We start from the raw sequence: 67,761 nt of genomic DNA, 5'->3' as shown, positions 1-67,761 counted from the left end.
TCAGCCCAGGTTGGCTGGACTCTAAAACTCCACCCTTCACATCATAAATGTTTCTTGAATCAATGAATGATTCATTCCTTTTTGGTAATCCAGTTTCAAGATTTCAAGACTCCACTTCAAAAGGTCCACAGATAAAGCCCATCAGACGAATACCACCGGGAACACACTTGTGGTTTAAGTTTGGTTAATTTACTTGCTGCTGCAAGAGAGCATGCCGCCTCTCCCGGGGATCCTGGGATGTCTGGGCAAGAGAGACTTGGGAGGGGCTTACCTCAGGGCATGGGCCAGTGCTGAGTGGTGCTGAGGAGGGAGCAGAAGAAGCGGGGATCCACTGTGGACTGGTGCTGTCACGAACAGGGGCACTTTAGCAATTGAGGTTTCTCTGTCATCTTTGTTCTGGAAGCAAAAGCAGAGCAGGCGATGTCACTGGTAAGAAAGCAGTGATCACTCCAAAGGAGAGGAATTGTACAGCCTGAGGAGAAACATTGTTTACATGGCCTTGGCCTCCTCCTGTTGCAAACGTTTTTTAAACTTCTGTTAGACATATTCTGGTCTGATTACCTGTTTCTTGGAAACTACCATTTAAAAACCTCTTTTCTGAATCCCTGGGTTGGAAGTTGAGGCTCCTTCCCTGTGTCAAAGTAACCCACAGGGAGTGAGACGTTCCATTTTCCTTGATATTTCAGACAGCGAAGTTTCTCATAAACTACAATGGCATTTCCCAGTAGAAATGTAATGTGAGCCAGACACGCAATTAAAATTTTTCTAACAGCCACATTAAAAAGAAACGGGTGAGTGGTGAGGCCTTCGTGGGGCAGCCAGAGCTGTGTCTGCTCAGAGGTCAGCCTCAGACACCAGCTCTCAGTCTCCCTCTCAGCCTGTGTCCTCGAAGCCAGAGGACCAGGAGGCCACTGGCCATGCCCAGCGGGCCCAGCATGCAGGAGGTGGACACTAGGCAGCAAGGCTGCTGCCAGAATCATTTCTCCAATCAGTGTTCAGAGTATTATCATTTTGTGAATTTGTGGTGGGGGGAAGGTAGGGCTAATTTATTTTTCAATAAGGTTGGAGATGTAAGTTTGGTCCACTGACAGTGCGGAAAGAGACCCACTGAAGGGCCCCTCAAGCCCAACCAGTGGGCTTCCTGTAGAGTGGGAGTGCCAGGACTAGCCTGCTCTCGGGCTCCGGGAAGGGGGGCAGGATCTCAGGCCAGCCCGCTCCAGCTCATGACACAGTTTGGCTTTTTTGGGAAGCAGATGGGATATGCCCACTCAGCAGCCCCCAGCTTTCCCACAGGGAAACCCTGGAGCCATCCTTTAAGCCAACAAGATGCCCCGGGCTTGAGCAGAGAGAACTTCAGAGCCTGGGAGGTGAGGCCTGGCCCAGCCTGATGGGCCCCATCCCCCAGCTGCCAACAACCCCTAGGACTGTGCCTGAGGCCTGGAGTGACCAACCTGGCAGCTGTTCTGAGTTTCAGCAATGAGACTGCCAGGTCCTTGGACCTGGACCAGAGGGAAGTGAGGCTCAAGGACCTCACTCAGGCTGTGGCAGCCATCCTGGGCATCCATCACGGAAGCAATAAAGCTCTTCCTGGAAATAAAGAAAGAAAGAAAGAAAAATAAATTTTTAAAAACAACAGGTGAAATTAAGTTTAGTAATATATTTTAACTCAATAGATTCACAATTTATCCAAAATATTATTTCAATACAGAATCAATATATTAAAAAAAAAGTTAAATTAGACATCTCACATTCTTTTATTCATACGAAGTCTCCAAAATCCAGTGTAGCAGATCTCAGTTTTGAGTTTAGATTTTCATTGAAATAGTTTATCTGTATTTAGATGTCATAAAATTTACAGTTGAAAAAGTGTACTCACGGACCAAAGTTGTTCCAAACATACTTGAGTTTTCTAATAACTGAATCAAGTACCAGGTTGTAAATTCAAATTTAGACTAATTAAGATTAAGTAAAATTTAAAATTCAGTTCCTCAGTCACCCTAGTTACATTTTAGCCACATGTGGCTGGTGGCAACCATGTTGGATAGGTCAGGTCCATGATTTTAGAGAACAAGTTTTTTCATCACCATGCCCTTGATGGTAACTAATGAAAGCAGATTTTATAGGTTCACATTATCCTTAGTTCTTTTTTTTTAAATTTTTATTTATTCTTTAATTTTATTTATGGCTGTGTTGGGTCTTCGTTGCTGCGCGCAGGCTTTCTCTAGTTGCGGTGAGTGGGGGATACTCTTCATTGTGGTGCGCGGGCTTCTCACTGCGGTGGCTTCTCTTGTTGCGGAGCACGGGCTCTAGGTGCGCAGGCTTCAGTAGTTGTGGCACGCAGCCTCAGTAGTTGTGGCATGCGATATCCTTAGTTCTTTCTTCTCCTATCCCACCTTTTTTGTACCACAAATTCTCTGCCACGCTAAAAGAACTCTCGATTTTCTTAGATTCCAGTTTTTCTCTTCAGCTGCAGGGCAGGCCCAGCTACCCTAAATCGAAGCTCAGGACGGGTGATCAGCCCAGTTTCCTCCCCTTTGCAGAGATTCTATCATTATTGTGAAATAGAGACATTATCGTCTACATCTTCCAAGTACATCCCTGACAGCATAAAGGGACTATAAAGAAGTTTTTCAAAGCTCTTCCCTGAAATTTGATGCTGTTACAAGTAAGACACACCACAGGTTCCTTTGGACAGAAGTAATTAGAAGTGCCTGGAGTCAGCATCAAAGAGTTTTGGCAGGGCTTCCCTGGTGGCTGCTCTTGTTGCAGCACGTGGGCTCTAGGGTGAGCAGGCTTTAGTAGTTGTGGCACACGGGCTCTAGAGCACAGTCTCAGTAGTTGTGGTGCGTGGGCTTAGTTGGTCTGCGACACGTGGGATCTTCCCAGACCAGGGCTCGAACCCGTGTCCGCTGCATTGGCAGGCAGATTCTTAACCACTGCGCCACCAGCGAAGTCCCTCAATGACTAACTTTATTGTACATATATGCTTTGAAATTTGTTGAAGCTTTCTTCATGGCCTAATATATGATTATTTGTAACTGTTCCATGTACACTTGAGAAAAATATGTATTCTCTGATTGTTGGATGTTTATCCGGCCTAGTTGTTAATTGCTTTGTTGACATCTTCCATATGTCCTTGCTAAAATTTTGTCTGCTTGGCCTATCAATAATGAGAGACGTGTATTGAATTGCTCACAATAATGGTGGATTTATCCATTTTTTTCTGTAGCTCTATAAATATCTGTTTCATCTACTGTGAAGCTATTTTGTTAGGTACATACATGTCTCAGACTGCTCTAGCTTGGTAAATTGAACCTTTTATCATTCCACCATGAACGTCTCCACCCCTAACATGTACCAGCTTTTTTCTGGTTAGTTATTGCCTGACATAGTATATACCATCCTTTTATTTTTCACTCTCTATATCCATGTGCTTTGGGCATATGTCTTTTAAACAGAATATGTCTGGATTTCTAAAATCCCACCTATCTTCTGACTGGTGAGATTACTTCATTTATACTTACTATAATTATTGATATCTTTGTAACTTTTTCTATCATCTTAATTTGTAATTTCAATTTATCTCACCTTTTTTATGTTTTCTACTTTAAAAAATGATATAGTACACAAGAATTTTATGACATCTTCATATCCCTTGCTTTTCCTTCATTTCCACTTTCCATATCTCATTATCTAGAGTGTTTCATTCTAGGTTAGTTTAAATATATGCTCTCCTTTTCCTTTGCTCGTAGCAGTTTTTAAACAACAACAAATATTTCAAAGGTATTTGCTCATCTTAAAATATCTGTTTGTCTCTCTGTACCTGCTGCTATATAGAAGCAGGTGCAGTTTGTCCCAAGAGAATAGCAGGGATGACACAAAAGCCAAACAATTTCTATCATATTTTATCCTCCATTGCCTTAAGCCCCATGCCATATGCATTATCCCATAAACACCAGTTCAGAACAGCCATATTGCCCCAGAATTTTCTATTTCCTTGGTATTTGGGTGCTTACCAGGTAACTTGGCTGTTTTTTGTTTTCTCTCTGTAGCTCCTCTGAGATTGATCTTGGGGGAAGGAGCTAGTAACTTTACTTTGTCAGCATCTTGTAGGAAGCGGAACAGGAACTAATTATTTCGTTTAATTTTCCTAACATTCCTAAGAGGTAGATAAGGAAATGGAGATTCAGAGAAGTGCAGAAAACTTGCCAATGTGAAGTGGCCATTTTAAATGCCATCCATTTGACCCCAAAGCCTATGCCCTTTTCCATTCTCAAATCAACACGGAAACAAGCTATGTTTGAAAATGAAAATGAAAATACCTCAGTTTGAGTCCTGATTCTGCTACTTAGTTAGCTGTGGGATCTTGTACAAGTCACTCATCTTCAAAGTCCTTTCCATCACTAAAGCTGCTAATTCCTCAGTTATACTCTCTGCCTGTGTTTCAGTAATTCCTAATGAAATTTTAATTCATTGCAGTATGGTTTCTGCCGCCACCCTTCAGCTGAAATAATTCTCACCAAAGCTGCCAATCACACTCTTGCTGCTAAACGGATTGAACGTGCAATGCTGTGTCCTTCCATATGTTATGCTTTGCTTTATTATTTCCTAATGCACTAAAGTGCTTTAGTTATAGTTAACTCAAAAAAATCATCTGAGGCTTTGCAGGGGGAACTTTTCCCACAAACAGCTATACACATTTTATTTACATGTGATGCTGGACAATGTATTAAAAAAGTGAGAAAAGATTGAAGATACCACACACAAATTAATTCAAGATGGATCACAGACCTAAACATAAGAGCTAAAACTACCAAGTTTCTAGAACAAAAACATAGGAGAATAACGTTATGATCTTGTGGTAGGCAAATAGTTCTTAGAGAGGAAACAAAGCACGAAAGATAGAAGAAAAATATTTTAAATTAGACTTCATCAAACTTAAACCCTCTGCTCACCAGTGATGCTAAGAAAATGCAAAGGCAACCAACAGAGCCAGGTTTTCTACTGTTAGGGTGGGAGGTTACAGATAAGCAAGGGGAGGAGGCTAGAATGATCCATGTGGTAATGGATTAGAGTTGGAGGCATCAGCATGAACTCATGATTAGCTTAATGTAGGTACAGATGTTTACATATAGAAATATTTATAGATCTGTATATATATATACCCTATCAGCTGTATATACATATACCCTATCAGCTGAGAAACTCCCTAGTAGCAAGGAGCACACCTACTGTCCGGATCTTGGTTTCTAGTACCATTCTCCAATAAGAGGACCTGAATAGACATTTTTCCAAAGAAGACATATAGATGGCCAATAGACACATGAAAATGTGCTCAGCCTCCCTTATCATCAGGGAAATATTGATACAAATCAAAACCCCAATGAGCTACCACCCCACACCTGTCAGAATGGCTATTATCAAAAAGACAAGAAACAACAAGTGTTGTCAAGGATGTAGAGAAAAGGGAACACTTTTGCACTGTTAGTGGAAATGTAAATTGGTGCAGGCACTATGGAAAACAGTATGGAGGTTCCGTAAAAAAATAAAAATAGAACTACCATATGATCCAGCGATTCCACTTCTGGATTTTTATCTGTAGAACATGAAAACATAATTCAAAAAATATATACCCCTATGTTCATTGCAGCACTATTTACAATAGTCAAAATATGGAAGCAACCTAAATGTCTATCAATGGATGAGTCGGTGGTATAATAAGATGTAGTATACACAGACACACAGACACACACACACACACACACACACAGGAATGTTATTCAACCATTAAAAAAGAATGAAATCTCACCATTTGTGGCAACATAGATGGAACTGGAGGGTAATATGCTAAATGAAATAAGTCAGACAGAGAAAAACAAATACCATATGATTTCATTTATATATAAAAACCAAAACAAACAAACAAACAAAACAAAACAGAAACTGTGGGAAACGGTCAGCCTTGAGAGCAAGCTGTGGACATGCCAGGCATGCCGCCGCTGCTCGAAGGGACTGTCCCTACTTGTTCCCCTCCTTGTTCCATTCCATGGGAGATAAATCACCAGGGCCCAGAGATCAGAAAGAATGTAAAATGAGACAAGCAAAGCTGTCTCCCCGCTGCACGTGCAGGTTATTTTGGATAATTCCGGGTTTTCTCCCAGGGAAGTTAACCTTGAAGCCGAGACAGCCTGTAGATGATGTAAACCACCATCTGGCAACCAACCTCCCTTTTTCTAGTCTATATAATCTGCAACTGTAGCATAATAAAATTTGCCTTGTCACCATCAGTTGTCTTGGTCCTTCTGACCCCATTCGTCGGTACTGCTTCAGTTCCTTACCCCTTCCCTTCTGACCCTGGGCGGTGAAATCCTCTTCCTCCGGCTGGTCGGCGGCAAGAAACAGACTCATAGATACAGAAAACAAACTGTTCGTTGCCCAGGGAGGGAGTGTCAGGGAAAGGACCAAATAGGTGAAGGGGATTAAGAGGTAAAAATTTTCAGCTATAAAACAAATGTCACAGAATATGGTAAATAATATTGTAACAACTTTGTATGGTGACTGATGGTAACTGGATTTATTGTGGTGATCATTTCATAATGTATAAAAATATTGAATCACTATGTTGTACACCTGAAACTAATACTGTATGTTAATTAGAACTCAGTTAAAAAAAAAATTCCACACCTACATTTCCCCAAGAGAAATAAAACATGACCACAAAAAGACTTGTACAAGAATGTTTATAGCAACTTTATTCATAATAGCTAAAAATTGGAACAATCCAATATCCATCAACAGGAGAATGGATAAGCAAATTATTCAATGGAATACTTTTCAGCAATAAAAACAACGGCTGATTCATGTAACAGTAGGGATGGATCTCGAAAACATTACACTGGGAGAAAGAAGGCAGACAAGAGTACCTACCACTCCTATTTTTAAGGTGATAGAAATCAGAAGAGTGATTGTCTAAGCTGTGGGAGATTTGGAAGGGGGCTTGAGAGAACCGGGTGATGGAAATGCTCTATATCCTGATTGGGTGGTGGTTACACAGCTGTTTACATTTAGCAAAACTCATCAAATCATATACTAAAAAAAACTATGCTTTTCACTGTATTTGATAATTTTACCTCTATTTAAAAAGAAAAAAAAAGGACGAGAAAAAAAAATACTGGTAACGCTGAAAGGTAACAGTAAAAATGTAAGAAGAAATTTGATGTGGTAATAAGCCCTTTCTTTAAAACGTTAAGTGAAGAAAATATTCCAATAAGCTCTTCTGGATTTATGTAATCAAATAAGGACTCAGACTGAGTCCCCTCTCCTCCGTCCGAGTTCCTCGGTCTTTTCTCGGATACCCGCGAGGCCCCGGGAACTCCAGGGCGGTTTCAGGCGTAGCGCCCTCTCAACCGCCGGCCATTGTAGCTCCCCGCCAGCCCCAGTGCTCCCACCGCTCACCGCCTCATCAATATCGCATCGCGGACCCGCCCATTGATTCAGCTCACAGCCACCCTTTGAACGGTCCGTTCACCTTTCAATCAATTCAAACATAGCAAGGAGCTAACCAATCGCAAGCCTCGGCGAAGGGAAGAGGCGGGTACTTTTACAGGAAGTGTTGCTTAAAATACCTCCAATCAGAAGTTCGGTGTGGGAAGTTTGAATTTTGCCGAGTCTTATAGGCGTTTCTTCTTCGGAGGCGGCGGTGGTCTTCCAGGCCCAGAGGGTTCCTTTACTTTTAGTTTGGTTGAGGTTTCACGCTAGAAGCTGCCTCAGGTAGGTGGATGCTGGGGAGCTGGGGGGAGGGCGCTGGTCCGCTTCCTTCTAGAAGGTCTAGAAGGGTCGGAGGACCGGCGGCTGCGAGCTGGACGCCGCTCAGGGGAGGCTCCTCTTAGGACCGTGTTACCTGTCCTTCCCGAAGCTGATGACGCAGTCCTTCGGAAGAGTAAATATTTGTTGCCATGATCTGTGTAGCAGCGTCATTTCACCACCGGGGCGTTATTGGCTTTGGGCCCCAACATTATTCCAGTGTCTCTTTCCAGGTTCTATGACAACTAAAAACGCCTGGGTTGACAACCTTGGCAAGCAAAACTAAGGCATTCTAGACTTTCAAGCTGGAAGAAACTCCAGTCAGCCAAAGAAGAGAACTTAGATGTGTGTGAAGAGCCAGGCTGCCTGGCTTAAGATTCCAGCTCCACTACCTTTTAGCTGTGCAAATGTGGGCAGTTAATTTACCTCATCTGTATAACGGCAGTTATACTAAATACCTTTTAGGGTTTAGGTGATAATTAAATATGCCTTCGGTGTTAGTTCTCTCTCTCTCTCTCTCTCTATTTGCCGTGTATAGTTCTCTGCTGTGTTTTTAAATACCTAGTACGTAATTTTAATTTTCTTTAATATTTGCGGGAAGTGGCAAATCAAATAGTAGAGGAGAGTTCTTGATTAAAAAAGCACAGTCCTTTGTCACTTCCCCTGGGCCTTTAAAGGAGAATGTTATTAGCATCCAGGTCAGATGAATTCTCATGTTTTTATACTCTGTTGATTGCCTAAAATAATACAACATTTTAATTTGTTGCATTTCTTGTGCAGTTTTTTTATCTGCATTTTTCTAGTGGACTCTCTTCTTGTTGTTGAAGGTATAGTGTGCTTGTATCTTTTTTTTTTAAATAGACCTTTATTGGAGTATAATTGCTTCACAATACTGTGTTAGTTTCTGTTGCACAGCAAAGCGAATCAGTCATATGCATACGTATATCCCCATATCCCCTCCCTCTTGAGCCTCCCTCCCACCCTCCCTATCCCACCCCTCTAGGTGGTCACAAAGCACCGAGCCGATCTCCCTGTGCTATGCTGCTGCTTCCTACTAGCTATCTATTTTACATCTGGTAGTGTATATATGTCGATGCTACTCTCACTTTGCCCCAGCTTCCCCCTCCCACCCCATGTCTTCAAGTCCATTCTCTATGTCTACCTCTTTATTCCTGCCCTAACTTTCTAATGGCAGACCTCCGTCCTTTTTTTTTTTTCCTCCTTCTCTTTTAAGCTGGCAAGACTTTTCCCTGGAGAATCAATCCTCTTTCTCCAGTTTGGCTTGGTTCTCCATACCAGCTGTATAGGAGATGCCTTTAGACTTTCCACTTTCCTTTTTTCTTTTCCTCAGTTGGATCCACGATTTCTTGGAACCCATGACATTGTCTTTCTTGGACTCCCAAGGATCTTTCTAAGAAAAGAGCATATGCCAAGTAAACTGTATGATTTCTTATATGGCCGAAAAGAATTTTATTTTGCCCTCACCAGGGCACGCTGATATGATTATCCTTCTGCATCACCATGGTACTTCTGAAAACCCTTCTTGGGCTTCCCTGGTGCCGCAGTGGTTGGGAGTCCGCCTGCTGATGCAGGGGACATGGGTTCGTGCCCCGGTCCGGGAGGATCCCGCATGCCGTGGAGCGGCTGGGCCTGCGCGTCCGGAGCCTGTGCTCCGCAGCGGGAGAGACCACAGCAGTGAGAGGCCCGCGTACCGCAAAAAAAAAAAAAACACCTTCTTTTTCTCAATCTCGTATATCTAACTGCCTATTTATCATTCCTACCTACCTAATAGGCATCTTGTGTGTTTTGTTTTTTGGCTTGAGAAAAAATGCCAGCCTGCCTGCATTCATCACCAGGGGAAAGTTAAGGAAACTGTTCTGTATACTCTATCCCTATTTTCACCTTTACTTCCTACTCTATTTTGCAGTGCTCTCTATGGTAAGCCTAGACCCTCTTATTTATATTCTGGACTTTAGCTTCCTGGGCTTCACTTCATCTGTCAAGCAAGTTCCTGTTCAGAACCTCAAAATAGGTTGTAGTGTTTTATCTTTTGATAACCTCCTTCCCACTCTTCAGTCACATATTTATTCCATTTTGTATTTTTTATTATGTAAATTAACCCATTTATTATAGGCTAGCAATGTTTCAAATGGTGGCCTTCTACTGGTCCTTCAATTCCTTCAGTCTTCTGGTGACTTTACTGTGACGGCAGAAGTGGTGGTGTAGGTCCAGGCACCATGAACCGTTTTCATGCAGGAAATGCCAAATGCCCACAGCTTGTCTCTTCATCTTGGTTTTGCCACAGGAGCAAGTGTGCTAGGCGTGCTGGCTGATTTCAGTTTTCTTCACCATTTTCCTGAGGGAGGCAACATGGGTCCCGTATTTACCCACGATTCTGACCTTGGTGCGTTTAGCCATGTTGCCACAACCTAGGTCTGAGCCCAGAGAGCTGTATTTTAATTTTTTTTTTTCAGAAGACTCTGGGGTGGGAGGTGAACTGGAATCCTAACTTTTTAAATAATCAAATGAAATTTCACGTAAGTTGGTCTTTCTCTCTTTTTCCTGATAGGATGGCTTCATCACATTTTGCCAGTCGACACAAAAAGCAATTAAGTACCGACATGATTAGAACTAAAATTGCTCATAGGAAATCACTGTCTCAGAAAGAAAACAGACATAAGGAATATGAACGAAATAGACACTTTGGTTTGAAAGATGTCAACGTTCCAACCTTGGAAGGTAGAATTCTTCTTGAATTAGATGAGATATCTCATGAGCTTGTTCCAGAAAAGGCCGATGTCAAGCCAAGTAAGTAAAAGTCTATTGTAATTTCAAGTGTTTGAAGAGTGAATAAAAATTGGTTTAATACCTGAGGTTAAAAACAACCCTGACCAGAAGAATGGAGTTTTGAAATGCCATTCTAAATAAATAACTTGGTGTTTTCTACAACTAAATACTGTCTATTTCAAGTAAAGGCTGTGTTGGGAATTCCCAGATGGTCCAGTAGTTAGGACTCCACACTTCCACTGCCAGGGGCCTGGGTTTGATCCTTGGTGGGGGAACTAAGATCCTGCAGGCTGCCTGGCGTGCCCCCCTCCCCCGCAAAAAAAAGTACTCAAGTAAAGGCAGTGGACGTCCTAGCTAGGCTAAAGCCATTCACCTATGGAGTATTATAACACTTTTTACCTATATGGCCTTACAGGAATCCTAAAGTTCTTACTTCTGGAGCTTGGATAAGATAAATATTGACAAGATAAATTGATAAGGGACATAAAAATAGAACTGATTGAAGTATCCATGAAGTAAGGGTACTTTGCCAATGGGAACACTTCTTAGAGGGAAGAGCAAAGGATTCATCCCTGTAGTTTGCCCAAAAGGATTTGGGGTAATTAGTAGGGAAAGAACCAACCAGAAAAGGGAATGATCTCAGCAAGAGATAAAAATAATAAAAATGGTTGTCTTAGAAGGCAAGGGATGCTATAGAAAAGAAGGAAGAGAACTGGGAAATGACATGCATTTAATCGGAAGGACTTATTGGACTCCTATTTAGTTGTGTTTATATAGCAGGCACTAGGAGCTAGATTGCAGTGAAATAAAGCAAGGATAAATTGTGAAGAAATGGCAGAAAGATGAAGTCTTAGAAGTTTTATAGAGAAAGAAATGAGATGTCAAGTTGTTTTACGTGTTCACTACTTCAGTTTTATCATTTTTCCAGAACCAGTGTAATGTGTGACACGTACAAGACACTCAACATATTCAGCTTAATTGCTTCTGTAAAAGGGGAGGTTGGGCTAAACTATTTCTTCCAGATTTGTCATTTTTGTGATTCTAAAGGAAAGGAATTGGATTAAAGTGTCATAGGGTACTTTTTTGTTTTTGAGATGAAGTGATCAGTTTATGTTTGAAGGTCAAAGGAAGTGGGTTGGTGGTTGAGGGGGATAGAGTAAAGAATAACATCTCTTAGGAGTTCAGAGAAAATGAACACTGGGTCGTAGGATTATATAGGATGGCCTTTGAAGGAAGAGCTAGACATTTTCTGTCTGAGAAGAGGTGACATTACCTTCCTCTACTCATACCCTCTCAAATGCTTCTTTCCTCGACCAAAATCTTTCAAACAAAATTTAACCTTGTCAATATGCTATTAGAATATCTTTTATTCCTCATTTGCGAAGGCCTGGAGGTGGGAGTGGGTCTGGTATGTTCCAGAGAAAGCAAGTAGGTAAGCATGGATGGAGAAGGCAAACAGCTTAGCTCCCATAGAGCCCTGAGGGCCATCATTATAAGGACATTGGCTTTTTTTTTTTTTTTTTTGGCTGTACCGGGTCTTAGTTGCGGCATGCAGGCTTCTTACTTGCGGCACATGGGCTTCTCTAGTTGTGGTGCCTGGGCTCAGTAGTTGCGGTGCACAGGCTTAGTTGTGGTATGTGGATCTTAGTTCCCCAACCAGGGATTGAACCCGGGCCCCCTGCATTGGGAGTCTTAACCACTGGACCACCAGAGAAGTCCCTGTTTTGATTATTGTAAAGGATCTGCTTCTAAGGTGACTCATTCACATTACCAGCAAGATGATGCTGGCTTTTGGCAGGAGGCCTTAGTTCTTTGTCATGTGGACATCTCCATGGGGCCGCTTGAGTTCCTTAAGGTTCCACGTGGCCACTGGCTTCCCCCCAGAGCAAGGGATCCAAGAGAGAGCAGGACAAAAGCTGTGATGTCTTTAATGGCCTAGTTGTGGGAGTCGTTCTCTATCATTTCCACAGTACTTTCTTGGTTACACAGGTCAGCCCTATTCAGTATGGGAGGGGATGACGCAAGGCATGTCTACCAGGAGGTGAGAATCGCTGGAGGTCAGCTTGGAGGCTGACTATCATAGAAGCTAATTAATTTAAACATGAAGTAATACATGCCTAGTACATAGTAAACAGTTATATATTTGAACAAATGAAGGTGAAAGAAATAGGAATTTTAAAATAGGGGTGGAAATAACTTGAAGTGCTAAGGAATTAACAAGAAGTTACTAAAAGCATTTCTTAGCAACAGTTGAAGTTAGAAGTTGTTTGCCTAACTTTTTATCTGAAATGTTTTATATATTGTATTTTTCTTTTTTTCTTTTTCCTACTTAGAGTCAGTGAAAACTATTCTAGGTGATCAACGAAAGCAAATGCTCCAAAAATACAAAGAAGAAAAGCAGCTTCAAAAATTGAAAGAGCAGAGAGAGAAAGCTAAACGAGGAGTATTTAAAGTGGGTCTTTATAGACCTGATATTCCTAGTTTTCTTTTCTCAAACCAGAGTACTATGAAAGCTGAGCCAAAAAAGGTAAGTTTAGTATCCTAACTTGATATATATTCCTTTTAACTGGAATTTTCTTTAGGAGATTAGATGACTAAAATAACCATTTCCCCGAGTCCCTTTATTCATTTAATTAGCTGGTAGGAGGTGGGAATGACATAATAGTAACTCAGAAGATGAAAACAGGGTCTCTTGATGTAGCTGTATTTAGGTTGAGATTGGATAAAACTAGGACAGCTGGTAGAGCCAGGCTGAACAGTGAATGCTATACCAAAGTATTTGGCATTTATCCTCTAGGATATGGAGAGTCAGGGGAGGTTTATAAACGAGGTTGTACCATTATCAAAGTAATACTCAGGGAAGATTAGGCTGGACTTGAGGATTATAGTCTAGAAAGGGAAGCATTTATAGATAGGAAGACTAGTTGTGAGTTTATATTGTGAATATTCTTTATAGAATAGGTGAGATGAGATAAGTGGACTGAGACATTTGTTTAAAAAGAAGAAATAGGGGGCTTCCCTGGTGGTGCAGTGGTTGAGAGTCCGCCTGCCGATGCAGGGGACGCGGGTTCGTGCCCTGGTCTGGGAGGATCCCACATGCTGTGGAGCGGCTGGGCCCGTGAGCCATGGCCACTGAGCCTGCGCGTCCGGAGCCTGTGCTCCGCAACGGGAGAGGCCACAACAGTGAGAGGCCCGTGTACCGCAAAAAAACAAAAAACCAAAAAAAGAAATAGGTTTAAGATATCATTTTTCTGGAGATATAATTGACATATTAGTTTCAGGTGTACACCATAATGATTCATTATTTGTATACATTACAAGATGATCACCACAGTTAGTCTAGTTACCATCCATCACCACACATAGTTACAAAACTTTTTTTCTTGTGATGAGAACATTTCAGATATACTCTCTTAGCAACTTTCAAGTATACAATACAGTATTATTAACTGTAGGCACCATACTGTATATTACATTCCCGAGACTTACTTATTTTAAACCTGGAAGTTTGTACTTTTTGACCACCTTCACCCCATTTCACCTACCCTGCACCTCACTCAAGTGATGGGCACCTGAGTTGTTTACAAGTCTTGGCTATTGTAAATAATGCTGCAACGTACATGGGGATACATATATATTTTTGAGTTAGTGTTTTCTTTTCCTTTGGATAAATACTCAGAATTGGAAATCCTGGATCATATGGTAGTTCTAATTTTAATTTTTTGAGGATCTTCCATACTGTTTTTCATAGTGGCTGCACCAATTTACATTCCTACCAACAGTGCTCAGGGGTTCCTGTTTCTCCATATCCTCACCAACACTTATTATTTCTTGTCTTTTTGATAATAGCCATTCTAACAGGTGTCATGTAAGACATCTTAAGAGATAAATTTGATAGGACTGGTGACCAAGTAGATGGTGAGGGGTGGAGGAAGTTGAAAAGTTAGAGATAAGATGATGATTCTGAAGATAATAGTTTGATCAATAATACAAATTTTGCTGCTGCTAGAAGAGATGAGGAAGGCAAGAAAAGCTTAAGTGGGTGAATATTAATACCCGTTTTAAAAAAAATCCTATTTGGGCCATCTAGACTTCAGGCAGTTGGGAATACAAATTTGGAAATCAGGATGGGGATCCATGCTAAGATGTGGATTTTGGATATGATATTGGGAGTATGAATGGACACTTAAGCTATAGGACTAAATGAGACCATTCCAATTAGGGTATATAAAATTATGAAAGAGTGAGGTCTAGAGAACACCTTTAGGTGGGCAGTGATATGCTGAAAAGGACTGGTCAGAGTGGCAGCAGAGCTAAAATGGAGGATAGAAGCTAAAGGAGGAGTGATCTAAAGAGAATGGTTAGTGAATCAGGAAGGATGAAGTTTGAACAGATCAGTTGGATTTGTAAACTTGTAAACTTGCTAGTCACTGGTGATTTGCTGTTTATTTATTTTATTATTTATTTATTTATTTTTGGCTGCGTTGGGTCTTCGTTGCTCTGTGCAGGCTTTCTCTAGTTGCAGCAAGCCGGGGCTACTCTTCATTGTGGTGCGCAGGCTTCTCACTAAGGTGGCTTCTCTTTGCGGAGCACGGGCTCTAGGCGCGCGGGCTTCAGTAGTTGTGGCATGCAGGCTCAGTTATTGTGGCTCGTGGGCCCTAGAGCACAGGCTCAGTTGTTGTGTCGCACAGGCTTAGTTGCTCCGCGGCATGTGGGATCTTCCCGGACCAGGGCTCGAACCCGTGTCCCCTGCATTGGCAGGCGGATTCTTAACCACTGCGCCACCAGGGAAATCCCTGATTTGCTATTTAAAGATATGTATAAAAGATCTCATTGACTGTATACTCATTCCTGATTTAAATAAGAACTGAATAATATAAAGGCTGAAGATATTGCTTGTTTTTCTAGGCTTCATGAATCTCAATGATTCATTTGACAGATCTTTGATTTATTTACTCTGTATGATCTTAGGACACTGTAGAAGAGACCAAAATTAATAAACTGTAGTTCATGGTGGAAAGATACAGATAAATATGTTCTTTATATTAGAGGAAGGATAGATTGTTTATATTTGGAGGAACATCAAAGAAGACCTCTTGGGATTAGATTTAAGCTGTCTTTTTAGGAATATGTAGATACCAATCATTGGTCTACACTGTAAACAACTATTTTAAAATATCTTAAAAATATGTGTAGGAGGAACAAGAGACACATCGTTGTGGGTTTTTTTTTTTTTTTAATTTTGGCTGCGTTGGGTTTTCGTTGCTGCATGTGGACTTCTCTAGTTGTGGCGCATGGGCTTAGTTGCGCCGTGGCGTGTGGGATCTTAGTTCCCCAACCAAGGATCAAACCCATGTCCCCTGCGTTGGAAGGTGGATTCTTAACCACTGGACCACTGGGGAAGTCCCTGATTATGTTTCTTAAGAAATTTTACAGAGTTGATAAATACCTTATAATTTTTTAATTGATCTTTCTCATGCTAAATTTTTTTCACATTTTGTGATTAGGTCTCCATTTTCTTACTGACAATGGACAGGTATAATCATGAGATTTGAAGGCAAATTGTCAAAGCTAGGGAAGTAAGCTGTACAGTATCTTTTCATAAACAGAAAACAAAAGATCCTAATACTCTAGTTTGTTCATCTACCCCCTTTTAAATATGTCTAGCTAATCACATTAATGAGGATCCTAATACTTGGAAAATATGCTTTGAAATTTCTTCTCTCTCCTCATTGAAAAATATGGGTAAGTTTTGAAGTTATTAACTTAAACATAATTTAAATCAAGCCAGAACCAGAAAAAACAATAACTTAGGGAATTCCCTGGCAGTCCAGGGGTTAGGACTCAGTGCTTTCACTGCCAGAGGCCTGGGTTCAATCCCTGGTTGGGGAACTAAGACCCGCAAGCTGCACGGCACGGCCGAAAAAATTAAAATTTAAATTAAAAAAAAATTAAGTTAGCAAGTATCTTTTTGCCATAAATTATTAAGGATAAAATTTAACTTTAAAATGGAAACTATTTCATAATGAAACATGGAAGTAAATTTTGCCAGTTTATTTATTTTTTTAACTTTATCTTCTTTTGACTGTTTTAAGGCTGTTCCATCTTCTGTACGGATTACGAGGTCAAAGGCCAAAGACCAAATGGAGCTGACAAAGGTAAAGTTGATAGTTAGTAAGTCATTGTTACTAAAATGACAAATTGTACTTTTTTTTCCTCAGAGTAAGTAAATTTATTTTTAATCTAATACCATCTTCAAGCATAGTGATTATTTTACTAGAGTCAATAGTACTACCAAAATCACTGTTTTGGTATGGTGGCAGAGCAGATTTGGCTAGATGCTAAGGAAACAGTCACTTAAAATATTCTTTGCCCAGACATCCCTTATGAGATCTATACTAAACTCTGTGCCACACTCTTTTTTGTTTGTTTGTTTACTGGGCTTCTATTATGCATCCCATGTCACCATGAAGTGCAGATAGGGATATAAAGCATACAGGGTGAGTGTTATAAACTTATGGGTCTTCAAAACACGGTTATGGATAAACTTATTAGGAGGATTACTAAAATAAAGTCAAGTGGGCAAAGAGGGAAATAGTATGCCTCTTTGTCAGGTGAGGAAGCTAAGTTTCATGTATTCAATGAATTTGAGTCACTACCATGTTCCTTTAGGCTCTAGAATATAACTGAGCAAAACAAACAAAATTCCCTGTTTTCAAGGAGCTTACGTGAGAGAGAGCACTAAAAAAAGAACTATATAGTATGTCAGATGGTCAAAAGTATTAAGTATTATGGGGGAGATTAAAAAAAAAGAAGAAGAAGGGAGGTGGGGAGTTTTGAAGTAGGTGTAGGGTGGAATTTTGATCAGGCCTCAGATGGTGGCATTTTATTTTATTTTTAATAAATTTATTTATTTATTTTTGACTGTGTTGGGTCTTCATTGCTGTGCGCAGGCTTTTCTCTAGTTGCTGCGAGCAGGGGCTACTGTTTGTTGCGGTGTGCAGGCTTCTTATTGTGGTGGCTTCTCTTGTTGCAGAGCATGGGCTCTAGGCATGCGGGCTTCAGTAGTTGCAGTGCGTGGGCTCAGTAGTTGTGGTGCACAGGCTTAGTTGCTCCGTGGCATGTGGGATCTTCCCAGACCAAGGCTCAAACCTGTGTCCCCTGCATTGGCAGGCAGATTCTTAACCACTGCGCCACCAGGGAAGTTCCCAGATGGTGGCATTTTAAATGAAGTCTTTAAGGAAATAGAAGAGTGAACTGTGGGAAAGAGCTTTCTTCCAGGAGAAGAATTTTCTAGACAAAATTCAAAGGTCTTGAATTGAAAACATGCCTGGTATGTTTAAGGAGTCTCAGAAGATTATAGTCAGTTATTTTTTTAATAGCTTAGGTTATTAGCATTTTCTAAATTCTAGGTTTCTGAAAAAGCTTGTAAGGAAATGTATATAATGGAAAACTTGTTTCTTCATCTCATTTTATTTGGGGTAGTGGGTTTTTTGCTGAGTCATTTACAATATCAGGTTTCAGATGAGGGGTCGATTTACACATTAAAAATGTGGTGGTTTGGTTCATTATGCAATTAAATCACATAGTACCTAATATTTTGAATAGATTGATAATGGGAGTGATGTTCGAGCAATCCGACCTGGTCAAAGACAGGCTTCTGAAAAGAAAGTGTTGGACAAAGAGAAAAAAGGTAAGTTCTGATGTTGCCACAACAATAATTTAAAATTACCACAAACATTTGATTTTATTATTTGTTCCCACAGCTATACAACCTGTAATGCCGCCAGTGAGAATGACTCGATCGGCTACTCAAGCAGCAAAGCAGATTGCCAGAACAGTCCCGCCTACTACAGCAAGAAAGCCAGTGACAAGGGCTACTAATGGTAAGAACATTTCTTGATCAGTGACTGAGCTAGGATGTTTTGGTACTTGAGGTTCTTTGTGTTCAATTTTTAAAAATTAATTAATTTTTGGCTGCATTGGGTCTTCGTTGCTGCGCGCGGGCTTTGTCTAGTTGCAGCCAGCGGGGGCTACTCTTCATTGTGGTGCACAGTCTTCTCATTGCATTGGCTTCTCTTGTTGCGGAGCATGGACTCTAGGCGCACTGGCTTCAGTAGTTGTGGCTCTTGGGCTCTAGAGCACAGGCTCAGTAGTTGTGGCACACGGGCTTAGTTGCTCCGCAGCATGTGGGATCTTCCCGGGCCAGGGGTCGAACCCGTGTCCCCTGCATTGGCAGGTGGATTCTTAACTACTGCACCACCAGGCAAGCCCCTGTGTTCAATTTTTAAAATCATTATGTACTTTTTTGAGTAGGAGAGGAGGAAGATAGGTTTTGTGCCCCGATATCCCAGTGGGTGCTCAAATGTTGAAGTACTGAATTGGTGTAAGCAGTGCTTCAAAGTGAAAAATTAATGGCCCCAATAAGTTACAGTCCATCCAGTTGGTGGAATACAATGTAACCATTTAAGAACAATGTATGAAAGAACACTTAATGACATGGTTAATCGTATTAAGTGGGCAAAGAAAATCAGCTCAAACCCTGAACAGTATGATTGAAATTCTAAAATATGTGTGTGAATGTGAACATAGGAAAAAACTGGAAAAACGTACTCTGAAGTGTCAATAGTGATTACCACTGAGTAGTGTAAGCTTGGGTAAAATTTTTGATTGTTGTTGTTTTTGTGCTTTTTAAAATTTTTTCTAATTTTCTATAATAAATACATATTTGATATTCAGAGGCAAAAGGTAAAATACCTTAACACTTTTGTTTTGAAAACAGATGGCCTAAACTTGGCAGGAAATTTCATCTATTTATTTCCTATTTTATAATGTGACTTCTAATCATAAAATTCTTTGACATACATTCCTATTGCCTGTTTTCCTTTCCCAAATTAGTACTTTTAATGCAGCATTTTTTATCTAGTCTAAATGGATGGCTTATTTCACTTTTATTTTAGTTAATGAAGCAGAAACAGAGGCACCAAATCAAGGAAGACCTGCCAAAAAGATAGAAACAAAACCTGACAAGGTAGAGTATAAACATCTGTTTATTTCTAGGTACTTTGAAAATCTCACTACTACTTTCATAAAATTGAAATTAAGCATATAGAACTGCTTCAAGAAGATAACTTACAACATGTGTTAAAATCTCTTGAACCATAAAGAAGCATCAGGAGGATTTACTGTTGTTTTTCAGGTGTCTTATCCTCAGAGTTTTATAGGTAGAGAAAGCATAATTTGATTAACAGGAAATAGAGAAAAGTGATAAAAACACAGCTGACCGAAACCTTCATGTGGGAACTAGCTAAGAGATAGGATGGAGTAGGGTGAAATGCATTGACTTTGGATTCAGCTAGGCCTGAGTTTGAATATTGTCTCTGCTTCCAATTAGCTATATAACCTTGGACAACTTAGGAATTTGTTTTCCCATCTCCAACCCGTAATACCTACATGGAGTAGTTTTAAGAATTAAATAACCTAACATTTCTGATAGCGTCTACCATAGTACATGGTAGAGTCTTCAAAAAAGAGCCACAATTTTGAGGCCCCAATGCCTTGTTTTATAATCCATGCTACACAGTTCCTTAACCTTAAAAAAGTTAGGGACTTCCCTGGTGGCACAGTGGTTAAGAATCCGCCTGCCACTGCAGGGGACACGGATTTGAGCCCTGGTCCGGGAAGATCCCACATGCTGTGGAGCAACTAAGCCCGTGCACCACAACTACTGAGCCTGAGCTCTAGAGCCCGCGAGCCACAACTACTGAGCCTGCATGCCACAACTACTGAAACCCATGTGCCTAGAGCCCATGCTTCGCAATAAGAGAAGCCACTGCAATGAGAAGCCCATGCACTGCAATGAAGAGTAGTCCCCGCTCACTGCAACTAGAGAAAGACTGTGTGCAGCAATGAACACCCAACGCAGCCAAAAATAAATTTATTTTAAAAGAAAAAAAGTTATGCCAAAGTATAAGAAATGTGGCTAGATTCTTAACTAAAAATTAAAAATCAGAAATGTAAAAACCTCTAAAAATTATGTTTATATGGGTGGGTGAAATCGGTGAAGGTGGTCAAAAGTTATAAACTTCCAGTTACAAAGTGAGTCCTGGGGATTCACTATAAAACATAGTGACTATGGTTAATAATACTGTGTTGTATATTTGAAAGTTGCAAAGAGGGTAGGTCATTAAAGTTCTCATCACAAGAAAAAAAATTGTACCTTTGTGTAGTGACAGTTGTTCATTAGACTCATCGTCTAGATCATTTTGCAGTATATACAAATATCAAATCATTATGTTGCACACCTGATACTAATATAATGTTATATGTCAGTTATATCTCAGTTTTAAAAAAACCAAATAATTAAATTGACAGAGAAAATAAGCTTCACATTTTATATGGTTAATCTCACTGTGTCGTCACACTGAAAAATATTTTTCTCATGATAAATTTATTTATAATCAAGGTGATTTTAAAAGAGGATTTGGTCCTTGACAATAGTAGTCATCCAATAAACATTGGATTTCTGATTCTCAACCATGGTAATTATCAACATAATTTAAATAAAAAGGTAGGTGTTTGTTAGGTGGGTAATTTTTCCACCTTAGTTTTCATATATTTAATTTTAATACTTAAAACCTATTATTTAGTCCTTTTAATGAGGATTGGTTCTGTGTCTCTCTGGATCATGACAGTGGTTTAGTTAGCTGGCTACTGATTCCATATTTACATTTAATTGTATTTATTTTTTTCTCCTAAATTATGCACAAGGGACACATAGCTCAACTTTCATATTTTCAGGCCTGTAAAAATTGGTTTGAATATATCCCCAGAAGAGAAATTCTTACTCCATTCTGTTTCCTCCCATCTAGGCCATTTCTTTTAAAGTTGATAGTGAAGAAAGTACTTTGGATTCACAAACCAGTACAACAATTGGAATGGATCCAGATGGTGTCTTATCAAAAATGGAAAATTTATCTAAGACAAATAGTGCAAAAATGAAGGGGAAGAATTCCTTTGCACCTAAAGATTTTATGTTTCAGCCACTAGATGGTCTGAAGACCTATCAAGTAACACCTATGACTCCCAGAAGTGCCAGTGCTTTCTTGACACCCAGTTATACCTGGACCCCTTTAAACACAGAAGTGTAAGAATTTAATGTTAATAATGAATTCCTTGCTAAGATGGATAACAAATGCCTTTCTTAGATTTGTCCTGTGCTTTTTAAAAGTTAATATTTAGTTAGTAAATTATATTAATTATAAATCATGAAACTTTGGTCTTTTAAAAAAATTCTTCAGAAGGCTACAGTAATGTATTTGACAGTTTTGGTATTTCCTATACATTGTTTTTATCATTATTTTCATGGTACACTTTGTGTTTTTTTGCTTTTTATAAGTGTCTTTATTATAACACTTAGAAATAAATGTTTAGAAGGAAGAGATTTCTATAGTACTGTAGTTCAGACATGGTTTGGGGTTTTTTTTGTTTGTTTTTTTGCCGAGTATTACTTTAGAAAAACTACTTCTAAAGCCAAAGATAATTAACTTGCAAAGTGGGGGGAAAATCAGTTGGAATCATTAAGAGAAACAGCAAGGTTGTTTTGCAAAGACTGGCTGGCAGCAAATTTACTAGAAACTGCTCAGCAGCATCCAAGACTATGAGCGCTTATGTTCCGTGAGGAGATCTTCACAGCCTTTGGATCTCATTATAATTAGTAAAGATGGACATTCCACTATAGGTGTTTAAATTTTTCCCCTCCAGAAAGACACATTAAAAAAAATAGAAACATATTTCTATTAAATCCCAGGTTTTTAAAAAGTAACATCATTTTGAAATCCTTCAGTTAGATATAGGAGGCTCATGTTTCATAAAGTATTTTTTTGCTATTGTTTTTAGTGATAAGACTGTAGCAACAAAAGAAATCTTGGCACAAAAATGTAAAACTTTCTCTGCCAAGACAGTACATCAAGATTCAAGTAAACTACAATGTCCTTTGGGTTCTCTAACAGTTTGGAATAAAGGTATTGTATTTTAATTAATTTTTTACTTGCTTTTCTGGATTGTGATTTATCAGACATTTGTTTAGAGCCCTTTTCAACATATAGTTCAGGGATGTGATCTCAGGGTCAGGAGAGATGGGAAAACATGGGGAAAGATATCTGGAGAGAGAAAGAGTTGGAATAAGGAATACAGACTGAGAAGATGGGGGGAAATAAATGTAAATTTGAGGAGATGAATATAGGAGACACTTTAGAGGATATGTGGTGAATGAAATCATTGAGGCAGAAATAAAATTTTAAAATTCAACACTGAAAAAAATTAAAGGATTTAAAAAAAATTTGTCTTGTGGGGGATGTCATTTTATGAGTTGCTGCTTTGAAATTTATATGTAATATTTTCTTTAATCTATAGAACATGTTTTAAATAAAAATGAAACTACTAATAAAAATTCAGATGGCCTTTCAATAAAAGAAGAAGTCCCATCACTTGAAGTAAATCAAGATCAGATATCTCAGCCACAGCATGATGTGCCATATTTCAGGTTTGTCCATTTGTTCCTAGTGTAAGAATTTTGTATCAATGTCTAGACATTTAAAACCAAAATTATACTATTTTTAACCTGAATATAATAGATGAGTTGGGGGAAATTGAATTTTGGTGATTTTCATTTATCTTTTAAATTTTAATGATTTTTTTTCAGTAACTAGTACATTCATGTGGTTCCTAATTCAAAAGGTAGAAAAAGGTACAAGTGAGAAGTCTTTTTCCCAACTCTGCCTCCCAGGGGATAGTTTGAACCTTCCACGGAGGCAAGTGTTACTCATTTCTTGTGAATATTTCCAGAGGTAGATAATGCATATGTAAACTAACATAAACATGTATATATATATATATATTTTTTAATATTGTTTCATTTAATGTTAAATGTAGTAGACATTCCATTTTAGTACTTAAAGAGCTTTCTCATGTTGTTTTGTGTGTGTGTGTGTGTGTGTGTGTGTGTGTGTTCTTTAATGGCCACATAGTATCCAGTAATATGGATATACCATAATTTACTTAATAGGTCCCTGTTGGTGGTTATTTACATTGGGTTCAGTCTCTTACTATTACAATCAAGGCTGCCAACAACAAACTTGTATTATGTTTCAATTTTCTCATGTACAAGTATATAAGGACCTCAATTTACATTCCCCCCAGCAAGGTATGGGAGTTCCTATTTTCTCATACCTTTTTTTTTTCCTCCACAAAGAACTAAATTAAAGTTTATTTTATAAAAGAAGGATAATGGGAGATGGTAGGAGGCTCTTTGGCCCACCAAATTATGAGATAGGATTATGTTTCTCTAACTGAATTGAAAATTAACATCCTGTTTGGGGAACTTCAACATGTCACCTAAATGCCTTGGAAGCATATCAGAGGCCTGCATTTCGAGAAAGGCCTTAACATTCCACATCACACAGAAAATGATTACATTCTGTCATCTTTGAGTGAATATAGCAAGAAAATTCCCATACCTTTTCCAATACAATGTTAACAATTTTTGAGCTTTACCAATCAAACAGATAAAAAATATTAGCTTTCTCTAGTTTATTTTATTTATTTATTATTTATTTATTTATTTATTTATTTTGGCTGCGCTGTGTGGTGTATGAGATCTTAGTTCTCCTACCGGGGATCGAACCTGTGCCCCCTGCAGTGAACGCTTGGAGTCCTAACCACTGGACCACCAGGGAATTCCCCTTACTCTAGTTCTAATATCCATTCTTTCTATTATGAATGAGTATCTTTTTATATTTTGGGGAACCACTTCAATTGTTTTTAGAGCATAATGTTTTAGAATTATAAGGTCTTTCAGAGATTAGCTAATCCACTGTGTTGTTCAACTGAGACATTGAGATGATAAACAATTTATCCAACTAAATAATGTCAGATCCAAGCCAGGTCTCTTTCTCATTAATTAAGCTGTTCCCTGTTGCCACTGGACATAGGCAGCTAAATTATTCTTCTAAGAAAAACTATCCTCAGTTTTCCTGCTTGGATGTTTTTGTAAAGAAACAGTTTAAATTTTAAGCCAGGGTTTCTTTTTTTTTTATAAATTTATTTTATTTTATTTTTTAAATTTATTTTTGGCTGTGTTGGGTCTTCGTTGCTGCGCGTGGGCTTTCTCTAGCTGTGGCAAGCGGGGGCTACTCTTCGTTGTGGTGCGTGGGCTCCTCATTGCAGTAGCTTCTCTTGTTGCGGAGCACAGGCTCTAGGTGTGTGGGCTTCAGTAGTTGTGGCTCGCAGGCTCAGTAGTTGTGGCTCACGGGCTCTAGAGTGCAGGCTCAGTAGTTCTGGGGCATGGGCTTAGTTGCTCTGTGGCATGTGGGATCTTCCCGGACCAGGGCTCGAACCCGTGTGCCCTGCATTGGCAGGCAGATTCTTAACCACTGCGCCACCAGGGAAGCCCGAGCCTGGGTTTATTAACCTTGGCACTACTGACATTTTAGACTGGATAATTCTTGTTGTGGGGTCTGTCCCCTGCATTGCAGGACGTTTTGTAGCATCCCTGGCCAGTAGCACTCCTCCAGTTCGTGACAATCAAAAATGCTTCTAGATATTGCCAAATACTCCCTGGTAGGAAAAAATGACCCAGTTGAGAACCACTGCCTTTGGACAAGCAAAGCCTAATAGAATCTTTAAGGCCCTATCACTGTAATTTGAGACTTACAGTAATTTGAGACTTAACAGTTTTTAGCTTCATCTTACTCTTGGCAATTGAATTCGCCTTAGTTTCATGGAAAATAACAGAACTAAGGAATGTCTGATTCTTTCTGCTTAGCCACTGAAAAATAAGAACAGAAAAGACTAGAAATATTAGCTTGAAAAATGGGCTCTTGGCATTAACCATCCACTTAAGTTTTAGGTGTGGAAGGATAGACATACATAGAATATCAAATTGTATTTATGGATTTTAACATATCACATTTCATAAAATAATTAAGCATCAGCTCTGGGAAGTTAATGTTGTATAATTGTCATAGTGCTAATGTATGTCATCATTTTAGAAATACTCTCCAGTCAGAAACTGAGAAGTTAACTTCACACTGCCTTGAGTGGGACAGAAAGCTTGAATTGGACATTCCAGATGACGGTGAGGGAACATTTATATGTTTTTATGTCTTACCTTTATTTTTTTTAATATGGTTACATTTATTTGAAACACAAAAATCCAGTGTTGTCCAACTTTATAATTTCATTGTTATTCAAAATAGCAAGAATTTTTCATATCTCACATATGTTCACTAATATCTCTGTGCTAAAATGGTACCTGACTTAAAAGATATAAGTAGTTAGAATATTGACTATGATTCCTGAGAGTTAGACATTTGCCTATTTTATTATTAGATTTTTTTACTGTGACTTTATGAATGACAGCTATAGTTGGTATTGCTTAAGTATACAAAAATATTTTCTGAACAAAAATTACCTAAATCAATATGAAATCAAATCAAAATCAATCAAGTTTTCTGAAAAGTTCCAACCTTACCTATTCAGGAAAGCTATTTAGAAAAAAGTCATTTGTGTACTGCCACATCAGTCCTTAGATACTGATGTGCAGTGAGTTTGACGTTGAATTCTTATAAAATACAAGGAGAGGTAGAATGCTCTTTACTGCAATATGTATGAGAATGTATATTGATAATTTTTAGCAGGAATTGAAGCAGATAGTAAATGCTCAATATTTGTATGACAAAGTTTTGTAGTAGATAATTTTGTTTTGCTTTAAAGTAAGAATTTGATTCTGTAACTGTAGGATATTTGGAATGAGGTCGTCTTATCAGCTGGTTGGCTTGCAGTAAAGGTCCTGTCTTGTCCTTTAACTTTTAAAAACCTCATATTTCTTTTAGCTAAAGATCTTATTCGCACAGCAGTTGGTCAAACAAGACTCCTTATGAAAGAAAGGTTCAAACAGTTTGAAGGACTGGTGGATAATTGTGAATATAAACGAGGTGAAAAGGAAACTACCTGTACAGATCTGGATGGATTTTGGGATATGCTTAGTTTTCAGGTATGTGGTCAAGTATTTTGAATATGTTAACTTTGAGTCTGTTTTTTTTGTTTTTTTGGATTTTTTGAAAATGAGGTAACAGTAGTATAAAAGGGTTAGTATTAGCTACTTATGTGCCTGTAATATTAGTTATGTATTTCTTTATTTATTTGTGGCTGCATTGGGTCTTCGTTGCTGAGCGTGGGCTTTCTCTAGTTGTGGCGAGCGGGGGCTTCTTTTGTTGTGGAGCATGGGCTCTAGGTGTGCGGGCTTCAGTAGTTGTGGCACGCGGGCTTCAGTAGTTGTGGCACGTGGGCTTCAGTAGTTGTGGCTCACGGGCTTCAGAAGTTGTTTCTCGTGGACTCTAGAGCACAGGCTCAGTAGTTGTGGCGCACAGGCTTAGTTGCTCCGCGGCATGTGGTATCTTCCCGGACCAGGGCTCGAACCCGTGTCCCCTGCATTGGCAGGCAGATTCTTAACCACTGCTCCAACAGGGAAGTCCCTGTGCCTGTAATATTAAATGAGATATTAGCACCTTAATAAACTGTAATGTGCTGTCTAAATTTTTACTTTATTTATTTGTTTATTTGACTACGTCGGGTCTTAGTTGCAGCACATGGGATCTCTGTTGTGGCATGCGGGGTCTTTTAGTTGCGGCATTCGGGAATCTTTTAGTTGTGACATGCGGGATCTTTAGTTGCAGCACGTGAACTCTTAGTTGCGGCATGTGGGATCTAGTTTCCTGACCAGGGATCGAACCGAGGCCCCCTGCATTGGGAGTGCAGAGTCTTAGCCACTGGACCACCAGGGAAGTCCCAAGTGCTGTCTAAATTTGATGACTGATTTCTTCTCCTCCCCTATATTGTCAGTATGATTTCTATTTGGGTTGGAAACTGAGATTATATTCAACTGTTGAATAATCTGTAATGATTCTACATGTGAGAAGATGAGTAAATCTAGTCTTTAGTAGTTCCGTTCATCCAGCAGTTACTGAGTTCCTACCGTGTGCCAGACATTGCACTAGGAGTTGATAAAATAAGGCACATTCTCGGCCCCAAAGGAGTTTGTAGTTTGATTAGTGAGTTAGACAAAATATATCATTCCAATCTAATGTAAAAAAGTGCTATGAGGGCTTCCCTGGTGGCGCAGTGGTTGAGAGTCTGCCTGCCGATGCAGGGGACGTGGGTTCGTGCCCCGGTCCGGGAAGATCCTGCATGCCGCGGAGCGGCTGGGCCCGTGAGCCATGGCCGCTGAGCCTGCGCGTCCGGAGCCTGTGCTCCGCAACGGGAGAGGCCACAGCAGTGAGAGGCCCGCGTACCGCAAAAAAAAAAAAAAAAAAAGTGCTATGAGAGAGGGAATCACTAGGAAGATCAGTAAAGGCATGGGAGGAGATGATACTTTGTAGCTTTTTGAGCACATTTTAGAAATAAGCATATAAATTACTATTTCAGGAACCTATAGTCAACAACTATTAGACATTTCAAGAAAGCCTCAAACCTGAAAGAAAGAAGCCAAAGCAAAAATAAGAAGAAAGGTATTTGGATGGAGGAAGTGGACCAATCTAGGAAGTATAGTATCCAAATAATAGGAATTCCAGAAAAGGAGTACTGAAAAAATAGAAAATCATCAATGAAATGGTTTAAAAATTTTCCCCAGTACTGCAGGACATGAGTTCCAGATTGAAGGAGCCCACTGAGTGCCTATCACTGTGAATCAAGTGTAGACCCACACCAACGTATGCCATTAAGTATAACTGTACAACTCTTGGGATGAAGAGAAAACTGTAGAAGCTTCCAGAGAGAAAACAAGGTTCATACAAAGGGTCAAGGATCACAGTAGCCTTGGAGTTCTCAACTGCAACATTTAAAGCTGGGAGAACAATGCCCTCAAACTTTTGAGGGAAATAACTTCCAACCTGGAGCTCTGTAGCCAACCAATCAAGTGTGAGGGTGGAAGGGCATTTTCCAAACACACACAGTCTCAGATTTTACCTCCCAAGCACTCTTTCTTAGCAAGCTAAGTGAGAAAGTACCTCACAAAAATGAGGGAGTAAGCCAAGAATGGAGGAGGAGGTAGGTTGGATCCCCAGCAAGGGGCCAAGAGAATTGAGGCCGAGGGGAGACAAGAATGTGTGAAGCATGCTTAGGAAGCAGCACTTCTTGATCAGCACAAGGGGACCAGGGGCTCTACCAGACCTGTCTCTGGAAAGCTGAACTGGGTAAAATACCTGATTTGTTTTTTATTAAGAGGAGATTTAATGCATTCTTTTTTTTTCTTTTCTATTTTTAAAATTTATTTTATTTATTTATTTTTGACTGCATTGGGTTTTTGTTGCTACGCGTGGGCTTTCTCTAGTTGTGGCGAGCAGGGGCTACTCTGTTGCAGTGCGTGGGCTTCTCACTGCAGTGGCTTCTCTTGTTGCGGAGCACGGGCTCTAGCCGCATGGGCTTCAGTAGTTGTGGCACATGGGTTCAGTAGTTGTGGCTCTAGTACTCTAGAGCACAGGCTCAGTAGCTGTAGCGCACGGGCTTAGTTGCTCCGCGGCATGTGGGATCTTCCCGGACCAGGGATCGAACCCGTGTCCCCTGCATTGGCAGGCCGATTCTTAACCACTGCGCCACCAGGGAAGTCCTTAAGAGGAGATTTATACTTACTGTGCAGAGTTTAGACTGAATCGATGATAGACACATGAACAACTAAGCAAACAAAAAGCAAAACAATTATTACGTCTAGAGAAAAGTGAGTAAGGGAACATAATAGTCTCAATAACTTTATGGCCCAGATGTGAATAGTGTTTATGTAGTCATAATATAAGCATTACTTTGTGAGCAGTTTTTATACATTTACCAGTTTTCATATTGATGAGTTGGTTAACTAGTATCTTTTGATGGTGGTCAGTTAATTCTGTGTTTCTTACTATCATTGTTAATTTATGGATTTAAAGATATTTGATGTGTTTTCATTATTTACAGTTACTGTCTTTATTGATGCTTATTTCTCAGCTTTGGCCAATGACAGCCTCTTCAAACTGGCTGCTGGGGCCTTTTTTTTTTTTTAAGAGTTGTATTGAAGTACAATCTGTGTATCATAAAATTAGCCTGTTTTAAATACCGTATGCTAACACATATATATGGAATCTAAAAAAAAAGAAAATGGTTCTGAAGAACCCAGAGACAGGACAGGAATAAAGACGCAGACATTGAGAATGGATTTGAGGACACGGGGAGGGGGAAGGGTAGGCTGGGACGAAGTGAGAGAGTGGCAAGGACATATATACACTACCAAATGTAAAATAGATAGGTAGTGGGAAGCAGCCACATAGCACAGGGAGATCAGCTCAGTGCTTTGTGACCACCTAGAGGGGTGGGATAGGGAGGGTGGGAGGGAGGGAGATGCAAGAGGGAGGAGATATGGGGATATAGGTATACATATAGCTGATTCACGTTGTTATACAGCAGAAACTAACACAACATTGTAAAGCAATTATACTCCAATAAAGATGTTAAAAAATTTTGCCTGTTTTAAGTGTACAATTCAATGACTGTCAGTAAATTTACAGAGTTGCACACCGTGACCGTAATCCAAATTTAGAACATTTTTAGCACCACAAAAGGATCCGTCCTGCCTATTTGCAAGTCAATCCCCATTCTCACTCCTAGCCCAGGCATCACTAATCTTCTTGCTGTCTTTGTAGATTTGCCTTTTCTGGGCATTTCACATTACGTAGAATAATACAATATGTGGTCTTTTGTATGTGACTTCTTTCACTTAGCATGATGTTTTTGAGGTTCATCCATGTTGTAACTTGTATCTATATTTATCAATTGATGGACATTTATATTGTTTCTACTCTTTGGTGATTATGAATAGTCTTCTATGAATATTCATATACAAATATCAGTGTGGATATATATTGTCATTTCTCTCGGGTAGATACCTAGATTTTGCTGGATCATGTAGTAAATTTATGTTTAACTTTTTAAGAAAGTGCCAAACAGTTTTCCAAAGTGATTACTCCATTTTACGTCTCCACCAACAATGTGTGCTCCTGTTTCACCACATCCATACTTGTTATTGTCTGTCTTTTTTAATACAGCCATCCTAGTGGGTGAGAACTGTCTCTATAGTTTTGATAATGATGTTAAGCATCTTTTCATGTGCTTATTAGCCATTCATATGTCTTTTTTGGCAAAATGTCTAGTAAAATCTGTTGCCCATTTTTAAATTGGTTTGCCTTTATTACTGAGTGGTGTTTTTCATATATCCTGGATACAAGTCCTTTATCAGAAATATTATTTGCAAATATTTTCTCCCAATTTGTGGCTTCTGTTATAATTTCTTAATGATGTCTTTTGCAGTATAAATGTTTCTGATTTTTGTATTTTTTGGCCACACTGCACGGCATGCAGGATCCTGACTAGGGACTGAACCCGTGCCCCTAAATTGGGAGCAGAGTCTTAACCACTGGACCGCTGGGGAAGTCCCAAATGTTTTTGATTTTGATGAAGTTCAATTTATCAACTTCTTTTCTTTTATGTTGTGTACATGTCTAAGAACTCTTTTTGCCTAACCACAGGTCACAAAGATTTTCTCTTATGTTTTCTTCTAAAAGTGTTACAGTTTCAGCTCTTACAGTTAGGTCTGTGATCCATTTGTAGTTCGTTTTTCTGTATGCTGTAGATAAGAGTCTAAATTCATCTTTTTTCTTGAGGATATCCAATTTTCCCAGTACTGTTTCTTGAAAAGATTGTCTTTTCCTCATTGAATTACAGTGGCAACTTGTTGAAAATCAGTGATCATAAATGTAATCCTGAGTCATTTTGACGTTTAAATTTTTTTTTTGAGAGAGAGATTGAGAATACATAGGAATATAAATGCATAGTAAGGGGACTTGAAGCAAGTTTACCAAACTGTTGACAGTGGTTACCTCGTTGGAGGAGATTGGAAATACCAGAAGGATGGGGATATTATTTGAATCTTTTAAAATGAGATTGTGTGAAGAGAATGAGAAGGCATGCCACAGACTGGGAAATGAATATTTATAAAAGATGTATCTGATATTTGATATAAACATCTGTATCAAAATATACAAAGAACCCTTCAAACAACCTGATTTTTAAACGGAGAAAAGACCTGGTCAGACCCTTCACCAAAGAAGATACACAGATGGCAAGTAAGCATATGACAAGATAAGGCTCAACATCGTAGATCATTAAGGAATTGCCAATTAAAACTACAATAAGCTACCACTGCATGCCTATTAGAATGGCAAAAATCCAAACCACTGACAACACCAAATGCTGGTGAATATGGAGAGCAGCAGGAACTCTGATTCATTGCTGGTGGTACATTGCAAAATGGTACAGCCACTTTGGAAGACAGTTTGACAGTTTTTTACAAAACTAAACATGCTCTTATCATACAATCCAGCAATCACAGTCCTTGGTATTTTCCCAAATGGTTGAAAACATATGTCTACACAAATATGTGTACACAGGTGTTTATAGCATCTTTATTTATAATTGCCAAAACTTGGAAGCAACCAAGATGTCCTGTAAACAAAGAGAGAGAGATTGTATTCATATTGTGTAATTTAGGAAACAAAAACATTTAGGATATCTCTCCTACCATTTAGTGATCAAAAATAATTTAGGAGAGTTATCCATATATGGCATTTTTTTTTTTTTTTTTTTTTTTGCGGTACGCAGGCCTCTCCCTGCTGTGGCCTCTCCCGTTGCGGAGCACAGGCTCCGCACACGCAGGCTCAGCGGCCACGGCTCACAGGCCTAGCCGCTCCGCGGCATGTGGGATCTTCCCGGACCGGGGCACGAACCCGTGTCCCCTGCATCGGCAGGCGGGCTCTCAACCACTGTGGCACCAGGGAAGCCCCCATATATGACATTCTTTGTGTAGATTTTGAAGGTTTGTAAGACCAAAAAGAACAATGAACAATTTTACTATAAGAGTTTTTCACTTGAATACTAAATTCAGGGTGATTTAGTCTAATTTTATGTTGCCATTCTCAATTTTTTTGAAGCTTCAGTTTATTAGTTTGTAATTTTAATGTGGTTAGCATTAATCTGATAAACTTGTGCTTTATTTATTAATAGGTAGAAGACGTAAATCAAAAATTCAACAATCTGACCAAACTTGAGGAATCTGGGTGGCAAAACAATAACAATACAAGCAAAAAAGTTTTTCGGGTAAGTTTGTGGGTTTCTAATATAGACTCTTCTACTCTAAATTTTATTTTCAAGCTTTATAAACATTTAGCTTCAGATTTTTATCATTTTTTAAAATAAGTTTCATATATTGCTTACAATGTGCTGATTGTCTTTGAAGAAAGAAAGGAAATGAGCAATGCAAAATTCAGGATGGTTATTTCCGGAGGGAGGAAGGATAGGGGCTATGATTGAATTGGGGCTGTGATTGATTGAGAGCTTCTGAGTTGCTACATAGTGGGTGTGTGTGTGTTTGTTTTATTCTTTAAATTGTGTTTATACATTTTTTGGTAATAATAATGGTAGAATTAGATAATTTATATAATGCTTAGTATGTGACAAATGTTGTTCCAAATACTTTACATGTTTTAACTCATTTAATCCTCAGCAATCCTCCTGAGGTGGGTACTGTTATCCCCATTTTACAGTTGAGGAATATGAGGCCCAGAAAGATTAAGTTACTTGCCCAAGGTGGAGCTGGGTTTCAGGCCCGACTTTCTCATTCCAGAATTCCTATTCTTATCCAGTAGGCTGTGCTTTTGTGTGATATATTTCAAAATGAAAGATTTTTTGGGTTTTTTTTGGCCATGCCGAGTGGCTTGCGGGATCTTAGCTCCCTGACCAGGGATCGAACCTGGGCGCCCTGCAATGTAAACGTGGAGTCCTAACCACTGGACCACCACAGAAGTCCTGAAATAATTTTTTAAATAGAAAAGAAAGAGGAACAATGGCTCTTTAGAATGTCTGTCTTCTTCCCTATACTTTGTCTTGTAAAATTTCCTATTACTTTATCATGATAACTTCCATTCTTATCTATTTGTAGAATTTTTTCTAGTAATGTTTTAAACTCAGAGTTTTTGATTCAGATGAATGCTTCTCAAACCACAGTAGAGCATTGCCAGTTTTCCTTTTAGATTTTAGAAAAATATCTGTGGTTATAAAATCAGGTTTCTAGATTGGTACTTTATCATGCTATGTAATCCATAGCAAAACTGTTTTAAATCCTTAGGAGTTTAAGCTGTTACAGTATTAAAGAAACATTTTAATAAAATTATTTTACTAATTGTTATGACAAAGACTCAAAGGACATTGACAAAATTGATTGAACGAGTTTTAAATCTACTAAACAATGAAGGATGCTTGAACATTTTGAAGCTACTGTGGATATTTCTTATTGAGTACTTAGTCCTGGAAACATTAATATCATCAGTGATGCAGATAATGGCTGTATCAGTACAGCAGTATATCAGAGCCTTGTAATTCTGCCCCTTGTCACCAGGTGTCTCTCTCCTCCTACTTTATTTATAGGCTACTGTTAAGATATTGGACAAATAAAATAAAATTTATCTTTTACCTATACTTTGTTACCATTCCCTTCTACCTCCTATTCATTGCCTCTCATTCCATCACTTATCCTGTTTTCATCTTTCCCTCTTTTTTCCATCAGTTTTTAGGTATGTTTAAGGGTCTTATCTCTGTTTACATTAGGAAAAAGCAAAACAACAACAGCTAAACCTGTGAGGGCCACATCTGTGTACTGTGAGGGTACACAGTTATCTGTACCTCCCCTTCCCCCATTCCCATTTCTTTCTTCCCAGTCACAGACAAGCTTCCTGAAAAAGTTGTCTATACTCTGTCTTTATTATTTTGATTCCCACTTACCTTTCCAACTCACTGCAATTCAGCTTCACCCCCTCTATGCTTCCAGAACAGTTATAACCAAGGTTATTGATCCATTAATGCTGCAGTTATTAGGTACTTAATTATAAAATCTAGTCCCTCTGCAGTATTAAATACAGTCTACTCCCTCTTTCTTGAAATTATTTTATACTGATTTTCCTCCTACCTCTGTCCCTTTTTATCAGTCATGTTTGCAAGTTTCTTTCCATTTATCCCTTAAGTGTTTGTGATACTCCAGTTCCTACCTCAACTCTCTTCTCTCCTTCCATATTCTTCATGCGCAATCTTACCCACTCGGCGATGATTCCCGAATCTGTATTTCAAACCACTCTTACTGCTGACACAGTAATACTTTAAAATCTGTGTATCCCAAACTGAAATCATCTTCACACACATCGATGTTTCCCTGTCTCAGAGAATGGTATTATCATCCCTCCAGGCCTCCAAGATAGAAACCTGGCTATCTTCTGTGGTCCTTTCCTTTCTGTATTTCACCACCTTCATTCCACATATCTAAAAGATTGCTAAGTCCTCTCAATTCTTCCTCATATCTCCTGAATCTGTTTACTTTTTTCCATTTTTCCCTCCGTTATCTAACTGCTAGCATCTTTTTCCAGTATCACTGAAGTAATCGCCTTCCTAACTGGCTTATAACCCTCCAATCCATTCTCCAGGCTGGACACAGAGTGACTTTTCCAGAATGCAAATTTGATAATGTTAACCTCCTGATTAAAAATCATCAGTAACCTCTATTCCTTTGTCCTCTGTGTAAATGTAGCTCCTCAAAATGGTTACATGTGAGGGATCATAATTAGCTGTTACTTACCTCTTGCCAACTCCTCTGTGCTTTCTTTCATTCCTGGTTTTGCAAACATGCTATTCTCTCTACCTAGCCCTTTCCTCATCCCATCTTGTAGCCCACCTAGCTGTGATTTCAGCTCAGGTGCTACTTCCTATAAGCCTTCTTGGTGCCTCTGAAGGTTGATTAATTGATAAATTCAGCCCTCTGAATTTATTTCTAACACGACATTTATTCTTCTCAGTGTCCTTATTTAGCTCTTCCACTGTGAAGCTGAGAACTCCTTGAGGGCAGGAACTTTGTCCTTTACCTTTTGAACCCCAGCATTTTATTTATTTATTTATTAAAAATTTATTATTTTTAAATTTTTGCCTGCTTTGGGTCTTCGTTGCTGCATGTGGACTTTCTCTAGTTGCAGCAAGCGGGGCCCATCTTCATTGCGGCGCGCAGGCTTCTCATTGCGGTGGCTTCTCTTATTGTGGAGCATGGGCTCTAGGCACGCGAGCTTCAGTAGTTGCAGCACTCGGACTCAGTAGTTGTAGCCCATGGGCTTCGGAGCAGACTCAGTAGCTGTGGTGCACGAGTTTAGTTGCTCCGTGGCATGAGAGATCTTCCTGGACCAGGGGTTGAACCTGTGTCCCCTGTATTGGCAAGCGGATTCTTAACCACTGCGCCACTAGGGAAGTCCAACCCCCCCCCCCGCAAGCATTTTCGCACGTATTAGGAGCTTGGTAAGTATATGATGAATGTGTTGAGTATTTCATGTATGCCTTATTTGTTTTTCTTATAAGATGGTAATGAATCCCTTTAATAAGTCATAATTTCTCTTCACAGAAAAAAGTTGTCTCAGGTATAGTGAGTAAACCCAAACAGGATGATGGTGGAAGAATTGCAGCTAGAAATCGCCTAGCTGCCATAAAAAATGCAGTGAGAGAGAGAATTAAGCAGAAAGAACATGCTGAGGCAGCAGCCTCTGCAATGCCAAAGGAAGTGGATAAAATAGTGTTTGATGCTGGATTTTTCAGAATTGAAAGTCCCGTTAAATCATTCTCAGGTTAGTTTTTCTGCTGAGACTACTAAACGGAAATATTTGGGTTGGATGGGAGCTTGTGTAAGAGGTGAAAAATAGTTTTCACATGAAGATTTATGTGTTTTCTGTGATTTCTGAGAAATAGCTTATGGAAGGTGGGTTTGGTTTAATTTTCATTTGGAGTAAAAATTTTCCTCCTATCTTTTTTTTTTTTTTTTTTTTGCGGTACACGGGCCTCTCACTGCTGTGGCCTCTCCCGTTGTGGAGCACAGGCTCCGGACGCACAGGCTCAGCGGCCATGGCTCACGGGCCCAGCTGCTCCATGGCATGTGGGATCTTCCCGGCCCGGGGCACGAACCCGTGTCCCCTGCATCGGCAGGCGGACTCTCAACCACTGCACCACCAGGGAAGCCCCTCCTCTTATCTTTTTGAAGTACAGTAAATGTACCAATTTCCTTATTTTATTTAAAAAAAATTTTTTTAAATTTATTTATTTGGCTGCACCGGGTCTTAGTTGCGTCATGCGAACTCTTAGTTGCGGCATGTGGGATCTAGTTTCCTGATCAGGGATCGAACCTGGGCCCCCCTGCATTGGGAGCGCGGAGTCTTAGCCACTGAACCACCAGGGAAGTCCCCCATTTTCCTAATTTTAAAATATTGCAGTGTAACCAGCTTTTACTACTTCAGGAAACCATTCTTTCTTATGATTTTCTAACTCTGGTTGTATTTTTCAATAGCTATTTTTCATAGGCTATCCTTATTAGATTGAATTTATTTACCTAGATTGAAATTATGTATAAGCCATATAATGAGAGGTCATAGTTGAGGTAATCTGTTTCTTCAATCTTGGTAGACATTTTTTTTTTTTTTTTTTGCGGTGTGCAGGCCTCTCACTGTTGTGGCCTCTCCCGCTGCGGAGCACAGGCTCCGGACGCGCAGGCTCAGCGGCCATGGCTCACCGGCCCAGCCGCTCCGCGGCATATGGGATCCTCCCGGACCGGGGCATGAACCCATGTCCCCTGCATCGGCAGGCGGACTCTCAACCACTGCGCCACCAGGGAAGCCTGACACTTCTATTAATGCTTTAAGTGCTAGATGTTTATTTTCAAGGAGAAAGGGGCTAAGTCCTCTTTAAGTACTAATCAGGAGAAGGGATTTTTTTTTCCTATTATTTAACTGTGTCCACTTGGAAGATTTCTGACAATAAACTTGAGTTGCTACTTAATATTTACATTAAAATGTAAATTCATCACCTCAAGTATATTATTAGCTCCCTGTCAATTTAGGTATCACACCTAGTGGGTGGTTTTGGTGTGTTTCCTTTACCCCAAGCAGCTGCACTCCCTGGACTCCAGGAATCGCCTCACTGCTAATGGCATGGGTCCTTGTTACTTACTTCCCAAGGATCCTAGTGGTTTCCATGACTATGGGCCCACCACTGTCTATTCTTTCAGGGAGCCATCTTGGTACTTATGACGAGAGAGATCAAGGTTTTTGATCAAAATTGATCTTTCTGAAATTGATTTTTAATTATAGAACTCAATAGAGTTTTAATTGTAGAACTCATAGTTTATATGAGGTTTGTTACAAGACGGAAGTCCCCCAGGAAGCCCCACTCATCCCGTTTGTCACTTCCTAAAGGCAACCACTTCCAATGCTTAAAGGAGTCTTGGGGTATTGTTTACAGCCCTCTCTAAACAAGGTGTAGATTTTTTTCTTGAATTATTCCTTTGATGTACTTTCCTTGGTTTTCTCTGATCTTTCAGAAACTCTTATCTTTCTCCTGGTAAATAGACTGTTTTTATCATTCTTTCCTGTACTTGTCATTTTCTTCTACTTCCTGAATTTCTTCAACTTTCCTGTTGGCTATCATGTTTTTAATTCCCAAGAACTCTTTCTTAGTCTTTGAATGTTCCATTTTATAACATTCTGTACTTGTTTCGTAAGTGCACTGTCTTATTTTTCTACAGACGTTAACGATAGCTTTTACGTATTCTTCCCTTGGATAATTTGTTCCAAGGTACTCTCATCTGTTTGGTTTTGGTTTCTGTCTCTTGTATTAGAGTCTTCCATCGGGTGTCTGATGATCATTCACTGCTTGCTCATGGTTAAGAGCGGGACTCTGCACGGCAGCGTGTGGGTAATAAGGTCTTTACTGTGGGGTGATTTAGCTGCACCATTATGCTGGGAACCTGCACATCATCACTGTATTTAAGTCTTTTCTCATGGGCTAGATTCCCCAGAGAAGATCCTTCTGATCTGTTGCCTGGAGGGTATAATTCTGGCTTCCAGTCTTTCAGGAGCCACATGGGGGGAGGGAAACTGAGTGTATCAACAATTTAAATAATACTCATTTAATCCCCCCTTTACCATATAGTACCCGTCTCTCAACCTTATCCCCTAAACCAGAGATGCCCTGTTTCACCTTTTTGGGGAGATAAGCCTCTAGTTTTTTTTATCTTGGTGGTGGGAGGGGGTTGTTGACAGTTTCCCAGCTGTGCATAATGAGGAAAGGAATCTGGACTAATTGTTCTTTAAACTGACTTTGAACCAATCTTCCTGTTTTTACCTCTGCTTGCAGAGATTCTTGAGGCCACCAATTCTTTTGAGAGGTGCTGCGGTATAAACTGGGTTGATTCACATCTTTCCTGACTAGTGGCTTAGGATTTATTTTCTTGAGTCTACTAAGTAATATACCACTCATCTATCTATATTATGCTTCCAAATTTTTCTGAGTTTTGTTGTTTCTGGTTTAGTTTCCTTTGTCCTTGAAAATTATATTTCAAATTTTAAAAGCCACTGACCTTAAAAAAAAGGATGCTTTGTCCTTGTAGCATTCAACCTTTCAAGATTATCTGTTACTGTTTATAGTAGTGGGATGTCAAGAGGAAGCAGTTTAGTGTGTGTATTCAGTACTATCTTTAACTGAAAGTCCCAGGCATTGACTTTAACAAACATTATTTTATAGGAGAAAGGTAGGGGAATAGGAAGAATTTGCACTGTCTTCCTAGTTATAGTGAAAAATGAATGAAAGAGCTTTTTGGTATTAAGATGATTTCTCTCATCTTCTAGGACTTTCTTCTGAATGTCTTTCTCAACGACTTAGAATACCTAAGTCTGCCAGCAAAGCTGCGTCTGAGAGCAGGGCTGAGATGGGCGTTTTAAGACAAACCACATCACCAGAGAATCCTGATCCTCAGGGCACCAAAAGTGAACATGTTGATAAGACTTTGATTTCAAATATTCCTGGAAACAGGTATTTCTTTAATATTAAGGGTTTAACAGATGCAGACATTAAATACCATTTCAGATTGTTAACCTGGTTAAGTATGCAAGATATGTATTGTTTATTAAATTTCACAATGACCCTGTAACGTATAGGCAATACTTCTATTTTATAAATGAGGAAATTAGGGCTTCACATTTCAGATTGGTAAATGGTCATATCTAGATGGGCAAAGTAAATGCTACAGAACAAAGAAGAAAAGAAGTAATATAGTGTTCTTTGTTGATAAACGGCCTGAAATTTTGGTGCTTGACAGATCTGAGCTCAAAACCAGCTCTATGACATACTAGCTATGAAACTTCAGGAAAAGTTTAATTAACTCACTAAGCTTCAGATTCATCATCCACAAAACAGTGCTGATACCTCCCTGCAGTGTCATTGAGAGGTAGGCACTTTTGTACCAGCCATTATAGAAAGTACCTTGAGGTTGCTGACTTGACAGATGGCAGAGTGAGACAAGGGGGAGCTAATATGTACTGAACAATTATTATGGGCTGGATATTGTTCAAGGTTCCTATCATATATTATCTCATTTAATCCTCAAAACAACCATGTGAGGTACTAGACCTCCATTTTTAAAAAATGAGGAAACTTGAAAAGTTAGTAACTTACCCAAATTCAGCTTACAGTTGGTGAGAGTGGATGTTACCTACATTCTTTATGCTACATAGTACTGCCTCTGCAAAGATGCATCAAAATTACCTATATAGTCCTTGTTCGTGGAACATAAATGTACCAGAAATATAATAGGAAAAAGATACTTTAAGTAGGAAATAAAATTGTAGTCTGGAGCCAAGATAGGACTGTTGGATTTATTATTAATCTGGAGATGGGACAGCATTGAATATTCTGCCGTCACACCAAACAAGGTTGTCAAAAATAAAGAACACCCTATGCATTGACTATTTCAATGGGGAAACAAATGAAAGTTTTTCTTTTTAAATATTTCATGGAACAAGTTATAAAATTTCCAGTTTTCAGTATAAACTGAAGTATATTTAGCCTTTGTAGGGATTAAATTATTTTAGATGTTTTACAAATCTGTGGATTATAAAATACCAATTTATTGTCATTTCTTAAATGCAAGTTACTTTACTTTGTGTACCCTGTAGTTCATTATCCTGTACTAAGAAGATCCAAAATTGTATTTAAGTGATATTACAAGTACTCTTTAAAAATTTTTTTACTTTATTTCTGATAATAGTCCTGAAAGAGCATCTTACAAATAAACAACTTCGTACAATGAAGGCAAAGTGAAGCTGAAAACCAGAAAAATAGAGTATATATACATATTTTTAAATGACTCCAAGAGGTTGAGACAAATGTTTCTAGTAAAATGCAAGTTAAGAACTTCAGGATTAGAATATATTGTGCTATAACTAGCTAACAAGTAAAGGTAGGCAACTCCAGCCATACAGTAATTGAGTTGATGCTTTAATCCCCCAGAAGTAAGCTTTATCCTGACTTTTCTAGTATGTGGCTCTGGATTTGGCTGAGGTTCAAAAGATTGCCAGCAGACTGACCAGCACGGTCACAGCTTGTGAGCTTTCTGAGGAAAATGTGTTTGGTTTGTAAGGCCATCCTGAAGTAGCTGTCATCCAAAACTAATCTATTTGGAACAGGCCTGATCTTGGATGAGGCTGCATCTTTGACCCATAAAGGATAGTCTCAAAACACAAGTCAAAACATAGCAAAATGTTTAATTATCTGAGTACAATGCTGCTTTTTTCGTTTTTCAGGAACAGCATAGTAGAAGATGCTAAGTGTCCTGGATTACAAGATTTAATTGAAGTAAACCATGTAAGTCCTATTCCAGTGCATTAGATAGCCCAGTATGTTATCTATTTATATCATTATATATAGTAACTCCATAAACAACCTCCAGAATTTCCACTGGAAATCTAAAGCAGTCATATAGAATTACAGTTCTTATTTCAAAGACCTTTGGCTTGTTTGAGATCATAGTGCCAATTTGGTTTTCAGCTCACATCAAGATTATTTTTGTAAATAAAGTTTTATGGTATCACAGCCACAGTCATTTGTTTATGTATTGATTCTGGCTGCTTTCAAAATATAACGGTAGAGTGTTCATGTTTGTGCAGAGACTCTTTGGATCACAAAGCCTAAAATATTTATAGTTGGCTCTTGAACAACAGCATGAGGGGTTGCCATCCCTCTGCACAGTCAAAAATCCACGTATAACTTACAGTTGGTGCACCCCTTGTACTTGGTTCTTCCATATTTGTGGGTCCGCATCCGTGGATTCAACCAACCACAGATCCTGTCGTATTTACAATTGTAAAGATTCTGTGTATAAGTGGGCCCTCGCAGTTCAAACCCATGTTGTTCAAGGGTCAACTGTACTACCTGGCCTATCACATGGAATGTTTGCCAATCTCTGAGCTGGACTGTTGGTACTTGCTGAGAAACTTTCCTTCATTTGTACTATTGCTGTAATATTATCTGATCTAATTGTTCAAGAAGCAAGATGGTAGGATTTACAGTGTTCTTTAGCTTGTGCTCAGAATGTCATCCTTGTATTATTTCTTATTTTTAATAGCAATAAGACTTTTTCTGTTTATTTCAATTTGGGGTAATTAAATGTAATAACATTTTTACTTCCAGGATGTAAATAAGATAAACTTTGAAATAAATTGTTTGCCTAGTGAAAGAATGAATTTGGCTCTCCTTGCTGGCAAAGCGGCAGATGATGTTAATACTAACAAAAAGGAAGAAATTTCAGATGTTGTGTATGGAATGGAGCTAAATTCAATTACAGCACAGGATGTTTTGATGATTAGCCCTGAAAAAAATGTACCATCACAAAATAACATCTCACAGGAAGAAGAAACTAAAATTTCTCAGTCAGGTAAAGTTTTTTAATATATTTAAATGAGGCTTTGTTAAATAAATGAACTTGGACTAAAGTATAGATTATTATAAACACTTCGGGCTACAGTTTCCAAGAATGAAGGTTGAAAAATAGGACACTTGCAGTAAATATCTTGTGAGAATTAGTTTGTGTTGTGGTACCCTACTATCCACCCAAACCTTTTGAGGTAGACCCATTAAAAATCAACAACAGATACTAATCCATATTGGATGTCAGCAGCACTTTACATTAGACCTAACTATGTGGCATTCTTTGTTGTTTGTGAAGACTCAGAAAAATTCCCTGAAGTTTCTTTAGTTCTCTTCTTTTCCATCAAACATCCTCAAACCTTTCTTCAAAACACCCTCTTTTTCTGCCCTAGTGCCTTTTCCTACCTACTGTGTTGTGATTGTTCAGTAGGAAATGGCTCTTGTATTTTTGTTATAATATAATGTGTGATGGTTTCACCTACTATTTTCATCTGCTACTGCATGGTGCCCTTCTGGCTGGGGTCTAAGGCAAAATAAACATTATAACCTTGGTCAGACATTTAAGGCACTCCAGCTATGTTCTAGCATCTTTTGGGTACCTTTAAATTACAAGCATGAGATTTATTTATAGAAGCCTTTTTTTATACTGAAATTAAGGATGAGAATTTTACAAAGAAATTTAACTACATTTAAAAAAATATTATAGCATAAGATGATCCATATTTTTCTTAGCATATGATGTATGGAATTTTTCATATCTTTCAAGGCTTTGTTCCTTTCTAACAACACTTAACGGCGAGAATATTACTTTAAAAGTTAAAAATTATTCCTTTTTGTTTTTCAGTACTGTTTGATAATAAAAGTCTCACTACTGAATGCCATCTTCTTGATTCAGTAAGTTTTCCAACTTGATTTGAAAAGTTCTTTATATTCCAGATTTGTTTTATAAAATGAATATTACTCACTTTTCAATTTACGTGCAAAGTTTACATCTTGTCATTGTTTTATTTACTCTGAAATCCACTTTTATTCATTTTTTCTCAAAATGGGAAAAATTGTATTGTTATATTAATACTTTAAAATATAGTGTGCTTTAGTATTAAACTCTGAAGATTTAATTCTCTATATGGTTTATGTATCAAATTTGTTGTGACAGAGTGGTTGAATACTTGAACATCTAATACGTAGCTTGGATTATGCTGGGTAGTTCTCAGTGATGTATGAAAAATATAATGCAAGATTTCTATACTTTTGAAGCTTACAGTTGGGGAGATAATGTCTGTCCTACCTTCAGTCGTTGCTTATTTTCATTCTAGTTCTTTTAGATTACTATATTTATGTCCTGCTATTTTATTTGGAAGCTCCCCAGCCTTTACTTTTAGTGACCTCTTGCCTTTAAATCTAGTTCAGACATTGCCCATCTGTGAAGCCTTCCTGTATAAGCTCTCATCTCTCGCATGTTAATTTCTGTATAGGCACAGGTGCACAATGCATACAGTGCACACATTGAATCTCTTATTAAGAGTATAATATGAATAAATGATACTGTATTCCTAAAACATATTGTACTTTCAGGAATCTATTTCCCTTATTAACTATAAATTCCTCTTTAGGCAGAGCTGTCTGATTCGCATTCATGGGTGCTGGCACTGAATAGTAGGGCATGAATGGAATAGTGCTCTCTTGCCTACTAAGTGTTTACAGCATTGGCTTTCACCCCCTACTGCCAGATATTTTTATTTCAATGATCTGTATTAGGACGTTTGTCAGGCGATTCTAACATGTGGCCATGGTCAACAACTCTGGTTTATAACCTTACCTTGAAATTTTCCAGGACCAATTGCTAAAATAAATCAGGGAGTGGCTTTGGTTTGCTAATCTTCGATCTCAGAATATAAAAAATTCATTAAGGCAAATGTAGGATCAAACAAACAATTTTTGTTAACCTCATGAAGCCTGGCAAATGCTTGGCGTCCTTAAGCCACTAATTCCTTAAGGACCTCTGAATATGTTGACTTTTATTATCTTTCGAAGATGCCTTCTTTGTATTCAGCCTTCTGGGGTGGCTACATCTCAGGAGCTGAACGGAGTGTGTTACTGCGACCACACTGTTCCTTCTTAGTCTTGGCCTTCTTTATTTATTTATTTTAAAAATAAATTTATTTATTTTATTTTTGGCTGCATTGGGTCTTCGTTGCTTCACATGGGCTTTCTCTAGTTGTGGTGAGCGGGGGCTACTCTTCGTTACAGTGTGCGGGCTTCTCATTGTGGTGGCTTCTCTTGTTGCAGACCATGGGTTCTAGGCGTGCAGGCTCAGTAGTTGTGGCACACGGGCTTAGTTGCTCCACAGCGTGTGGGATCTTCCTGGACCAGGGCTGGAACCCGTGTGCCCTGCATTGGCAGGCAGATTCTTAACCACTGCACCACTAGGGAAGTCCCAGTCCAAGCCTTCTTTTTTTTTTTTTTAATTAATTAATTTATTTATTTATTTTGGCTGCATTGGGTCTTCATTGCTGTGTGCAGGCTTTCTCTAGTTGTGGCGAGCAGGGGCTACTCTTCATTGTAAGTTGCAGAGCACAGGCTCTAGGCGCACGGGCTCAGTAGTTGTGGCTCACGGGCTTTAGTTGCCGCGGCATGTGCGATCTTTCCGGACCAGGGCTTGAACCCGTGTCCCCTGCATTGGCAGGCGGATTCTTAACCACTGCGTCACCAGGGAAGTCCCAGTCTTGGGTTTCTTTAATCCTAGGCTGAGACCTAGAGAGACAGGGATTTCAGCATAAGGCCAAGTTATATAAACCTGATTTAATCTTGTTCTCAGAGCTGAATTCTGAATGATTGGTTCTGATAATATGTGGTATTATAAGTAAATCTGGATGTTAATGAATCATAATATTCTATTTTTGATACATTAGTAATATGATTAAAATTGCTTCACAGTTATCATATATTATCTTGTTGATAAATCTTAGTATCTTAAAACTTAGTCTCCCTGTGAATTATTTTCCACTTCCATAAATTTTAGAAGTTATATTTTTGGATTTTTTTTTTTTTTTTGCTGGATTTTTTTTTTAATAGGTCCACCTGTCTATTTTAGACCCACATTATTACTAGCTCTGTGCATCATTTGAACTTGAAGTAGTGTTTGAGAGGGAACAAAGAAAAGGATCCCAGCAGGATCACACTAGTAAAAGAGCTGTTAAGTACAATTATATGGACTAGGATTTGTGGAATCTGCATAAGTGGCCTCAGTTTTATTCATCCTGCATATGTTGCTGAAGTCCATTTACATATTACTAATCACCTTTTAAGGCGTATATTCCTAATATGCTTTTCAGTTAAAAAAAACTATATGTTTGAAATTAGATCCATGGAAAGTAGCATAATCATGTCATTAATAACTTTTTATTGTGTATAAGAAATGTCATTTATATTATTAGTTAATCCATTACTAATTTGCAATGTTGAAAACTTAATTGGTGAAACTCTTGATGGTTACTTTAGTGACTTCTCTAAATTTATTCTCTAGCCAGGCCTAAACTGCAGTAATACATTCACTCAGGTGGAAAGAAGACATCAAGAATGTACCAGACACATTCCCTTTGGTGGTAACCTGATTACGTTTTCACCTCTAAAGCCCCTCAGTGGAGATCAACCAGAAGAATTTTGAATTTAAAAATAAATCCAGACATTTTTCTTCATGTTATCAGTGCTGTGGTATATTCTTAGAATATTGAAAAGTTGAAGAATATGTATTTGTGTTCACTTCTATTCAATCCATTTATATAGTGTCATACAGCAGCCCTCCGTATACTGAGGGCCTACTGTTGGGGACTTGAGCATCCTTGAATTTTGATATCTGTGCATGTGTATGGGGCGGGTGTCCTGGAACCAATACCCCCCACCCCAGGATTCAGAGGAACAACTGTATACTATTTCAATATTCAGTGTTCATCAAAGTATGTTTTAGATATGATACTGTGTCTCAAGGGAAGTGGGGAAATTTTGTATATTAACCATGCAGAATAAAAATGTACTGTGCCTTGCCTCTCTTGTTTAAAATGTATAAGCTTAAATGTTAAGTATACCTACTCAGAGCTTATGAACATTCTTTCATTTAATCAAAATATAGTGTTAAACTCTGACAGAAATATTTGCATTCCTTTATACTTTATTCTTAATTTGAACTCTTAAATTTGTTGATGTTGAACAGCTTTGCATAGTGCATTTTCCAGGGTACGTTGAGTTTCTTTAGATGAGCTTTCTGGATTCTGAAGTCAGTTTACATGCTGCAGTTTCACATGGTTAAATTATAAGCGGTTCCCATTAAATTCTTGTATTTTTTTTTTTCATTTTCCCCTTGACGTGACTGACAGCCTTTGAAGGAAATGCTGCCTTCCCTTAAAGAGAATTATATCAATCACTTAATGCGTTCGAAATATCTTCTCTTTTATGAAACTCTTAACTACAGGATTTGTAGAAGACAGGGTGATCAGAATAACAGAGCACCAAGATGACTCATTGTAGCTAGAGCTCGTCACCAGACCTGGATCCAGTTATTTCTGTTTGCAAATGAGGTGAGTGTTCGAGGTATTCACCAAACAAGCAGAAACTTTATGGATAGTCCTTTAAGGTGAAGAGTTTGCAAACAAGAAGGGAAAGCACATCTACTTTTGTTGTCAGAGGAAGGTATGTTAGGCTTGTGGAAAAGACAGTATTTATTATCAAGCCCACGTGAGCAGTTAGGAGACTATGTGAGGTGCTGGTTTAGAAGCATATTCTCAGAATGCCTAGTCTTAACAAAATATAAAAGCAGCTTTAACAGCCCATTAATGAATAATCGAAGCAAGACATTCAGAACAAAGAAACATTTTATGTAAAAGTTAGGGTTTTCTAAGGGTCCAGGGCCATGAACATGTAAAAGAGATGGGTACAAAGCAACCCAAGACTTAGAATCTATATAAAGCAATATGCAACAATGGGACTGCCCTGGTGGTGCAGTGGATAAGACTCCGAGCTCCCAATGCAGGGGGCCCGGGTTCGATCCCCGGTCAGGGAACTATATCCCACATGCATACCACAACTAAGGAGCCCGTGTGCCGCAGCTAAGGAGCTGGCGAGCCGCAACTCAGGATCCCTGGAGCCACAACTAAGGAGCCTGCCTGTCGCAACTAAGACCTGGCGCAACCAAATAAATAAATTTTTTTTTAAAATGCAACATAACAATAAAATAATGTTTGCCCTCAAGGATAAAGTAGATGAGAATAAAACAATATGAGTAAACATGATTTTTTGGTAGGTTTAATAAGATGTACTATTGAATCATTTAGAAAGCTTTTGGCTATTAAGTGATAATGAATTGAACTCGAATTGGCCTAACAGTAAGGAAATTTATTATTTCACAAGTTGTCAGGGTGATTTCAGGCACTTTACAATCAACAGCTCAGTGATGCCATCGAAGTCCAACATCTGTTCATAGTTCATTCTGGCATCCTTGGTGTCAGTGTCTCTAAAGCTGGGTCCTTTTGGAGTCACATGATGGTGCTAGTGGTAATCAGAGCTGTGTCCTTCCCTTTAGTCTGGTTAGGCCAGCTAATGCCACATCTCCATCTGCAGATCAGCTGGGGTTTGCTTAAACTAATCAGGTTTCCCTATTTTATCTGGGATTATACCTGGGTAAAACCAGGACTGTTAGGAAGCAGGGAATGAGTTGGGTAGGCAGCCATCAATGTGTCCTACAACTAGAGAGAGTGTCCTTGGGCTATTGGACTCTAGAATTATGAGGTATTAAGAAAATCTTTAAAGACAAAATGAAAGAAAACTGGGTAGAACAAGAGCCTTTCCAAAAAGAAAAAAAAAGGAATTTCCATTTATTGAGGACCTACTATATGACAACCTCTTTGCAAACAATATTTTATTCAATGGTCATAGTAACCCATTTTATAGACAAAAGATGTGTTATATAATGTATTATACAGTTCATTTTACAGACAAAGGAACCAAGGCTCAGAGGATTTAAGTAATTTTGTATAAACCAAATTCCCTTTTTTCTCCATAGCTTACTATGTTCTTCTGTTTAATCACTGGAGTACAACAGTCAAGATCAGAACGTTAGAATAAGGAATTAACATACTTTTTGAAATGAGACGTGATGTGCTGCTCACATCCCACTTTAGGACTGAAGGACTCATTTTTTTAGTTGCTATAACTGCTGCTAGCAGACAGTCCTTAGGAATCATCCCGTGTGAGAACTGTCTCAGGTGAAGAAAGCCACTTCACCCAAGATCAGACTGTTTCCTAAGATCAGACTGTGGCCTGTATCAACTGACTGAAGTGAAAATATGAAGGCATCCCCCTCTTGACAGCTCTAAAACATCATCCCAGCTCATAACCCCTATAGTGTAGGCTGAGGCATGGATGTTCAACTTCTTACTCTGCCTAATTGTGTGCCTTCTCGTCTCCACACCTGTTGAGAGAAAGGGCACTCCTTCATAAACCTCTTGCATTCTAATCTCTTTGCCTCCTGGGGGACACAACCTGTGGCAAGAAAATACTTGAGAAGATGGTATTGTAGAAACAATAATAGATCAAATAATATTTGGTCTCCTATAAAATGAGGTGATGTGAGCACACCCTGGTTTTGAAATTATATTAATCTTTGGCCTTGCTGGTAATGAGGAAAGGCATGGTTGACAGTATTACCAATGGGAACTATTAACTTTTTCAAGCTGATTACATTTCTAATTAAAAACCTACTTTTTTTCCCCTCTATAAATCTGGAGATTTCATAAAACCAAAAGAACCCACGGGAAGATTGTCTGATATTGGTATCCATTACTGATTTGAAAGCAGTGAAGTATAGTTTAGAGAGATGAAATAGTTAAAAGGAGTCCAGAGAAATATACCAGAATGCTACCAGTAATTGTCTATGGGTCGCCTATATGTAAACTTTTTCTTTCTGCTTTTCTCATTTCCTGAATATATTATGTTTCCTGAAGTAAGAAAATAGAACAATTTCTTTGTAGCATCTGTTGGAGAGGTTAATTTGGGGGTAGTATTTACTCCTATTTACTTTTTTTTTTTTTGTCTTTATTGAATTTGTTACAATATTGCTTCTGTTTTATGTTTTTTGGCCATGAGGCATGTGGGATCTTAGCTCCCTGACCAGGGATGAACCTGCACTTCCTGCATTGGAAGGCAAAGTCTTAACCACTGCACTGCCAGGGAAGTCCCTCCTTTTTAAAAAATAGTTTAGCAAATATTGAAAACTTTGGGAGACTCTGATGCAGTGTTAACATTGCTACATATTTCATTTTCCATTGAGTCCTTTTCCATTGAGTCCATTGCGCATTATCAAGAATAAACTGCCCCAATTAAATAACATGTGAAGACAGGTAACTCTTTATTAAATGGATGATTTGCAAGAAGGACATTGATGAATAAAGGTAAAATTTTTCACTCATAGTGAACATGAAACTTTTAAATGTGTAAGGTTTACGTTCAATTTCATTTCTTTAAAAAGTATCTGCTCCTTTATATCATGGTGTGCGAAGCACTGGTGAGATTTATGTCACCAGAGATTCCCAGTTTGTTGATTTCCCCAAGATTTTTCACCCGATGATTGTACTGCAACAAGTGAGCATCATTGACCGCAACCTTGAAGTGGTCAGCTTCAACCAGGACTTGTATCTGAAATGGCACGTACACAAAACTGTTAGGAATGCCCATTCATCACAAAACCAGTGTGGCCTGAGCTCAGGATGTCCAGCATTTCACCTTTATGATCAATTGTAGAACTAATTAAAGTCAGAAAAAGTAACTTTACAGCAAAAATAAACTCCAACTTATTCAAGATTTAAACAAAACAAAATGATAAAATTTTTAGAAGGATATATAGTTGAAGCCACAGAGGAAAAGATTAGGTAAAGTTTTTGGATGGCCTCAACCACCTAAAACTAAAACTAAAACTAAAACTAAATGCTAAAATAGGAATCCTATACTTAGAGTGGCAAATGTTATGAAGATTGATAATAACCAGTTTTGGCAAGAGTAGGGGAAACATACTCTCCCAGTAGTTAGAGGATGTGTTAATCCTTACATCCTTTTGGAAGCAGCACTTTGGCAATATCCTTATCTAAATTTTAAACATGTATATTCTTTGAGTAAAGTTATTCTGGGAAGCAAAGATTTATAAGGATAGTTATCACAGTATTTTAGTAAAATAAATAAAACTTTCCCGGTTTTATTTGTTTGGAATATTTCCATACTCCAAATTTTCATCAGTAGGGTACAGGCTGAATTATTACACATCTGAACAATGAAGTACTATTAGGTGGCAATGTTCTCATAAGGAAAGATGTCCACCAAATGTAGAATATGGTCCCTGTTAGACCCTGCCCTTGAGCTGGCGGTCTAGCTGGTTTTTTTAAATTAATTAATTTATTTTTATATGTGGCTGTGTTGGGTCTTCGTTGCTACGCACAGGCTTTCTCTAGTTGCGGCGAGCGGGGGCTACTCTTTGTTGCGGTTCACGGGCTTCTCACTGTGGTGTCTTCTCTTGCTGCGGAGCACAGGCTCTAGGCCCACGGGCTTCAGTAGTTGTGGCTCATGGGCTCTAGAGCACAGGCTCAGTAGTTGTGGCGCACGGGCTTAGGTGCTCCGCAGCATGTGGGATCTTCCTGGGCCAGGGATCGAACCCGTGTCCCCTTCATTGGCAGGTGGATTCTCAACCACTGCGCCACCAGGGAAGCCCGGTCTAGCTGTTTTATAACCCAATCTATAGTCAACCCTTACCTGATACTGTGGACCTAATAAATATTTGTGAAGCAGTGCTTAAAAATGAAAAGTGTGTTGCTTGTCATAGAAAACACTGGAAAGTTACTCATGTTGAAACCTTTGTGAGGATGGGGGAAGCAGTAAAGGATGGAGGACTTTTTAGTTAATTTTTTAAAATCTATAAATTTTTCTTTTCATAAAACAAGTATGTATTACTTTTAGAATTTAAAAATTTTAGGTTTTTTTATTTTTTTTGACTATGCCACACGGCATGTGGGATCTTAGTTCCCCAACCAGGGATTGAACTCACGCCCCCTGCATTGGAAGCATGGAGTCTTAACCACTGGACCACCAGGGAAATCCAATATTTTGTTTTGATTGCCATGCTAACTATGTTGTTTTGAGGAATTAAGTCTCAGCCCAACTGTACCATAAAGACTCTCTACTTTTTTTATTAAAGATGCTATTTTTCTCACTTCCAGAAAAGCTTAAACTCAGAAGGGTGGTAACGGGTGATGGTAAGGTGCCTGAATGGAGTTGGGGAGAGTGCCACTATTTCTGAGACCTGTCCCCTGGTATGGAGAGCAGATGTACTGGTTAGGTGTCCCAGGACAGCTGATGAAAATTCATTTCCTGTGCATTGTGGTTTAAGAGTGATTCCCCATGAGAAATATACATTATCAATAAATAATAGTAGCAATAACTTACTTTGAAAGGTTTACCACTTTCAAATGGGAAAACCGTCTGTCTTTCTTCCTTCCCCCAGTTATTATTCAGCTTCGAATTGCAAACGATGACTTTCCTGTTGTCCTCATTGAAGCGTGGGTTAAAATGGAAGGCGACATCATTTCCTGTCTTGAAATCTAAAGCAAGTCTGTTTTAAACCAAAGACCAGAGTTAGTAAAATTATTCAAGTTGTACATTTGTATCAAGTGAAGAACATAAAATTTTCTAAAGAGCAAATCATTTATAAAATACAGGAAAAATTTCTAAACAGAAAGCAAATAAACCAGAGAATGGGTTCAAACTGGGAAGTATACTGGGCCAAGTACAGTAGTTCCACTTTATGTGCAGAGGGTATGTTCTAAGACCCCAGTGGATGCCTGAAACCATGGATAGTACCGAACCAAACATCTATTTAGCTAGCTAGCTAGCTGGCTAGCTATCCACGCACACTTTTTTCCTATACATGTATACCTATGATAAAGTTTAATTTATAAATTAGGTACAGTAAGAGATTAATAATTAATAAAATAGAACAATTACAGCAATATACTGTTGTAAAAGTCATGTGAATGTTGTCTTTCAAAATATTGTACACATTTAATGCCTTTTCCATCTGAACTAAGCACTTATGCACTGGGGCTGTAACTTTTGCAGTTTGAGGTATGACAGGAAAAAAAAAAAACTAGCATGAGTTTCTTTCCTTTCTCACAATTTCATGGACAGAAGATTTGTACTTACTATAGATCTTAGCAACCTCAGCATACAATTTTTTTCTTTCCATTAAGTCAAGAACCTTCCCTTTTTCACTTAAAAGGAGCCTTTTATAGCTTCTCTTTGGCATATATGAATTGCCAGCATCACTACTCTTGCTTTTGGGGTCATTATTAAGTAAAAGGTTACTTGGACACAAGCACCAGGGTACCACGACAGTGGATCTGATAACTGAGAGCTACTAAGTGCCTAATAGGCCAGATATTGCTGCACAAAGGGATGATTTCACGTACTGGGCAGGATGGGGCTGGACAGCGTGAGGTTTCACCATGCTGCTCACAACGGTGGCAACTTAAAACTTATGAACTGCTTATTTCTGGGAATTTCCATTTAATATTTTCAGACCGCGATTGACCCTGGGTAACTGAAATCGTGGAAAGCGAAACCTCAGATAAGGGGGGACTACGGTATTCGATGTACTACCACAGTATCTCAAAGTACACAAGACTATGTGTTGAGTTTTTTGGCCTCGTTGTCTTTGGTCAGATCCTTCTATTCAGCTGTAATTCTCTTTTTACTCTCTACACATGAAACAGTCAAGGTGTGCTCGCTTCGGCAGCACATATACTAAAATTGGAACGATACAGAGAAGATTAGCATGGCCCCTGGGCAAGGATGACACGCAAATTCATGAAGCGTTCTATTTTTTTTCCCCTGGTGGTGCAGTGGTTAAGAATCCGCCTGCCAATGCAGGGGACACAGGTTCGAGCCCTGGTCCGGGAAGATCCCACGTGCCGTGGAGCAACTAAGCCCGTGTGCCACAGCTACTGAGCCTGTGCTCTAGAGCCCACGTGCCACAACTATGGGTGACTAGAGCCCGTGCTCCACAACAAGAGAAGCCACCGCAATGAGAAGCTCGTGCACCACAACTAGAGAAAGCCTGTGCGCAGCAACAAAGACCCAACACAGCCAAAAATAAATAAAAATAAATTTTTTAAAAAAGAAAATTCAATTGAGTAAAATATTTTTTAAAAAAAGCAAGGTCTGCTTTCTAGACCTACTAACAATGATTCCTTCGGTATTTAATTCACCCAGTAACAGACACATACAACCACCAATGATTAAATTCACAGGGAAAGGACCAGTATGGTCAAATGGCAATAGAAGTTGTATTTGACTAAATATGCAATGCCTGTATTTTCTCAGCTGTGAAAAGGAAGATAATTGTCAACTCTACCGCCGTACGGATTTTTTTCTTTCATGTAACTGCTCACATAGATTTTGCAGATCAAAGCAATACATTTCTCAGTTTACTACCACCTTAATCATTTCAACCAAAATTGGTTTTGACCTGCCACAGTCTCAGTCGACATCTCTATTGTTATTGGAACTAACCTTTTTAGTGCAACAGTCATAAATAAGGCAAAGATACCAGTGTGGTCCTGCATGACAGCAGCTGCAGCAGGAGGAGAGCAGATATTACCAAATCGTGAGTGCTGTCTGCAGAGGATCAGGGCGCTGGGTCCTATGTTATTTTGGGAGGCAAGATGGATAAGGACACAGGCAGAGGATATATATGTTGTGTAACTTGCTGTGAGACAAGCTTTATTATGTAGGGAAGTATTGTGCTGAGAGAAGCTGTATAGGCTGTGTGGAAGGAAGAGCTGGCTTAGGGTAGTGACTACCACGTAGAACCAGAGCAGGCTGGCTGGAGGTGGAGTGAACTGGTTAGCTGAATGTAAAACGATCAGATCAGAATCTGAGTCCACCTCCTGGTAACAGAGGAGGTTGCTCCTGCCGATTCACGCGGATCAAGATGACAGGCACTCACAGGGGCTGTTTATAGATTCTTAAATAAACCTGTGTACACAGCTGGAATTTGTACCTTTTGTAACCTGTCTATAAGACCCAGAAACATATTAATTAATCTAGGAGCTTTAATAGTACTACTAACCTCAAGGACAGACATACTGAACAGCTTCAGGATAGCCCTAGCCTGCTTGTATTATATATAAATATAACCAGTGATGATAACCAGAGCCAAGCATCCCAGGGCAGCCCGTAAATCAGCATGGATTTTCCTAAGTGAGCTCAAAGTCTTACCCGCCCCGAGCTCACCCCACCAGTACCAATGGCAGAGGCTAATTTATTTTTACAAAGTCTTTAACTTGCAGTCTTTTCAAACTTTTTAAGTAAACAGTGTCTACTCAGAAGACTGGGGTTCCCCACCTTGTCACTTATCATCTGTAGACCAGGCCGACACGTGGGAATCTGTGACTGCTGTTTCACCCGGTATGAAGACGGAAATGGCGGCCAAGCTCACAAATCTGAGAGTGCACCAAGATCTGCACAACTGCAGGGAGATTTGTACCACTATGAGGACAGAGAGGTATAATTTTTTTTTTTTTTTTTTTTTTTTGCGGTACGCGGGCCTATCCCGTTGCGGAGCAACAGGCTCCGGACGCGCAGGCTCAGCGGCCATGGCTCACGGGCCCAGCCGCTCCGCGGCATGTGGGATCTTCCCGGACCGGGGCACGAACCCGTGTCCCCTGCATCGGCAGGCGGACTCTCAACCACTGCGCCACCAGGGAAGCCCCGAGAGGTATAATATTTAAGCTCTCAGATCAACTAGACATCTTTTTGTCTTTGACCCTAGTTTTTTTTTTTTTTATATTTATTTATTTGGCTCCACCGGGTCTTAGTTGCGGCACGCATGATCTTCGTTGCGACATGCAGGATCTTTCAGCTGTGGCATGTGGGATCTTTTTTAGTTGTAACCTGAGAACTCTTAGTTGAGGCATGTGGGATCTAGTTCCCTGACCAGGGATCAAACCCCGGCCCCCTGCATTGGGAGCATGGAGTCTTAGCCCCTGAACCACCATGGAAGTCCCTGACCCTAATTTTTGATGGGCTTTGTGTTTTAGACAATCTATGGCTCAGAGGTGGAGGGATGGCCAAACATTACATTACAAAGGCTCTACTTTCCTTTAATTCTAAGGCTTTCACTGCCTAGAAGAACCAACAGAATGGGTTTTCCTGCTCTTCCTCTTTGTCCTCACAAAGTAGAACTCTTTTATTCTGGTTCTGGGAGAAACACAAGATTTAGTGAGGGAAACCTTGTCTTCTTGGTGGGAATGTGTATTGATTTATGGGGAAATCCCAAATTATGGTATAGCCAAGATTCTAAATGTGCAATTTTAAAAACTCTATCAAAATTCAAAACAGATCACCCTTTATTCCAAAAGCAATCAGTAAATATGTTAGACTTGCTGACTTTGCTCTTTACCTGTTTGCATCGGGCTTTACTGTGCCCAGGATTGTTATCAGCATGCGGGGCATGACTCCTCCGGAAAAAGGCAGGTCATAAGGCACATTCTGGGAATTAAAAAATATATATATATATCAATAAAGAGTCATGTTTTCTTGAGGCAAGAAAGAAAAAGATATCGCCAAAGTTCAACCGCTTTTAATATGTGTGAATAACACATAACCCTACTTTAGCCATCTTTTCAGACTCTCAGGCCACCTTGCCCAGGGCCTGAAGAGAGAAGGCTCCCTACACAACTGCAGCTAATAATCGAGAATAAGGCCATCAGGTAATTGGTGCCAAAGGCAGAACATGTTCCCTTTCGGAGCACTGTATCTCTCATGACAAGGCCTATCCACTTGACCTATTTTTTGGAAAGACCCTTGTCATATAACATTCTCTGTCAGGTTGTTCTGCTCCCTGTGGGCAGGCACTGTGGTACCTTCTGGGCTTCTGAGGCCCTCTATGTTCCACTCACACAAGGCCCTGAGGAGTGCTTCGAATGTGGCAGGTACTTGATATTTGTAGAATGGACACTTTCCAATTAATACCTTCCCCAGTTCATTTTACAAATATTTCTTGACCTTCTATGTTCAAGGCGCTGTAAATATTCCCGATGCTCTGTCCTTGGCCTCTTCTCTTTTTCCTGTAAAACTGTTTCCCCCTGGGTTCGACCATCACCCAAGTCTTTTCTCTCTAGCACTGATCTGTCTGATCTGTACTAGTCCTGTGCTTCCTCCCGGAACTCAATAGTCCTGTGCTATTGAACTCTTTCCTCATATCTGTATCTTTTCTCCCAACTACACTATTTGGAAGGGAAGGGTCTGTGTCTGAGATGTGGCTGGAGCCCCACAGAGTTTTATGCTTAGAACTCATTTATTAAAATGGGTTTTAATGTAAGTGAAAAATTAATCCTTAGATGACAAAATTATCTTTAGAAGGTTTTTAAAAACCCGATTACCGTGGTTCCCCCAAAGGTTCCCTCTATGACCATGGGAAGGTTGTATAACTCTTTATTGCCCCATTTCCTCATTTGTGAAGTGGGGATAATAACAGTGTCTTAGAGGGTGCTTATGGGGTTGAATGAGATCATCCATGTAGAAGCACACAGCTGGCACCTGTTATATACTCAGTGTTTATTAATAATAATAACCAAAACTTCCCCCATTGCTATGATCTTAACTTGATTTATATTAAAGCTGCTTTACAGATGCCTTTAAAAGATGCACTAGCTTCTCTTTAACAGTACACATATTGAACTCAACATGAGCAGCAATTTTTTCTATTGGACCAACATACACTGTGGCTGGTCCTTGCAAAGCAGCTGTAAGCAGTGAGTTTAAAGCTTCAGCTCTCCCAGGAGCCCTTTGCAGGTCAGTACCCAGAGCCAGCTCCCAGCCACAGCACCTCAAAGTGATGGCACCACTGCTCCAGACAATTGCTACGGGCTTCATTAGCTTTGTCCTGATCACAGTCAAGCATATGAAATGACTAACATCATCTTACCAGGGGTCCAGAGGGGACGCCATAAGGGCCAGCAGCAGGGTAGGCTCCAGGAGCACTTGGCTGTCCAGGAGGTGGGTAGACCCCAGGCCCAGGGTAGGCACCTGGTGCAGTTGGTCCAGGATAACCAGGTGCAGTTGGGCCAGGGTAGGCCCCTGGAGGTGCCTGGCCTGGGTAACCCCCAGGAGGGGTTACCCCTGGGGGTAACCCCTGGCCAGGGTAGGGGCCGGGTGGTACCTGGCCAGGGTAGGCCCCAGGATAGGATGCTCCCGGGTAGCCTCCTGCCCCAGCAGGCTGGTTTCCCCATGGACCAGGCCATCCTTGAGGGTTTGGGTTTCCAGACCCAGATAAGGCATCATTAAGCTGGAAAGAAAGACACAAACAGTTATAGGATGAAAGACATTCACCACAACAGAATTTTCAGGAATATGTGATCTAAGAATTAGAGTGACATGCTGAAGATATGAAATTCATATCAATAAAATTTCCCCCACCTATTAGTTTTGAGTTCCTAAGACTAAAATTAGACTTTAGGATTATACATGCTTGATCACTCTATTCTTGCTTCCCATCGTCTCAGATCATTAAGGGTTGCCTTTTCGTAATTTGCTAAAGTCAGGAGCTAGCCATCCTCTGTGTAAAAGCACATACTTTCTGACACGAGAAAAACAATCATGAAAATCAAGATGCATGTGGGCTGGAAAACCTCCACCAAGCTGGCGCTGGTTGCCTTGGCCTTCCCTTGGCTGGATGTCTACTGCACTTCAGGTGCACCAGGTTAGTCACCACTTAGTGGCATCCAGGCTAGTATCAGAGAAGCTGCCTTGTACACAGGGATGTGGAATCACAAGATCTGGTTTGAAATCCAGTGCCATCCTTCAAGAGCCCCAAACTCTTGGAGCCATCATGCCACTTGTACAGGACTTAGTGTCTCTGTCTGTGTAACAAGGATAATGATCTTATCTCATGTGATTGTTGTGAGGAACAGATGAGGCAGCATTTGGGACGGCTCTTTATAGACCGCAAGATGCTGTGCCAGTGTTGGTTTGTGTCCTTTCTCTCCAGGAGGAGACTCTGCCTTCTCCCTCTCTGACATCTACAGTATTTAGCAGAGTGCTAGGTGGTACATGGAAGATACTCAGTAAAAACTTCTATGTTGATTGAATATGATCTGCCAGGATTGTCTGACCCTTTGGTGCATCAGGAATCCAACCCCAGACCTGGTATCGGGGCAGCAGAGTGAGGCTGTGAAGGGAGCCCATGGGGTCTGGGGGAGGAGGAGAGAGAAACAGAGGGCTGGATGATGACGGAAAGTAAACCGGATTTAGAAAACAACTCGAGCTCCTGGCTGTAGGTGGTGTGAGTCATTCTGTCAAGGAATTTGAGAATACATAAGCATGCTAATAGGAATTTATTTTGGCTGCTTCTTACTCCAGCATTTGGGAAAGGAGGAGTAGAGGGCACTGCAGGATTTAAAAAAAAAAAATCAGGATGCTCAGACTGTACCACACTGCCCTTTGTTCAGCTGGTTTCTCAGCTCCTGCCAGTGGAATCCACCCACTTCTGTCCTAGGCCTTGGGTAAAGGGGTTACTGTTAGTGAGGCCCAGGCCTCTCTCTTCCTGGCTTTCTTCCCAAATCTGTTGCTGGAAAAACAAGACTCCAGCTAACAAGCCCTCATTGGACGGGTGAGGCCAGAGGAAGCCAAGTGGTGGGAGAGTTAGGAAAACTTGAGTGGTTAAAAAAAAACAACCTTCAACCTGCATGACTGTATACATATTAGGGTAGGAAAACAGACATAAAACACTTACCGAAAAACTGTCTGCCATTTTCCTGAAAGGAGAAACAAACAAACAAACACAGGTTATTGATCCTAAAAGATTTCACTGGTTTCCGTATGAATTTAACATCACAAACAGCTCATTGTGCAGGTCTAGTCAGTGCACAGGCATTCTCCTAACACAAGCCAGTCTATTCCTCAAATATGCTGAAATCATTAGCGGGGAACCACAAAAATGTCTCATCAAAGGGCGGAGATGCACTCCACCTGGATCACCACGCCCTATTTAACTCATACCTTTAAACTCTAATCACACTAGCCTGTGGCCTGAATCCTGGGAGTACCAGGCGACCCAACGCAGGTGGGAGAGGGGGGAATAAAATGCTCTGCCCCTTTCCTAGGTAACAAATGTAAACGGTCCTGGGTTTTTGGTCCTCCTTCACCTTCCTTCCTGTGTTCTTTTTCTACCACCTCATAAAAAGTGTTCAGTGCATTAATCTCACCCACCTCCCCTCCGGTTCCCTCTAACAGCCCCACACCCTCCTCTGGGTTTTGGGAGGAAGCGGTTGGTTCTTCCTACTGAGATTTGAAAGACAATCCTTGCCTTCCCCGCCCCACCCTCCAAGACCTAGTTGCTGCTGTTGATTTATTCCTTCATTTGTACACATTTATGCCTACTCTGGGCCAGGCACCGGGTGGCTCCTGTCTGGGTTTGAAGATGAAATCGACCAAGATGTATGGCCAAAGGGTCCAGAGGCCAGAAGGGGGGTCACAAGTGATGGACGCTGTGAGCCAGACTGCATGCTGTGGGAAGTCACAACTCGAAAGATGACTTCTAACAGGGGAAGAGACAGTGTTGCTTGAGCTAAGCCTTATAGGAAAGGTGAGATTGTGATGTGGAGCAATAAAGAAGAAAGGCGGGCACAAGATGATTCCCTTTTTTTTTTTTAAAGATACTTGTTATTCCAAATGAAATGTCTGGCAGTATAACAAACAACTAAGGTTTAAAAAAAAAGTCAGGGTTTCCCTGGTGGCGCAGTGGTTGAGAGTCCGCCTGACAATGCAGGGGACTCGGGTTCGTGACCCAGTCCGCGAAGATCCCACGTGCCGCGGAGCGGCTGGGCCCGTGAGCCATGGCTGCTGAGCCTGCGCGTCTGGAGCCTGTGCTCCGCAACGGGAGAGGCCACAACAGTGAGAGGCCCGCGTACCGCAAAAAAAAAAAAAAAAGTCAGACAACGTGGAGGAAAATATTTTTGGGTAGGATGCTACCAGAAAGGGTTGGCCTTGCCCACAGCTGCCTCAAAGGGTAGCCCCGAGACATCATTCTTGCTTCTCCGGCTCCTCCCCCTGTGCCAAGGCCCCATCCAAACACGATGTTTTACACCTGCTCCCGCTGCGGGTGCTCTCTAGCGGTGAAGGGAGGAGAGTAGCTTTGGACTCCTCAGGCCTGGGTGAGTTTTCTCAGCTCAGGATCACTGGTGCTGTGGCCAAAATTACCTGGACTTGAACAATCAGAATCTCTTTTTCCTTAAGTCGCCTATTTGTGATAGTTACTCAATTATTATTCTTAAAATAATTGAGTAAATGGTGGCTGCTTGATAGGTCCTAAAAATGTAAAATATTAGATTTTATTGTTAAAAAACCAAACAGGCAGACCTCCTCCTAGAACTTAATGTGTGCTTTATTTATACACCAGATATTTTATCCTACTCTGCTGTAGGATAAAATACTCTTTCTTTTTGCACATCTCTTTTTAATCTGGGCATTCTCAAATATATTTGGAAACACTCAGGTTGTCACTGTTACCACTGTGCCCACCTTCCAACGTGGAAACTGCTAGCAATTTGATTAGGAAGTCACGGTGACTCTCCCAGGGCTTATATTCACTGTATTTAGTATATAGTATTTGACCTTTTAAAGCAAAAGTCAGGTGCTCTTCTGTGCTTCCTTCCCCAAAAGGCTACCACTGCCTTGAAAACTGTGCTGCTACCCCGGAAAGAACTTAAGAGTTGTTAAAGCGAAAGAAAGGACATTTCTTAAGTCAAGAAAATAAAGCTTCTCATTTTGGATGCCAGTAGGAAACAATCTTGAACTTCATAGTGGGCAGAAAGCTTAGTTCCTTTGATTACACTCCTGGGCAACGTATCAAAGCCTCAGCAGTAACATTGTAAGTGTTTTGACTTCTTTTAAGTATCCCCATTGTGTTCAGGCTTATTCCCAACCTCACACCACTGACATTTCAGGTGGGATACTTTGTAGGGAGGGGCTGTCCCGTGCATTGCAGTACGTGCAGCAGCATCCCTGGCTTCAACACACAAGATGCCAGTAGCACCCCTCCCCCGCCATCGTGATAATGCAGAATGTCTTAAGACATTGCCAAATAACCCTGGGGGAAGCGGGAAGAGGGCAAAATTGTGCCTGGTTTGAGAACCACTGGTGTAGGCTAATTAGCATATGTATCCTCACATAAATGTACCTATGCAGGTCAATAAAAAACAGAAAGGTAGTTTCAATTGTTAAAACGAGCTAAGTCTGTTCCATTGGCCTCATAAAGTGTCTTATTAACATAAATCCAATTAAACTTAGATGTGTTTAAAGGCTGATCATAACCAGAAACTCACACAAAGACATTTACATTTACATTTCTAAAATGTAACATTTATTCTTTCCGAAGTTTCTGTTCAAGCATATTCAGTTTATTTTCCGACTAGCCCCAAACAATTTAAGAAACAAAGCAGATTCCACTTTATTTCTACTGTGTTTCACATGACACCAAGGATGACAGTTTGGATTGTGTTGTGATTAGACAAGCCCATTAGAATAATGACACCCTGCATTTATGTGGTGCTTTTCAGTTTACAAAGCACTTTCACATACCTTACCTATTTTGATTCTGATAATAATCTCTTGAGATTGACAGGGAAAAATTAATATCCTCACTTTAAAGGTGAGGAAACTGAGTCTCAGAGAGGTAATGTGGTGACCCAAAGTCATTCTGTCATTGGCAGGCCAAGGACCAGGGTCCAAGCATCCTGACTCCTAATTCAGGCTGATTTTACACTAGTATAAAACCTCACACTTTGAAATTTTAAAGTATAGTCCTTCGAAAGTGTTAGTTACTTCATTTAGAAATTCATTCTCTGGCTTAAACATTCAGAACTGCATAAACATGCTGAAATTGTAAACAAATTAAAAAGAGATCATGGGGACTTCCGTGGTGGCACAGTGGTTGAGAATTCTCCTGCCAATGCAGGGGACATGGGTTCGAGCCCTGGTCCGGGAAGATCCCCCATGCCATGGAGCAGCTGAGCCTGTGCGCTACCACAATGAGAGGCCCCGCCCATAGCAACGAAGACCCAATGCAGACAAAAATAAGTAAATAAAATGAATAAGTTAAAAAAAAAATCATGTTTTTGTCAGAAAACTAGCTGGGTGACTCAGTGTGCAGTGATATTGAATACAAGGATGGCATGTTGCACAGTCACTTTGCTAATTATAACCACATTTAAACCGATAAAGCTTACTTTTCCAAAAACTGGGTATGCATTGTTTTGATTATGTCAACTCCCAACCATCAGGTCTCTGATGAAACAGGTTCTAACCAATGTTCTTTTGAAATCAAGGTTAGCAACCTTAGAACTTAAAAACAAAAAAAGGAACCAAAAAAAGAATTAAAAAAAAACCACATCTATTTGGGTAAATATCTTCCCTACTTGCCTGGAAATTTTCTTTTTTTTTCTTTCTTTCTTTCTTTTTTTTTTTTTTTAGAGGAGTAGCTTATACAGACAATCAAATGTAAAATTTAAAAAATCTTCCCACTCCACAGGTACTATAGGTTTGTGAACTCTGGCATTCCCAGAATCAGAGAATTTTGAAAAGCCAGGATAGAAACACTACGTCAAAGACAAAAACATTTAAAAACTACTACCTGAGTCTTCACATTTGGAAAAACCTACAGAAAGTAGTTCAGTATTGCTTTGGAATAAGGAATTTAAACATGAGTCAGAACGCAGGCCACTTTAATCGGTTGTTAATTGCAGCTCTGCCCTTCAATAAAGAGTAGCTATCCACTGTACTAAGCTATTCTAGGCCCATGCAGCAATTAATTCAGTTGCCAGGGTTCCCAGGAGCACTTCTGAAATTTCTGCCCACGAAGGGCCCCAACTTTTATACGAGCTGTAAGGGAAGTAGATCACAAACGTATTTCCTCAGAACCCCAAGCACTGCCCACACTCCTCCCCAAAGAACACAGGACAGGCAGTCTACGTCCTGGACTTACAGAAACACAGAACAGGCCTTGAGGAACGCTCACTTACCAAAGCCAAATTCAATGATGCTGGTTAGAATAAAGGAAACTGGTCCTTTACTAGGATTTCTTTTTCATCATTGTTCCTCAGCATCAAGGAAGGTAAAGTTACTTTGTGCCTCTCAGTTACTGATTTTTTTTTTCCCTTATGGAAAAGCTGAACATCAGTCAAGAGAGAACACATGATACTTAGTCAGCAGCACATTGGAATTACTGCCCTGGCAGGCTTACCACTCAGAATTTAATGAGAAGAACCCACTCAGGCACCAGACACAAAATGTTAACTAGCTGTCCTCAGAGAAGCCTGTGTCCCAAACTATCACAGGAAAGAGAGGCTAAGTTTTAGATCAGTTACTATGAGTCTCAGGTATATGAAGTTTACAAGCCAACTGGTATTTAAGGTAACATAAGAGTCTCAAGTTTTACTATATGAATAAATATCTGTATTACAGTTAAAATTTAGAGTCTGACTGATGAAGGTTCTAGGCAAACAGTATCTAAATCACAGGTGAGACCAATATTGGCCTTTGACCTCACTAGCAGTAAGTAAAGTCTTTATAAAGCACTTCTGCATATTTGTGGCATAGCAAAATGTCATTGATTAAGGACCCCTCAACAGAGTGAAATTTGCTATTCCATTTTTTTTAAAACTAGCTTTTGCACTTCCCTGGTGGAGCAGTGGTTAAGAGTCCGCCTGTCAATGCAGGGGGCACGGATTCGAGCCCTGGTCCGGGAAGATCACACATGCCGCGAAACAACTAAGCCCGTGCGCCACAACTACTGAGCCTGCGCTCTAGAGCCCGTGCTCCACAACAAGAGAAGCCACCGCAATGAGAAGCCCGTGCACCGCAGAGTAGCCCCCGCTCGCTGCAACTAGAGAAAGCCCGCGCACAGCAACGAAGACCCAACACAGCCAAAAATAAATAAATAAAATAAATAAATTTAAATAAATAAATAAAAATTAAAAAGGCATTGGTGACTTACAAAAGAAAAGCATGTCTTTAAAAAAAACCAGGGCTTCCCTGGTGGCGCAGAGTCCGCCTGCTGATGCAGGGGACGCGGGTTCGTGCCCCGGTCGGGGAGGATCCCACATGCCGCGGGGCGGCTGGGTCCGTGAGCCATGGCCGCTGGGCCTGCGCGTCCGGAGCCTGTGCTCCGCAACGGGAGAGGCCACAGCAGTGAGAGGCCCAAGTACCGCAAAAAAAAAAAAAACAAAAAAAAACCCCAAAAAACTAGCTTTTGGGGTCAATGCTCCTTCTTTTCTGCTTCTTATGTAACCTGGTGAGGCACCACCTAATATTTCTAAGCTCAAAACATTCAAGACCCATCATCAAACTTCTCCCAAGAATATGAAGTAAATGCTGATTCTAAGTATAACGCCCACACATTATTAACTTAGGAAAGAGCTCCAATCTCCCATAGATCAAGGATGAGGCATAGCCATCAAAGGATTGAAAGACTCTCCTCTAGGGATTCAAAGTCAATGTCTGAAAAGGAGACTACTGTGGAACAATAAATTTTTATTATTAAACTTTAACTTTTATGGAAACAATTTCCTAGTATGAAAGATAAACTTGAGGCAAATGAGTCAGAATTTTGGAAGCTGGTGAAAATTTTCTCTCATGCTCTGTGCCAAGAGGTCAATTTTCATTGCTATCGTTTTCTTCAGAACTAAATGAGCCTTTCTTCCATTCCCTTTCCAGAATCCTAGAAACAGACTGGGTCACTGAGGTCCAACTGTCCTCATTGTCCAGCAACCCAACTCCCAGGAGTCAGTTTACAAATATTCCACGGTATCTGGAATAGGAATCGCTAAGGGGAGGGCATGAATGAAGCCTAAGGCACGGCCTCAAGCCCTGTGTCCCTGAGCTCTTACTCCTCAAAATGCATGCATTTTAGTGCTTTGATTTGAGCAACTCACAATCCAGAATAAATGCTCAAACATGTTTGAAAAGCCTCCCCACCCCCGCCTCAGCTAGGCCTCTGCACCCTGGCACCAACATTGTGCCACACCCCACATATCCCCGGCACAGATCGTTAATGCCCAAACCTGGACAGGGATGAGTCACTGATTTGCAAAAACTGAGGGTGTACGGTCTTTGTCAAGCCGGGCACATGTCCACTCAGCCTTGGGGCAGCACCCTTTTCTACGGGATCAGCATCCTGAGAGAGGCTGCAGCCCTTGACCCTGTTGGCCAGGTAGCGGGGCGCATTCCCATCCCACAGCAAGATCAAGTGGTCGACAGCCAAGTCAGGGGTCGTGGAGCCGCCCGACAGAATCCGGGAGCAGTACCCTCTGTGGACTGGGGGCAGGAAGGCCTGCTTCCTCCCGCCCAGCTGGAGCGCGCGGCTGGGGTGATGCGCGCGCGCCCGCCGCTCACCGCCGGCGGCCCTGGGCGGCCGACGACGGGAGGGCGCGACGCCGGGGCTGAGCCTCCCAGTCGCCTCAGAGGGTAACACACCCGTCCGCCTCGAGTAAATGCAGGTGAGTCCTCGTAAGGCGTTGCTAACTTTCCCCGAGTCTCAGACTCCGCTCTCCCTTCTCGGCGACCCCCTCCCGCGGGCCTCCAGGAAGTCAAGCCCCGGCCGCGCACCGAGCAGCGCCCAGGCGCCCTCGCCCTGACAGCCTCAGCCGCCAGCAAGCCCGTGCGCGCCCCAGTCCCGGCGCCCCGCGCCACTCACCCGACGCCTCGGCACTAGCTCGCGCGCTGCGGGGGTGGCTTCGGCAGAGGTGCTGTCGTCCTGGCTGGGCGGCGGCCGGCTCTGCGCCTCAAATACGCCGGGCCAGGCCCGCCTTTCCCGGGGCGGGGCCGCCACCCCTGCCACCCACGGCCTCGCTCTGCGGACCAGGCGGGGCGAGTCCCCGGCCTCGCTGGACACCCGGGCACCCGGGCGCCCAGGCGCCGCGGTTCCAGGGCGCAGAGGAGACGCCTGACTCGGAACAGCGGCGGGTGGGACCCTGACCCGAGGCCTCCATCCCCGCAGCGTCCAGTCGGTCCCCTCCGCAGCCGCTGGAGATCGGAGTTCACCGCCCTCTCACCAGATTCACCTGCTAACTCCTCAGACCAAGATAGGGAGAGTCTGCGAAGCTTTTTGTGTGTGCTTCTTTGGGGAGTTTTGCTTGCTTACTTGCTTTAACCGTGTTTACTCTTTTTCTGCCTGAATCTCAGGCACTCTCAGCCCTTCTGCATTTACTTTACCTAAATCCCTTCTCAGCATCAAAGCCTTCGCACAGTGACTTGGGTCACAGTTTTCTGAGATGCTAGGTGAGATGCTCCCTGTTCTTGGCCTTGCTTTCATTCCCTTTATGAACTGTGATGTGGGTCCACACCTCAGACTAGGAGCCCTAAATTGTTTTGCTGTTTGCTCCCCACTGCATCCTTAGCATCTACCCTGTGTTTGGTAAATATTTGTTTAATGAATGAATGATTGAAATGGTGAACCACTTCCTATTGGGAAGAGTCCTGATAAAGGAGGGAAGAATTAAATAAAATAAAGCTATGGCTACAAAAAGGTTGTTACAACAAGTAGTGATGCTTCCAAGAGAAATGGTATTTGTTTGGTAGCATTTAGCTGGGTAATAGCTGAGTGAAATGGCTAAGGATGTCAAAGATGAATTTCTTTTTAAGTTCAGACTCACAAAAATTAACTCGACTCCCAGACATCGAAAACAAATTTATGGTTACCAACGGGGAAAGTGAGGGGGGGATAAATAGGAATTTGGGATAAACAGATACATACTACAATATATAAAATAAAAAACAAGGAACTACTGTATAGCACAGGGAGCTATATTCAATATCTTGTAATACCTATAATGGAAAAGAATCTGAAAAATAATATATATATGACTGAATCACTTTGCTGTACACTGAAACATTGTAAGTCAACTATACTTCAAAAAAAAAAAAAAAGATTAACTCAAAATGGATTAAAGACCTAAATGTAAGACCTGAAACTATAAAGCTCCTAGAGGAAAACAGGGGAAAACTCCTTGACATTGATTTTAGCAATGATTTTTTTGGCTATGGCACCAAAAGCACAAGCAATAAAAGCTCAGAATAAACAAGTGAGAGTACATCAAACTAAAAAGCTTCTGTACAGGGACTTCACTGGTGGCGCAGTGGTTAAGCATCTGCCTGCCAATGCAGGGGACA

General features: G+C 40.3%; 2 protein-coding genes, 1 non-coding gene and 1 pseudogene across 4 annotated transcripts; 2 read left to right on the top strand and 2 right to left on the bottom strand.

The window, feature by feature from the left end:
• Nucleotides 1-9,963: 9,963 nt before the first annotated feature.
• Nucleotides 9,964-10,221, bottom strand: LOC115852318 (large ribosomal subunit protein eL43-like; annotated as a pseudogene).
• A 152-nt stretch (nucleotides 10,222-10,373) lies between these two features.
• On the top strand, nucleotides 10,374-46,168 carry DLGAP5 (DLG associated protein 5). The gene is made up of 18 exons (XM_030855040.2): nucleotides 10,374-10,611; nucleotides 12,924-13,117; nucleotides 16,686-16,748; nucleotides 18,199-18,283; nucleotides 18,357-18,476; nucleotides 19,551-19,621; nucleotides 21,462-21,736; nucleotides 22,489-22,613; nucleotides 23,005-23,134; nucleotides 25,641-25,726; nucleotides 26,484-26,644; nucleotides 32,734-32,826; nucleotides 36,158-36,377; nucleotides 39,426-39,609; nucleotides 41,379-41,439; nucleotides 42,265-42,508; nucleotides 43,346-43,395; nucleotides 46,028-46,168. Exons 1-18 carry the CDS (start codon nucleotides 10,374-10,376, stop codon nucleotides 46,166-46,168), a joined length of 2,541 nt encoding a protein of 846 aa, XP_030710900.1.
• A 3,708-nt stretch (nucleotides 46,169-49,876) lies between these two features.
• Nucleotides 49,877-66,423, bottom strand: LGALS3 (galectin 3). 2 transcript variants are annotated; one of them, XM_030855039.3, is made up of 6 exons: nucleotides 66,287-66,423; nucleotides 59,330-59,351; nucleotides 57,524-57,883; nucleotides 55,997-56,085; nucleotides 51,982-52,147; nucleotides 49,877-50,187 (listed from the first exon to the last, which is right to left on the bottom strand). In XM_030855039.3, exons 2-6 carry the CDS (start codon nucleotides 59,345-59,347, stop codon nucleotides 50,032-50,034), a joined length of 789 nt encoding a protein of 262 aa, XP_030710899.1. In that variant the 5' UTR covers nucleotides 59,348-59,351; nucleotides 66,287-66,423; the 3' UTR covers nucleotides 49,877-50,031. The 2 variants fall into 2 exon arrangements, with proteins under 2 accessions (XP_030710899.1, XP_060150812.1); XM_060294829.2 differs by lacking the exon at nucleotides 66,287-66,423 and adding an exon at nucleotides 63,615-63,635.
• On the top strand, nucleotides 53,314-53,420 carry LOC115852481 (U6 spliceosomal RNA). The gene has a single exon (XR_004039160.1). It is a non-coding gene; the product is annotated as a U6 spliceosomal RNA (small nuclear RNA).
• Nucleotides 66,424-67,761: the final 1,338 nt, after the last annotated feature.

The sequence above is a fragment of the Globicephala melas genome, chromosome 2 (assembly GCF_963455315.2).
Source record: "Globicephala melas chromosome 2, mGloMel1.2, whole genome shotgun sequence".
Taxonomy (NCBI): domain Eukaryota; kingdom Metazoa; phylum Chordata; class Mammalia; order Artiodactyla; family Delphinidae; genus Globicephala; species Globicephala melas.
The sequence above is the reverse complement of the archived record's forward strand: the minus strand, read 5'-3'. Positions and strand labels throughout refer to the sequence as shown.

What these genes read in the sequence shown, in the direction of transcription:
- DLGAP5 (XM_030855040.2), top strand. Translation starts at nt 10,374, where the DNA reads ATGGCTTCATCACATTTTGCCAGTCGACACAAAAAGCAATTAAGTACC. An exon ending in CATGATGTGCCATATTTCAG is followed by an intron (nt 23,135 to 25,640) that starts GTTTGTCCATTT and finishes TCATCATTTTAG; the next exon opens with AAATACTCTCCAGTCAGAAA. An exon ending in AACTAAAATTTCTCAGTCAG is followed by an intron (nt 42,509 to 43,345) that starts GTAAAGTTTTTT and finishes TTTGTTTTTCAG; the next exon opens with TACTGTTTGATAATAAAAGT.
- LGALS3 (XM_030855039.3), bottom strand. An exon ending in GCGTCCCCTCTGGACCCCTG is followed by an intron (nt 56,086 to 57,523) that starts GTAAGATGATGT and finishes TTTAATTCCCAG; the next exon opens with AATGTGCCTTATGACCTGCC. An exon ending in AAAGTGGTAAACCTTTCAAA is followed by an intron (nt 50,188 to 51,981) that starts GTAAGTTATTGC and finishes GTGCCATTTCAG; the next exon opens with ATACAAGTCCTGGTTGAAGC.